The 59,755-nt window shown below is 34.6% G+C and overlaps 1 protein-coding gene across 1 annotated transcript; it reads right to left on the bottom strand.

The window, feature by feature from the left end:
- Positions 1 to 22,246: 22,246 nt before the first annotated feature.
- Positions 22,247 to 31,764, bottom strand: LOC133295234 (protein FAR-RED ELONGATED HYPOCOTYL 3). The gene is made up of 9 exons (XM_061494033.1): positions 31,630 to 31,764; positions 23,651 to 25,856; positions 23,521 to 23,577; positions 23,220 to 23,291; positions 23,067 to 23,129; positions 22,906 to 22,974; positions 22,783 to 22,827; positions 22,619 to 22,698; positions 22,247 to 22,509 (listed from the first exon to the last, which is right to left on the bottom strand). The coding sequence occupies exons 2-8, from the start codon at positions 25,817 to 25,819 to the stop codon at positions 22,642 to 22,644; spliced, it is 2,532 nt and encodes an 843-aa protein (XP_061350017.1). The 5' UTR covers positions 25,820 to 25,856; positions 31,630 to 31,764; the 3' UTR covers positions 22,247 to 22,509; positions 22,619 to 22,641.
- Positions 31,765 to 59,755: the final 27,991 nt, after the last annotated feature.

Raw genomic sequence — 59,755 nt, 5'->3', positions numbered from 1 at the left:
GTAAAAACATAAAAACTTATATTTTTACGTTTTTATTGAAGTGATACGTGTTAAAATACAAGTAAAAACTCTCCACGATAAAAACTAGTAAAAACTACGTGTAAAAATGGTAGAAACGCAAGTTTTTACGTTTTTATTTAACCAAAAAATTGAACCGGGTCAACATTTAACCCATGACCTAATTTGTTTTATTTTTTCCAAAAAAACCCTATTTTCATTTCCCCTAATTCAAATGCACAATATCTTCTTCCAGCTATCTGGTAAGAAAAAAAAAAAAAACCTTGTGGGAGGCTGCTGTATTTCCATTTAGGATTTGTTAAACTTTATTCTTTTGATGTTTTGGAATTTGGTTATAAAGGTTGTTAAACTCTTTCTGTATTTTTGGACTTGTGTCTTATATAGTTATGAGATTTATATCCTTTAAATATAAAGTTGTTTATTGAATTTTGAATAGTGACTTGTGTGATATTTTTTTTATTGGTTATTCTACCTATCATTTTTTTCTGTCTACCTTTGCCTATCACTTTAAAACACCATTAGACCAGAATCTTAACTAACATTTATCTTTCTCTCTCTTTTTGAGATTCTGATCTAATGGTGTGGGAGGGTAGTAGGCAAAGGTAGGCAAAAAAAATGGTAGGTAGAATAATATATCCCTTTATATGTATGTGTGTGTATATATATATATATATATATCTGTAGGAAATCTTAGATTTATGCGGAAGCGGTTTAGGACCTAGTACATTGGTATGCTTACCGAATCATCCTTGTTTCACAATTACCTCTCGGTGCGCAGGTCTCGTGTAGAATCTTCCCTTGTAGGATTCCTCTTCACGAACAGCTCACCTCAGCGCCGCAGCACGAACAACCTCCTTGAAGCTGGACTGTGGCAGATCTTCCAAACTATCTCTCGAGGAGGAAGAGGAAGTGTGTGGGCACTGATTAGATTCTGAACTTGCCTATTTCTCACAAAAAAGACCTCGGAGGCTGATGACTTAAGAGGTACTATTTATATGGGTTCCAAGAAACCCTAGCTCATTGGGCTCTAGGTTCCTTGGACTCTTCTCATACTAATAACCCATTTGGGCTTTAGTAAAAGAGCAAACCCAACAATCTCCCACTTGCTCTTTTGGATACAAACTTGAGTCGTAAAACCCAAGATCATGTAACCCATAAGTCATCATTTCTCCGAAAAATACCTCATCCCTTGTCTCAAGCTAGCTTGGGGATCTACCATCTGTTATTAATCAAGGCTCCTGATAATCAACGAATGATTATCTAATTCGGTGCTACTCCACTAAAAGCCCGAACTTGAACTCCAAGATTAACAACACTTATAACATGAATATGCATCGCCCCTTTGTAGAATGTCTATAATTGATTGACAAGTTTTCTGTAACTCAATCAATTATTTATTCCCTTGAGTATGATAGTTTCTCTGATGGATTACATGCACTGGCCAGTGTCTTTAATATCCAAGTACCGAAACATATCAAGGGGACATATCCTACAAATTGCATGTTGTTTATCTCATAAATACCGATAATCAAATAATCTCACTCCCAAAATACCGAGTTATTGGCCGTCAATAGATCGAACCTCACCCGTTGGTAAATCAAAGAATGAAAACTATTTGATTACCTATTTATAATAAACTCAGGATTAAGAGCAATCACATAACTATAGTTATCTGGAGATTTGATACCTTATGACAGAAAAACAACCTTAATCAAATCTCTCCTTGATCCTTTCAATGTGAATGTTAATTCACACCAATATTTTACAATGATTTGGACAAAATCATTTCATAAAATATTGCAGCCTGAATAAAGTGCCCAACTTTATTTAACGGCTGTGACTCCATTCATCAATTGTGAGATCCTATTATCATGTCCTCCATGAACGTATCCATATGATCATATACTCCACAATTTGATCCGGACCTTTATGTTTGTAAATAGTGCGCAAAATAAATAAATAAAACCTTATTTATGAAATTAAAAAAATGATTTTATTGTTTCATCGTCTTATTCCAAGAGCACAATAAAACCAATAACTCCCACTTGCTTAATGCAAGTCTGGGATCCTCCTAAGACCCAAAGAAGTAACATGCCTCTCGAACACAAGTTCAGGAAAACCCTTAGTAACTGGGTCTGCAAGATCCACCTCTAATGCTATCTGAGTTTAATGAAAAACTCATAGCTCGAGGTTGATTTTCTTGAGTCAATATCCACTTGAAATAACTAAATTTTTTGAAAACTCAGCTTTTCAAGACTCCTACTAGAATATACCAGCATATAATCTCTCGTTCTCCAAAGATATTTGAGTACATGCTTAACAATAATCTAGTATTCCTTTAGGTTCAAAATGGTACTATCTCACAACTCCCACTACGTGACAGATGTCTGGTTTAACGCCCAACATGATATGCGTGAGTCTACCTTTGCCAAAGCATAAGATATCTTGCTCATGCATTCTTCCTTCCTAGAAGTCTTTGGTCACTCCTTAGGAAGATGAATTCCACATCTGAGAATTATAATTCTTCTCTTAGAATTCTCATGTTGAATTTTGGGTTTTGTCAATGTAAGTAGCCTGAGGTGATGCCAACAACTTATTCTTCTGGCCTCATAAGAGTTTTATACCAAGAATATAATTGGCTTCCCCAGTACTTCCATACCAAAACACTAACTTAGCCAACTCTTTATGCTTGATATTACCTCCACATTGTTTCTAATAAGGAGCATATCATCTACATAAAGTACCAGAAAAGCTACTGTCTTCCGTTGTATCCTTTACATACAAATACACATCATTCATCAAGGTTCTCTCAAAATCAAAATTTTGATAACCTGATCAAAACTGATGTTTCAAGACCTGGATGCTTGCTTAAGTCTATGAAATAGACTTTCACAACTTGCATACCGTGTGTTCCTACTCATTTGTTATAAACCATTTTGGTTGTTGTATGTAGATATCCTGACATCCAACTCCCAAAATAAAATCTCATAATTGAGACTTATAGCAACTAAGAGAATCTGGATAGACTCAAGCATGGCGTCTGGCAAAAAATGCCTCCAAGCTAGCTTTGAAGGTTTTCACCTTTCTGTCCATCCTCTCTTTGCCTTTTATGTCCACATGCACCTTGTGGGTTTTACCCCTCTTGGTGTCTTTACTAGGACCGAACGGAGTTGAAATACAAGTATTTCATCTCATTGTTCATAGCCTGAGCAACACTTGATCAACAACATCTTCTAGTGCATTATCGTAACTAGTAGGATCAATGTCACTCAACAAGAAACAACTTGAGAGTTAACAAGGTTCTCTCCCACTACGAATGTACTGCACTAGACCTTGTGTATTTATAGGTAAAACAAAGAGTGGGTCAAATGATGGATCTTCAATTTCTTGAGGATCCGCTTATCCTTGATATTGTTCCTTTACATGTGATACTAATATTTCAACTAGTTTCACTTATATATTATCATGTTGAATTTCCAATCATGGTTCTCTTGTTTGTTCACTTAGAGATATATCTATCCCCTCTTGAACAATCAAGGGAACAGTGGATGAAGCTTCTAGAGATTCTGGAAATTCTTGATCTGAGATAAATCTCATCAAGAATAACCTAACTTAAGAGCTTATAATTTCTTATCTAGTCCTCCTTTAAGAAAATCATGTGAGTGCTCACTTAGATTATCTTGTCCTTAAGACTAAATAAGAAATCATCCCTAGTTCTCTTAGGGTAGCCAAAAGATATGCACTCTTCCATACAAGATTCCATCTCATTTGACTGTTGTTGTAGGACGTGTGCCGTAACACCCTAAATCCGAATATGGTTTGATCTGGGCTTGCACCCTTTCCATAATTCTTTAGGTGTCTTTACAACAAACTTTGACGGAATCAAGTTAAGAAGGTACATTTCCTTCTCTTAGGCATCTCCCTTGAACAACATTGACAAAGATGAATAACTGAACATGATCTTCACCAAGTATAGAAATGTTTGATTTTTGCATACTGCAACTTCTTTCAACTAATGCGTTCTTAGAGTTGACAGTTACAAAAACTATCCCCTCTTAAATCAGGTAAGACCTGAACTTACCAGACAGGTAGCCAACACTTTAGTCAGACCAAAGTGTTTTTGATTTGAACACCTATATGCTTTTCTGCCTCAGACTAAACCTCTTGGAAATTTCCAAAAGCTTTAGACTTACAGCGCACTTGGTTCATCTGTCCAAATCCAGAGTAAACATTCATATAATGAAGTACTCGTCACCTCTTCTGGTCTGAACGCTAAGTGGTCCACATACATTAGTATGTACCAGTTCCAGTTGAATAGTTGCGCAAACCTTTTTGGCCCTTGTAGGATTGCTTGGCCACTTTACCTTCCAAATAGGACTAACATATAGCTGTTAGTTAAAAGATTCTTGAACTTTCAGTCTCTCTTTTAACTAAAACATATTCTCTACTTGAGATAATGTGACTCAATCACAAAGGCCAAAGTTATGTTTCATTTGAAACTTTTATTTCTTTGGTGAAAATCCTTGTTCATCATCCTTTCCATTCAACACAAAAATTTAGGGGTATAGGACAAAGGTAATAAAGACTATTTAAAAAATGTACCAGAAAAAAACAAGACGAAGATGAACTTCGAAATGTAACTGAGGAATCAATTGCATTGTTAACCCATGTTTTAATCAAAACAACTAACAATAATTGAATTCCTCTTGAAATCTGGAACAAATAAACAGTCACCCAAAACCATAGTCTTATAAATAACTTGTCCTACTGCAAATGCAGACACAAGTTCCCATTTTCAAGCTTAAAATATCTTTGTCCATTGCTGACAGGTATGCCATGTTTGAACTACTACAAAGAGTAACAAACATAATCAGTGATTCCTGAATCAATAATTCATTCACTGATCAGGCCTTGATATGCCCATGTCTGGTTCTTTTCATCACCTCTGGGCAATTTTTCTTTCAGTATCCCTTCAGTCTGCACTTGAAGAACTTGTCTTGCGGCTTCTTCATAGCAACTGGTTTGAAAACTGATAACCAAGTCATTTTGTTTTTGTTACCACCCTTGGGTTTCCCTTTGGATTTAACAAGACTCTTAGCAAAACCTGCACCGACTGCATTCTGTCTAGCAGAGCTGCTAGACGCAGCAAACATGTCATTAAGAGTCTGAAGCATTTCTACTCCACTCTTAATCATGTACACTTGCTTCTGCAAGTATTTGAAAAAACTGACAATAATATAGCAGCGAACTACCATATCTGCCCTTTCCCAATATGAGAAATGCATCTTAGTTTCCTAAGACGCATCCTCTGCAGGTTGCTATGGCCCTCACATTGTCAGAACAAATTTTAGCTTCCATGTTTTAGAACAATATCAAAAAATTTGCTTTTCACTTATTCATAGTTGGTACCATCTAGAGGTTTTCGACTCAAAATCATTTCTAAGATATTTTCTGAAAAACATATAAAGCACACAATTACAAACAAATAATGCAATAAACAAACGAAGTGCGAGTAGATTCTCATAACTACTCTTGTTTATTGTTAACAATCCTTCAGTTTATCTTTACAAGGCTTACGATGACCAAGTCACTTGTAAAAACCAAAATTGTTATTTGGGCCTTCAGTGCCATTGCCAGAGCCTCGATGGGAGGGTTAACAATTTTACCAAAGTTGAATGTAATTAACCATTGTTTAATTTCAAAATTATCCTTAGTGTCTAAGCATTGTCGACGATGGGCCGTATAATACTTTACTAAAATTTTGAAATTATTAAGATTTAATCTAGTGAAATCTGATTATCCTTATCCGATGGGGCTTCAACGATAACCATTTCACTAATAAACCCACAAATGGAGCCCGCAGGTTTTAAAATTAATAAATTTTTAAAATCTTCACCCATTCAACATTTTTGTTTGAGAATTTTCATAAGCCCAGTCGAATTCATTGTTTAATTTCAAAATTATCTTTAATAACTTAGTATTATCGACGATGGGCTATACAATACTTTATTAAGGTCTGCCGCGCCGTCACCCGAAGTCAAATCAGGCTCAAACTCCAGGGGAAGGACCGCCACGTAGAGACGAGTTCACCGTCGCCAGAACCACCCAAAAAGGTGGCCGGACGCTCCCTCACTCTCCCATTCTTTGCCGGAGAGTGGCGACCACTCTCAGCCTCCTGTGGAGGCGCTTGGTAGAGCGTGGAGTCTCCGATGGCAGTGATCCACCCACCGTTGCGTTCGTCTTTCCGTCCTCTTTCCAACCATATATAGATCGCCCCATTCCGAGATCGGTAAGTCCTCGAAAAGTATCCGACAGTGCTGACTGCGCATCTTCCTCGCGATTTCTCGATCTTGAACTTTTACAAAATATTGAAAAAATATACAGAAATTCCAAAAATAAACAAAAAAACCTAATCATATGGGATTAGCCTCCTTGTTACAAATCGAGAAATACACGAGAGACCCTAACCATGGATTAAAGCATTTTTACCGATTAAAATTTAAACTTTTATGAAAATGAATTATAAAATACACATGCTAGATTCATACCATAATCCTAGAACCCTAGGTGCCACATTTCAAGAAGCAAAACTAATTACATGAATAGTGAAACTAGATTCACATACCAATGTACAGCCAAGGCTTTGATACCAATTGTAGGAAATCTTAGATTTATGCGGAAGCGGTTTAGGACCTAGTATATTGGTATGCTTACCGAATCATCCTTGTTTCACAATTACCTCTCGGTGCGCAGGTCTCGTGTAGAATCTTCCCTTGTAGGATTTCTCTTCACGAACAGCTCACCTCAGCGCCGCAGCACGAACAACCTCCTGAAGCTGGACTGTGGCAGATCTTCCAAATTATCTCTCGAGGAGGAAGGGGAAGTGTGTGGGCACTGATTAGATTATGAACTTGCCTATTTCTCACAAAAAAGACCTCGGAGGCTGATGACTTAAGAGGTACTATTTATATGAGTTCCAAGAAACCCTAGCTCATTGGGCTCTAGGTTCCTTGGGCTCTTCTCATACTAATAACCCATTTGGGCTTTAGTAAAAGAGCAAACCCAACAATATATATATATATATATATATATATATATATATATATATATATATATTTTTGTATCTTAACCTTAAGTAGTAGAAACTTTACGTTTCGTGTCGTTTATACGATTTATGTTTCTACCATTTCCTTTCATTTCTATGTAGAAACTCGATTTTGATAACATTCTCGTACTATTAATTCAGCTAGAGTATAACTCTTATTCACTTGAAATTCTGGAAACAACTACTCTCTTCGAGCAGAAAGCTCATATAAAATACAAAATAAAAAAAATTTTGTTTTAAAGAATCTTATCATTGAATTCTACTTAATTATTGCATTGATTTGGCACGCAAAGCTTAAAAAAAGCTTAAAAACATAAGTGTGTCCAGATCACTAGCAAGATATAACGGTCACCTAAGATGAGGATGAAAAAGAAAATTTTAATTATTGTAACTATTTCTTGTGTATCATGCTTCCACCAACCGAGTTAGACTGTTTCAAATCAAATCTTAACTAGATGAACGAGCTACCACAAACTTGAGTTAGATTGTTTGGATTCAACGGAACCAGATTTGACCTGAAATGGTAACCCATTTCTTCAATGCTTGAGTTCTTTCCAACGGCCTTCTTCGGGTTGGTTGTGATTTTATTTTTTTAAAATTAATCAAGGAGGGTGAACATATTTTACAATAAAGAAGTACTAACAACTCATGTGTACATGTAGGCGGACCCAAATAATTTATTTATGTCTGCATATTTAGGAATGTGGTTCGATGGCAATGCCTCAAAAAGAAATTTAAAAAAAAGTTTTAAATATATTAAAAAGCAAAAGAATATAAATAAAAAAAGAAAAAAAAACTGAACTCACTACAAAAATAAAATACATTTTAGGTCCTCAACAAAAATCACGGGATCCAATTTAATTTCTTAGAAAAAAATTGACTCGTGATCCTTTGAATTTCAATATAGACCCATGTTAGTCTTTTTGAAAAACTAATGTATGTCTTTTTTGAATTTCAGAAGGACTACAATTTTGACTAATCGGGTCTATTTTGAAATTCAGAGGAACTGAGAGTCAACTTTTTTTTCTAAGAGATTAAATTAAACCCTATAATTTTAAATTTTGTTGAAGACTCAAAATATACTCTCTCTTTTTTTCTTCAAAAAATTTGTTGCACCAAAACATGTCCGCGGATGCATGTACCAATAGGCGTTGGTGAATTTCACGGTGCTTCGCTGATAAACAAAGTTTTTCAAACCGTAATGGTCAATCAAGTGGTCAAAATATTTGATTGGTTCGTTTATTTTTTTATGGCTTTAATGTTTCGTTAGTGAGTAACGACTGAATGCAAATAAGTTATTTATATTCAATTCTAAAACAAAATCATTTTAGGTTGAACGAGTAAAAAATTATAATCATAAAGACTATTATAACTTTGAAATAAATTATAATTACAAAAACATATTGATTTCTGTCTCAAAATGATATTGTTTTGCATTCAATACAAATAACTTATTTGCATTACAGAAAAAATGAAACCTTTTTTTATTTATTTTTTGGGTAACAATTGCTTCATTGATTTTATCACGATTGACCTCTGGTCAAATCGTTCATAATAATATGTATATTTTTTTTATATTTTATTATTATATTAAGTAATAAATTAGCATAAAATCGGAAGATATTAATTTAGGTGAAATTTTAAAATATTATAAAACACTATATTATATGTCTTGCAAAAAATAATAATAATAATAAGAGTTAACTTGATAAATAAATATTATTAATAAAAATAAATACACATTAACTTAAGTAAACTTTAGAGGAAAATGTTATACTTACTACCATTTTAGCCTTACTACTCTTATTACTTGATTGGTTACCGTTGGATCAATTTGAAATCAACAACAATTAATTTTTTTCCATTTTTTGATAGGTGATTTCAAATTGATCAATAGTAACAAATTAGATAATAAGAGTAATAAGGGTAAAATAGTAGTAAGTATAATATAATAGCCCGCACCTGAGTGATGAGCAATTAGGGGATCTTTGCATGATAATATGAGATTAATTAGATAATAAATCTAATTAAGTAATGTAAGTCACTTTTCATATGAAAGTGCAATTACAGTAAATTTTTGGTTAAAATACAATATTTCAAAAATTACCGAAAATTTGAGAATGAGTTAGTGAGAAAATATCTAACGAGTATACTTAATGCTAAAATCCATGATATATGAGTAAGTTTATGGATTTGAGTTAAGTTGCACATTTTATATTAAGTCATGGCTAACATTATAAGTTTAAGTAACAAAGTGAGTTCAATGAGCAATTTTAAGTGATAGACCAAAGCTATTGGTGGAGAGACCACTTAAACACTTCCACTTAAGACACAAAACACATTTCCTCCTTCTTCACCAAGCAACCCATCAAGAGAGAGAGGGGGGGGGGGGGGCACCAAACCCCAACTCCCTCATTTCTCAACGAAATTCATACGTTCCAAAGGCAAAAACACTTAGAATCTCATCCTCTTTAAAACCCACTTGTTTTTTCTTTTTGGTTGGGAACCATTGTCGAGGGAGATATTCAAGCTCAAAGATTTCGAGGTTTAAGTGATTTTGTGGAGTTTGAGAGGCTTTCAAGCCATAGGAGCTTAAGAATCACTCATTCTTTGGTTGTGGGTAGTTCTATTGCATTTGCAAGTCCCCCCAATGTTAGTTTTCAAGAAAATTTCAAAATATAGAAGATGTTGAATAGTATTTTGCAAATTTTCGCAATTTTGGATTAGTTGTAATGGTTGATTTTACAATGTTGTAGTTGTAAAGTTGCTCTTAATGGTGTGGTGGTTGAGGAAATTCCATTAGAAGATTCAATGGACCAAGTTTGACTTTCTTGGAAAATTTACAAAGGAGGTAAGTTGAGCTTTATGAGTAATGTAGTGTATTTGAGATGTTTGTTGTTGCGAAATCGGCAAGTAATAAAAGTGATAAGTAAATATCGTTTCTTCGAGGATTAATGCACCAAGTATTAATTTAACTATTCCCCTTAAGTTGAAAAAGAAGATTGGTTTGATTGTGAAAGTGATTGACTGTTGCAATTTTAAAAACAATAATATTTAAAAACATGCAAGAAATTATCAAGAACGTCAAGAAATTATGAAATTGATTAAAAATTGTAAAAAGACTGTAGTCAGGATGCACTTTACCTCCGATCCTCCCTTATATTCCTATATTGTATTTTATAATTAACTAATTGGTTTGCTCAGACAATTCATTATTTCTCTTGAATTAAGCATTAAGCAAATGAATTAAAAGTCTGCAATTTATGTAAGCCTATGTCTAGGTCATACACAAATTGTTATTCTACCCTTGTCCAGATTAAAACCCCAATATGTCTATTGTGAGCCATAAAGCCTTATAATTAGAGTGATCAGTTCTAATCAGGATATGGAAAAATTAACTCAGGTAGAATAAAACAAACTAACTAATTAACTTATAAAAACAGTATAGGAAATATAAATGATTCACATCGGGTCCGTGATCCCAACTACAAAAAGAAATTAGCCAGACATATCTGGCTTAAACAAAACAAAGAAATAAAAAGAATTCATAACAAGAAAAGAAAAGAAGAAGGTGAAGATAAAGAAGAATGGTCTTCAATCTTCAAGTTCTCCGGAATCATTATTTCCAGCGTGAGTCTCCTCCTCTGAATATTGTTGCCTCTGTCGAATTATGTCTTTTAGTTTCCAAGAGATGCCTTTTATAGGGATGAAAACCATATCTTTTAATTTTCCATCATATCTTCAATGGAATATTTACTAGAATCTCTAATCATATATTTGATTAAATCCTTCAAATCTTCCCCTTTTTTAATTTAATGGAAAACTTTCCTTAAAAATATTCAAAGGAAGATTTGATAGGATCTTTAATGATTCAGAAATCCAAAGTAACTCTACTTGATATCTCCAATTTATCTCTTTATTGAGCTGAAATTTACTGAAAAATATTAAAAATCTTATGAGAATATTATTGAAAATAAAATAACAATTTAATTATAATTCTCATAACTTTTAATTACTTTAAAATCAATTTCATGCTCATATTAACCCTTAATACATAGTAAATTGGAGACTCATCATTTGTCTAGCCATTTGACTTAATATTTATGTGTGGATTGAGTGTTGAATACATTTACTACCTTGGCCATAAGTTGTATTTAGTGTAGGATTGGTTGTGTTCATTTTGAGTTAAAGAAAGTGAGGGACAGAAGTTCCACAATAGGTAAATTTCTGGACCTTGATATTAGTCCCCTTGTGTGTTCCACCATACTCTCTTGTGGAGGAATGGTTAAGATGATGTGATATATCATAATGATAGTGATGGTATGCTCATGCATTGATAATTGATGTAATGAATGGTAAATGATGATAGATGTAATAACGAATAATTGATTATTGATGTAATGACTGATAAATGAGGATTGAGTTGATGATTGATAAATGATTGAATGGCCCTATGGCTAGTAGGATGTGTAATATAGGGACTTCCCTTGGAAACAGCCCTTGAGGATCTCCAAGTGGTAAGGACCTAAGAGAAACAGCCCTTTATGGATCTCTCTTGGAAGTTCTCTGTATTGTGTAAATAATGATTGGTAGGGACTTTCCTTGAAAACAACCCTTAAGAATCTCCAAGTGGTAGAAACCTAAGAGAAACAACCCTTGTGAACCTATCTTGGAAGTTCCTAGAGTGTGAGGAATGGACTTCCCTTGGAAATAGCCTTGACGATCTCTAAGTGGTAAAAGACTAAGAGAAACATCCCGTTGCGGATCTCTCTTGGAAGTTCCACGATTTGTTTGAGGAATGTTTGATGTAATGGACTTCCCTTGGAAACAACCCTTGTAGATCTCCAAGTGATAAAAACCTAAGAGAAACAACCTTTGTGGATCTCTCTTGAAAGTTCATGGATAAGGCAATGATGTATTTATGCTATACCGTATCATTATGTATGCACAGGAAGTGAACCTAAGGGTGGAATGATCCTCCAAGGACCCTTGATTTTCTGAGATTTTTATCTCACTCCATGTTTCAGGGATATCATTTCAGGTACTCTCACGGCAGGAGAGGGACCATCTCAGAAACCAGTTTAGATTTCTTGTTAGAGAATTCTGCATTTGGATTACTTATGGGTACGTGTAATTGTAATCCTATTTTGAGAAGAACGAGCATGATGTAATATGGGACTTAGGTCATGATGACATGTTATTTTGTGATTACACATTTTGTATAATCCTTCATTACATTTGATAAATGATCATGTATAGGATTATATTTTGTGAATGAGAAATGTGTAATGGAATATTGAGAATGATATTTACTAATGTACATTTACTTGAGTTGTATAATATGTGCATGAGAAGTGGTATTGATATAAGATATATCCCAAATCCTATGCCAATGAGGCTAGGTACTTTTGATGATAGGGTTATGTTATTATTCTGAGAATTGAGGTGTTGAGGTGTATGAAAGATGAAAATGTATTTAAATCAAGTTAACAATAAGAATAAAGACCATGTTAAGACACAACTTGATGGTGTTCTCTTTGGCATCTAAGAATGAGGATGCATGACCTTTAATCTTGTATAAGGTCATAAGATGCATGAAAAGTTGATGATTTGAGAGAATGCTTAAGTTCCAAGTCATGTAAAAGAGATGGCTTATGATGTAAGAAATATGCAAGGGGATATCTTGAGACACAAGTAATAAGTATGTTGGAAAATAGCACAAAGGAATGGAGTGTATCTATATATGAATGTCATGAGAGTGCTATGTTGGTCAATTAGATACCCAAATATGAGAATGGAGGTCCAATGCCTCATATGAACCTTTAAGATTCCTAAGGAGTGCGCTAAAACGTGCTAACAAGGAATTTCCTTCGGGTTCATCGCGCTAATGGAGCTAAAACGTGCTAAAAATGAAAAGAATACCTATTAAGAGCGCTAAAACATGCTTGGTGGCCTAAAAATGTCATTTACCTCTGAAGATGAGCACTAAAGTGCGCTGGAGAGCGCTAAAGCGCACTCTTAGAGAGAAAATGGGTTCGAAGTGGGTGCTAAAGCACTCTAGGCGTGCTCAAGCGTGCTACCAAAAGTTAGCAAGAACATACCATAATAAAAATGGATATAACTTGAGCTACAAAATTCCAAATTGAGTGTGGCTTGGACCTATGTATAGCTAATACAAAGGGATATAACCCCATAAAATTTTAGAATCATTGGATAGGTAGATTAATACTAGTTTTGATTTAAAGTTGATACTGCATTTCCGGAAGTTTAGTTTAAGCAGTTACATTACGAGTTTAATAACTTTGGCTATACTTAACCAATGGTTAATGTCATACCTTTCCGGAAATTCCAAGATGTCTAGTTTAGCATACTAAAAGATAGAAATCAATGTTTATGTGGATTGTTCCCAATTTTGTAAAACGTGAAGACTGTCAATGTTAAGCATGAATAAAATGAGATTAAAGCCTTGTTGGTTTATGGGGACCACTTGGCATTTATGTAAAAGCAATGTATGATATGTTTAAGTAACATTTAATTAGTTTGCAAAAAGAATGAGTTATAATTACAATTTTTAATTATTTTAAATACGTAAAGAGTTTTAAGCAGGAAACGTTTATTAACAAAAAAGGAAAAAGTTCAACCATATTTTAATTCAACTATTGTGATTGTAACTGAGCTTAATATCATATGTAATGATAACAAACCGATATGTAACGAGTTGTTAACTGCCCCCAACTTTAGAATGTAATATATCAGTTCAAAAGGAATTAAGTCTGACCACATACAATTATGTTTGATCCAAGTGATGATTGAAGGATAATTGCGATGGAATCCATTGCTCTGCTATGCGGGACGGTATTTGCGGGACTTTCTTATGTCGTCTTGGTATGACAACATGCATTTTTATTGGTAATTATGATGACTTTGTCAGCTTATTCTATCTGCGAGATGCCTTTGGTGAGTTCTAATATGTAGGCTTAACTAGAATTTCGTGCATGTTCCTTAGCCACTAGCTATTAAGGAGGTTCGTGAATCTTGAGCTATTGTCAATTCTGTTGTGCATTTTCAGGATTGTGTATACATATAGTATTCGCGTTTTCTTATTGGCTAAGTCTTTTGTTATTGAATTGAACCCTTCATTCCATGTAGTACGAGTACAGGTTAGTAATATAAAAAAAAAAAAAAATTGCATTACAAATATCAAGGAGTATTTGTGTAGTGATAAAAAGAGAAAGCTAATTTTCATAACGAGCTAAGGAGATTTGGTATTGTTGATGAAATAATACTTGAACCACTCAACAATTAAATTGTGGTTACATGGTGAACTATCAAGAAATATTGGTAGAACAGAATGAAAGGCACTGACAACACATTGAAGGCCAAAGCTCGATACTTAGCACATGAAATTTCGTATTTTAGGTAAAATAAAAATTGAACCACTCATCCGGTAAATTGTAACTAGTTCATAAAATTTGCACCCATTCAACAATTCAATTGCCAATTTTTAAACTATCGAATTAATTCCTAGTTGAACCAATTGGGAATTACATTATATGGGACAAAAATAATAAAAATTAATTTATATATACATAGCAAAATCATATCTCATAATCTTAATTCACATGAAAAAAATCAATTCCAAGAGTCTAATTTGATTTTCTTATTTATGCTAATAAATGAGTTTCACATATTAAGTAAGGAGAGGTATAAATTTTCTCTTAAAATGGAGAGGTTTTTATTTATTTTTTATTTATTTTTGAAAACTTTAAAATGAAAAGGTTGGTTGTAAATACACAAAACCTCCCGTGAGGAAGAAATAATGTGCGCATATCTATTTCCCCCCATATTTTCTCTCTATTTAACTTTATTTGTTGGTAAGAAAAGATCAACGGAGAGTCTAGAGATGGCAAACTATGTTACACGAAATTTCAACACGTTAATCTAAAAAATGTTAAATATCGATACGTTAAGATACATTTTGATATTAAATAATATTTTTAATTTATGTAGTGTATATTATATTTAATATTCAATAATTTAAACAAAAAATGAAGGTAAAATTATAATACTCATTAATTTTATAAAAAAATATAAAATATCACAAATATTTATATTAAACTCAATAAAATAGTAATCGTAATCCAACGAATCTAATAGTTTGAACTAAAAAAGCAACACAACTTTTGAATCTTTTCTTGAGTCCCTACAATACGTGTTGAAGTGTTGGGGAGTGTAGAAAAATGTCAGACACAACACGTCAAATTTTTTGAAATATCAGTGTATCATAGATAGCAAAACACCAACTTGCACCGCCCTGCCTTCAACCCGCCAAAAACACGGCGAGGTAGGTTGATCCGCTATTGGTAAGTGGGTTAAAAATACCAATCCACCCCATTTTAAGATAAATTGGCGAGTTGATAGTTAACCCACCTAAAAATTAAAATATTAAAAAAATATCTAAACATATTAATGCTAATATTTTAATTCTAATATCTAACATTTAAATATTTCTCAAGTTAAAAAAAGTATCAAGCAATAAATTAAAGACAAAAGAATAATTTAAACCAATAATTTCATTTAACATAACTATACAAATCATATCTTAATAAGTCATTATATAACAAAATAATGACACCAAACATGTAAATATTTATAAATGAACACATTATTGCATCCAGTAACTAAAATTTCATAAGTATTAGTTTGATTTGTATAAGATACTAGCATTTAAATCCAAATACAAACTTAAGTTTCTTTTATATTTTGTGTTAATCTCTTCTTCTCCTAAATCAAAAGTGAAAAAAAAAATTAATCATCATAGTAAAATTATTTCCCTAAAAAAACAAAAGATTTTGTCTCACATAGCGATTCACATATATCAACCAAGTTATATATATATTAGAGTAAAGTAACACTTAAGGGTATTTTTGTAATATCAGCTAAGGGTATCTTTGTAATAGCACAAGTAAAGATTAGTTAGTGTGGAACTGATTCTGTTTAAAGAGAATCAATGATGTGTCACCAATGTAGCTCTATAAAGAGCAACGTGTACAGTTCCTCATTAAGATTGAAAATACATCAAATACTTTAGCTTTCTCTCTCTTCAGCATTCTCTGAATGTCTTCTCTTTCTCTCTTTCGTTCTTCTCCTTCTCCCTTTCTTTGATGGTATCAGAGCCTCACCGTCCCTCGCTTTAAAAAAGTGGAATTAAAATAAAAAAAAGCACAAAAAGGTAAACCAAAAATGGGCCTGTGCAATTTCCACGCTTCTAGCCTAAATGGCTCTTACGTGAGGGGGCGTGTTGAGATATATAGTCCCACATTGATTGGATGGGCAACTAATATGGCCTTTATAAGGTCTTGGGTACTCCCACCCCTTGAGCTAGCTTTTGGGGTGGTGACCTCAAGGTTCTTAACATGGTATCAGAACTCCTTTTGGTGTTATCCAGCAGAATCATGACCAAAACTTTCAAAGCCAAAGGTCATATGGCTTCAGTAGAGGAAGAGGAAGGTCATTTGTTCGTCATAACAGAAATAGCAGGGGTAGAGGACGCAACAACCTGCAATGTCAGCTGTGTTACAAATTTGGACATAGTGTTCAAAGCTGCTGGTACAGGTTTGATGAAAATTTTGCACCTGAATCATCCTCACCTGAAGCTCCACACTATTTTCCAGTTACTCAACAGTCCTTTCGAAGGCCACATCAGTACATTCGACCTCCTGCAAATCCTCCTCAAGTGCTGCTCACAGCCAATCAACTCACAACAAATCAACTTCAGAACATGCCTCAGCCATTGTGTAATGCTGCCTCACAGGGACAAGGAATCTTGCCAACTACTCAAAATGTCCAAGCTATTGAGTGGTATCCGGACTCAGGAGCCTCTCATCATGTCACAGCACATCCTCATAATCTTCTACAAAGCACTCAGTTGTCAGGAGCAGATCAAGTTTACATAGGGAATGTCCAAGGTTTAAAGGTTAATGCCACTGGTTTATCCTCCTTTCCTTCTCCTTTTCATCCACACACTCAACTACACCTTGACAATCTATTACTTGTCCCTTCTATCACCAAAAACCTCATTAGTGTGAGTAAATTTGCTAAGGATAATGGAGTCTATTTTGAATTTCACCCCTTTACTTGTTGTGTAAAATCACAGGAATCTCATGAAGTGCTGCTGGAGGGTGACTTGGGTTCATATGACTTATATCGCTTCAAAGAAATCTGTCTCACTCCCAACTCAAGACAGAATTGTCATCCTACCTCACTGTCTTTTTGTAATACTGATATAGGTCATAGTCCTATTTCAACCAATGTAATTTCGAAGTCTACAATAAATGTAACCTCTAGTTCACAGAAAGTTGTAGCCTCCTCATATATGTACTCCTTATGGCATTGTCGTTTAGGTCATCCTCATACTGAGGCCCTTAATTCTGTCTTGAAGTCTTGTAATCTCCCTATTCTAAATAAAAATGATGTTGAATTTTGCTCAGCTTGTTGTTTGGGTAAAATACATAGGTTACACTCTCCATCATCTACCACATTGTATAACAAACCTTTTGACTTAATATTTAGTGATCTGTGGGGTCCTGCCCCTCTGACATCTACTTTAGGCTTTAAATACTATATATCCTTTGTGGATGCCCACTCCAGATATACCTGGATCTTTCCTCTCAAACAAAAATCTGAGGCATTAGTGGTATTTTCTCAATTTCAAGCTCTTGTCTCCAACCACTTTCAGTCCTCTATAAAAGCCCTCCAAACTGACTGGGGAGGAGAATTTCGATCTTTTCATCAAACTTTAAAACAACAGGGTATTGTTCATAGGATCACATGTCCCCACACTCATCATCAAAATGGAGTGGTTGAGAGGAAACATCGTCATATAGTTGAAACCGGTCTCACATTGCTTGCTCATGCATATCTACCAATCAAGTTTTGGGATCATGCATTCATTTCTGTTGTTCATCTCATTAATTGTCTTCCAACAACTGCATTGAATTTTGCAGTACCCTTCACCAAGGTTTATAAATCCACTCCTGACTATACAAGCCTTAAGGTCTTTGGTTGTGCATGTTTCCCATTCTTGAGACCCTATAACAACCATAAATTAGACTTTAGAAGCAGTGAATGCATATTCCTTGGTTACTCTCCCAATCATAAAGGTTATAAATGCTTGAACTCTTCTGGTCGCTTATTCATCTCCAAAGATGTGCTCTTCAATGAAACAAAATTCCCTTATTCTTCCTGGACAACTGTAAATTCTTCTGACACTGTATTTCCTATTTCACAGCCTGTTACAAACTTAATTCCCTTGGTCCCATCCTCACCTTTGCATACAGATCCTTCATCCCTTGGTCTTCAGTTGTCATCTCCTGCTTCTTCTAGCACACACCCTACTGATTCCAACCTTGCCACTCTTGTACATCAGTGTAATTCTCCTCTCCCAGTCACTCCTCCTTCCGAATTTACCTCCTCAGATGTGTCACCATCATCATCCTCCACAGCAGCAAGCACTTCACATTCCCACTGTGATCAGACACCTTCCAGTTCAGGTACTCCTTTATCCTCTCCTCTATTTACTTCTTCTTCATCTTCCAACATCAGTTCTGGTTCAGAATATGTCCCTTTTGGCACTCTTTCTCCTTCTTCTGATCATACCATCATTACTCGCTCCAAATCTGCCCTTATACCTCACATTCTTCTAACCACCCTTGAACCTACATCAGTCAAGCAGGCTATTTGTAATCCCCATTGGCTTACTGCCATGCAATCTGAATTCAAAGCCCTTCAAGCCAACAGTACCTGGACCTTGGTTCCACTTCCCAAAAACATAATGGCCATTGGTTGTAAGTGGGTTTTCCGAATTAAGGAGAATCCTGATGGGACCATTAGCAGGTATAAGGCCCGATTAGTGGCAAAAGGGTTCCACCAACAAGCTGGTTTTGACTACACTGAAACCTTCTCACCGGTTGTAAAGCCTATTACCATTCAGATTATACTTACCATTGCTATTTCCTTTGGTTGGCAACTAAGTCAATTAGACGTCAACAATGCCTTTCTCAATGGCATCTTAGAGGAAGAGGTGTATATGAAACAACATCCTGGTTTTGAATCCTCTGACAAATCTCTTGTTTGCAGGCTACATAAGGCTCTCTACGGTTTGAAACAGGCTCGAAGAGCTTGGTTTGATAAGCTTAAGGTTTCCTTGTTTCAACTTGGTTTCACAGCAAGCAAATGTGATCCATCCCTCTTCATCTACCGAAGATCTAGTCACTGCATCTTTCTCTTAGTCTATGTGGATGATATCATCATCACTGGCAATGATGCTACTCTTCTCCAATCTGTAATACAGAACCTCAATACTGCCTTTGCTTTAAAGGATCTTGGTAATCTTGATTTCTTTCTTGGTATTGAGGTTAAAAAGACCTCATCTGGTGCAATTTTTCTCTCCCAATCCAAATATGGTCAGAACCTGCTCATTAAAGCCAACATGGCTGAGGCAAAGGGCATCTCTACTCCACTTCCCTCTTATTGCAAGTTATCCAAATATGGTTCTAACTATCATCCTGATCCCTCCTTTTATCGCTCAATTGTTGGAGCCTTGCAGTATGCCACACTCACCAGACCAGATATTAGTTTTGCTGTCAACAAGGCTTGTCAATTTATGGCTCAGCCTCTTGAGGAACACTGGACTGCTGTCAAACGAATCTTGAGGTATCTTCGAGGTACTATTCAACATGGTATGTTATTGCAGCCTTGTCATCCTAGTCATCCCTTCTCTATTACTGCTTTTTGTGATGCTGATTGGGCTGGAGACCCTGATGACCGTAGATCAACATCTGGTGCTTGTGTGTACTTTGGTTCAAATCTGATCTCCTGGTGGTCAAAGAAGCAATCACTAATTGCACGGTCAAGCACTGAAGCTGAATATCGAAGCTTAGCTCTCGCCACAGCTGAGGTTCTCTGGTTAAAGTCACTTCTTAGTGAACTTCATATTCGGTTTACTACTCCCCTCATACTGTGTGATAATCTCAGCACGGTATCTTTGTCTCACAACCCTGTGCTCCATGCTCGTACAAAACATATGGAATTAGATATCTTCTTTGTTCGGGAACAGGTTCTGGCTAAAGATATTAGAGTATATCACATTCCTGCTGTTGATCAAATTGCTGATACCTTAACTAAAAGCCTCTCAGCCTCCCGGTTTGCTATTCTCAGAGACAAACTCAGTGTTACTGAGATTCACTCTCCTTCTCATCCACCCTGAGTTTGCAGGGGGCTATCAGAGTAAAGTAACACTTAATGGTATTTTTGTAATATCAGCTGAGGGTATCTTTGTAATAGCACAAGTAAAGATTAGTTAGTGTGGAACTGATTCTGTTTCTGTTCAAACAGAATCAGTGATGTGTCACCAATGTAGCTCTATAAAGAGCAACGTGTACAGTTCCTCATTAAGATTGAAAATGCATCAAATACTTTAGCTTTCTCTCTCTTGAGCATTCTCTGAATGTCTTCTCTTTCTCTCTCTCGTTCTTCTCCTTCTCCCTTTCTTTGAATATATATATATATATATATATATGGGTGTGCAAAAAAACTGTTTCACTTACTCTTCTCTTGATCTGACCTTGACTTGACCCATAAATATCTACTTTTTTGAACTAGTTTTAAATACTGATCCACTTTTATTTGGGTCAATTTTAGACCTGACTTGTTTTAATAAGTGACCCATTGACCCAAAACTTGACTCATACCCATTGTGTAAAGGAAGAAGAAGAAAAAAAATCACAATTGCAGTTTTCGTTTTTAGGGTTCTCACTTCTCTCTTCTCTCTATCGACATTCTTCCACTCCACTGAAGAGGATCAACCACTCCAATCACAATTGCAGTTTAAGGTATACTTCTCGACTTTTCTTGTGCTCAATCCCGAGCTGATTGATTGATTTAAACTCATATGGTATGATAAGCCTAAATACCTTATTGTTGCCATGTTTTGCTATAATGGTCTTTGTTATTGGCTTTAGATCTAACTATCTGATCCTTCCAACATCGCCTCCTTCATTTTCATAACAAGCATTGTATTTTCTTTCTCTGTATTCCTTCGTTTTTTATTTTATTTTAATGGTTTTTACATTGTAGCTTTTTTTTTCCTCTTGAATTTTGTTGTTCATCTTCTCTCTGATGTAACTCGTATTTGGATTTTAAAATTAAATAACTTTTTTTTGTTAAAAAAATTACATCCTTTATTTATTCAATAAATATCAAATTTATGGGGAAAGATATTGTAACAACCAACTAATGTTACTACCAATCAATTTCGTCGTTAGAACGTTATGTTGATCCAACGGTTATATTTATTTTCATCTTTGTATAGTTATGATTCCCTATATTTAATACTTTATATTTATTTTTACCTTTGTATGGTGATGATTTCCCATATTTAATGCTTTCATATTAAATATGGAGAATCATAACCATACAAAGATGAAAATAAATATAATTGTTGGATCAACATAATCAATCTAACAGTGAAATTGATTGGTAATAACATTGGTAGTAACTAGTTGGTTGTTACAATATTCTACTCCCAAATTTATTATATAATTTAAAAAAAATAAATAATTAAATTACATGAATTTAAAAATTAAATCAATAACTATACAAAAATCAAATTAAAAACGTGTTGAAACCAAGTCAAAAACGGATCAGGTCAGATTTGACCCTATTTTGAAACCAAGTAAGACTCACTTCAGAAATCAAGTCAAGTCAGATCCGACCCGAACTATTTCAAAAAAATTCAAACTAAGTCAAACCTGACTTGGATCAAATTAAAACGGGTTGGGTCAAAATACCTGACCTATAAAAATCAAGTTGGGTCGGATTGACACAAAAAACTGACCCGACCTGACCCATGCACATCCCTATATATATATTAAAAAAATTATATGGGTTAACTTAACCCGCCTACCCATTTTAACTCGTGGTGCATATAGGTGGAACTTATTTTGCCACGTCTAATTGAGAGGAACAAAAGTAAGGGAAAATGAAATTACAAATGAATGAGATTTTACTCTCGTTTGCACTAACGTAAACAAGGAAAAGCATGCGAATACTTGGTTACTAACATTTCATAATTACAATTTCCCAGGTAGCCTAAAGAATAAGTTTATAATACAACAATTCTCTACATGATCTTGAATGCTAAAACCTTACACCATCTATTAATATTTATAATAGACGTTACACAACAGTTATCCTATATTATTAATATAGCAGTATTATATTACAAAATACTGGATTTGGAGGTTTTTCGTTAAAACCTCAATTAAGGGATGGTGTGTGTCATTTCTCACACAAGATAAGCAGCTCATAGTCCTCGTTTCCCAAGCCTATAAATACGAATAATTTGAATCACTGCTTCAACTATTCATTATTTTCAACGAAATACTCATTTAATCACCACAAATTATTGAGGGGTTGACTCAAAATATCAACTACCTTAGATTAAAGGATAGTGACACTCACGCATGTCTTGATGGATCCTCATGCAACTGTGCTGCTCTCACATTAGGATCATCCTGCCACATGGAAGAAGCAATGACTATATAAGTGCTCTTCAGAAAGAAAATACAACCTAGAAAGTTTTAAATTACCATACTAACCCGAATGCCATATGTGAAACCAGTTCGCAAAAAATCCAGTTGTGCCTGCAAGTTTGGACCATATAAGAATTCATCAAACATTACAAGGATTCATAAAATTATCTTAGCTCTAGTGAACCATACCAGACCAGGCATGCTCTGATGTGCACCATAATAACCATCGTGGCTAGTTGGTATCGAACTTATTGGTCCCTATAGACATAAAACACAGTTTCTAAATTATTGCACGTCAAAAGAATATTTAAAAAATAAATAAAAAATTAATCACAATTTCTTCTACACACCAGCCCCTGAAGAGTCTGTTGATTCCCGTAGTAATCATCCCGTGTTGGTCCCATTAAGTTCAACTAAACCATCAAATAAAAAAAATATATATATGAAGCTCACACTGAAAGTGAATAATAAAGTATTAGAACTATAGCGTATTATATTCATACCATCCCCTGCACACTCTGTTGCGCGCCATAATAACCATCAAGGGTTACGGCAGCTCTTGTGCTGAATTTGTCCTACAAAAGAAGATTCTTTTTAACCGAAGCACAGTTTACTTCAAGCAAGCAGACACATGCATTATTTAACTAAGTTGGAATTCCCATGGAATAGTTCATAAGATTTTCCCTCCGGGTTCACATAAATTTGTAAATTCTAACATGAAGCTTGTATTTCATCTACATACTTTTATCCCCTAGACTATAAATCAAACACTCTGAGAGGTTAACTAATAATAGGAGGACAAACCATTTGTTGCAAGTTGTCTAGTGCCCCAACAGTCATCACTTCTGCCTCAGAGCTAACCTGCAATTCAAAGAGTAGGTCATGATAGATAAAACGTATTAGTCTAGAAGTCAAGTTTTCAGAAACAACAAACCTTTTTCTTTTTAGTTGGATTCTTCTTTTTGTTTGACTTGCCCATATTTCTACTTTGGGTATCTTCTTCGGTGGAAAGCTGACCATGAGCCCCTGACGTACCAGCTTCTGTAGGACTCTTACTAGAATTGTTAACGCTCACACAATTTTTGTGTGCTTCATGTAGTGCATGGAATGCAATACTATAACTCTCTTGAGACAAAGATCCCTCTTCACTCAGTTTTACTGCTCGCTGACACAAATCATTGTATCGTTGCACCCTAGCCAACATATGTTCAGATTCTTCTCCCATTATATTCCTGACTTTTGCATCTTTTGTCCACCGTTTCAAGATATACTGAGATGGGAACACTGAATGACCCGAATATTGAAGAACAACCAATGCATGTCGACAAAGATAACCTCTATATTCGAATAACCGACATAAACAAGACACCTCTGATTTTTCGGCATTCACCACAACAAAGAAGTCTTTACTTGATTCCATATCATGAACCCTGTGAGTAACAGTTGTTTCATCCTGCTCGCCAGCTTTAGGATGACAAGCAACTGCACCAACAATCTCAGCTTGAATCTTCTTGAATACAGCATGTGTGCAAATCCCTGCAACGCTCTTTTCTAAAGGTGAAGGAGTTTTTAAGGTTGCCACTTTATTCCAAGTATCAGAATCTGCTTTTGCTTCCTCCTCATACCTGTCTTGCAAGATTGCTTCATACTGTTTGACAAAATCTTGCACAGAGGTCTTCTTATGAACATATTTGTCAAAGAAGGAATTTACACTTTCAGATCGCTGAGCAGTAGACATACCACCTAAGAAAACATCCCTCATGAATGTTGGTGCCCACAACTTACGATCTTCATACAATGACTGCATGCATTCATCCTCTCGAAGTTCACACCTATCAACAATTTTCCACCATCTCTTATCAAATTCATCACTGGTCAATGACCTGTATATGCATTTTTCAAATTTTGCCATAAAATTCTCATGTTTTTTAATGACAGGAGCTAAATTCTCAGATACCTTCCCCAATATATGCCATAAGCAGACACAATGCCAAGAATTAGGAAAAATATCTGAAATAACTGACTTCAAAGTCTTGTCAAGGTCAGTAATTATCACTTTTGGAACTTGACCACCAACTCCTTTCAGCCATGTCCGCATTAGCCAAGAAAAAGTTGCGGCACTTTCATCCGATATCAAGGCACAACCAAGTAAAATAAATTGGTAGTGCTGGTTCACTCCAACAAAAAGTGCAAGAGGCATCTTATATTTGTTTCTAACATAGGTGGTATCAAATGACACTACATCACAAAAGTTGACATAGTCATGCCTACTTTTAGCGTCAATCCACAAAAGATTTTTCAGACGTTGATCCTCACCAAGATCTACTGCATAAAAGAAGTTAGAATTCATATTTTGCATCTGTATAAAAAAATCAAGCATAAGTTTTGCCTCCCCCGACTCCAGGCCCACATTTCGACCTTTATCAAATAGATTCTTCTCATTCTTAAGACCAACCACAGTTTTGTATTCAGCAAACTGCCTCGCCATCGCAGCATACATTCTTCTTGTTTGTTCGCTGACCGCTTGGGCTGGTAAAAGCTCATGATTATGCTCCTTTACAAAGCTATGTATAACCCATTTTCCATCTGGCCTTCTTTTTACATGCATGCTTGCTTTACAATCTGTCTTAGAACAAGATCTTCGACCAGTTGAGTTTTCAGAATCCTGTTTGTTCTGTCGTGCACGTGGTCGATTAAATGATTTGTCATACTCCCGTTTTGTTCCATACCTGGAACATGCAAACTTCGCATCTATAAATTCTCTTGATGTTTTTGAACGGCGACTATTTTGTATTGCAGTGTTGAATCCCATTGACCGAGCATATTCTTGGTAGAAAGAATAAGCTTCCCCGTGAGACTCAAATTCCATGCCAGAAAGTGGCTCAAGATTTGTATCTTCCTTAAACATCACCATATCAACTGTGGGTGAATTCAAATCTCCACCAGTTAGAGCATGTACCTCAATGCCAGCATCAACCATATTTCTGCCGTCCATACCTCCATTATGCAATTTTTCTTCACTGTCCAACATGTTATCAATTGCAGTTGTTTCTTCATCCTCTTTATCATGTTCCCCAGAAGGTAACCTAAGATCTATATCCATGATGAGAGCAGCTTTCTGCTTGATGCTTTCAAGGGTACTGAAAATTATAAAGAACAGAAATCATGTCAAGCCATGAAGTAAATCAGTTCTACTTCAATAATGTATACATTGCCTATCTATGTAACTATGGGTTTTCTAGGATCTAAGTAAAACAATATAGGCCATGACACGAAATTTTAATTTACAAGGGGAAAAAAAGTATCCTCTGCTAGTGTTAAGGCAAAAGGCAGTTAACACACGTTTAAGACCGACAGTATAAATTTATTATAGCCACCAGATAATTTTAGATAATAAGGATTTGTACAGAATTTGCAATATCAGTCAATAGCCAATGCTCCTAATTTTAGAGGAGAGTGGCATGATGATTTATAGAGAGGGTAAAAAATTCTCCAATGAAGGCTTCCACAGAAATTGTGTCATTTTTTCAGCACAATTTCACAAATTGCACAACACAGACTTGTAGTTAATCACTTAATTGGAAAGAAAAAATAAAAAAGAAAAGGAGAAAACATCAATGGAACAAAGCTGCCCACCCTCTACATATCTTTGCATTTACTCCAAATATATCCTAATCACTGATGGTACCCGTATGCAATTAACAGTTAATCAGTGTAATTGTTTCAGCTATTTAACCAGATACCAGAGAAAATGAAACATTAACAGATCTGAAATACATCCATATCAATATTATTATTCTCTGTAATCAACTCCAAACACAGACACCGTCCTACTTACTGATTCCGAAGAATCGACTCCAACCTATCACACTTGATAGGGAAAATACAACCAGACTCCAAACAACAAGAAATACAGACTCAGAGACAATATCACCAAAATGATATTAACAACCAGAAACACTTTGCAATATAACCAAAAAAGATACCCAAGCTCCCTCTACAAACTTTTCCCCCATTTGCAGAGCTCACTCATCCCCACATACAAATTCATTCTCCTCCCCTTTCTCTCTTGCTCCCTCTTCCTTATAACCACCTTCCTTCACGTTTTCCTGTTGCACGATGTCCTCCTCTCCACTCAGCAGTTGCCAGCTGTCCCTTCCCATCTCTCTTCTAACTAACTTTATTTTCCAATTGCCTTGCGTTTGGTCTGACTCTCCTTGTATTTCTTTTTGGTTTGTCACTTCCTTGTCATCTTGTTGGGTTTGAAGAGCTTGTTGGGCTTGAAGAGCTGAATCTTGTGTCACTTCCTTGTCATCCAGTTGGGCTTGTAAAGCTTGTTGGGTTTGTTGAGCTGAATCCTGCTGATTTGGGTTTTGCTTGGATCTCCTTCTTTTGTAACTTTTCTGCAGTGGTTGTATTAATCCATCAATCACCTAAACTTATCCCAAATTAAATGCCGAGGCAAATAAGACTACTTAAACTATGTCTTACACTCCAATCAAATGCACCAAATAGTAACATGGATTGTACATTGCCGTTAGGAAGATTATGCTAGTGGCAGGTGATAGAGAAATCTTGAAGACACAAAGAAGGTTTAAACCCCAAATCTAGAATATTTCTGCTTCATGATAGTGGTGCAGACCGCAGAGAGCAGACCCTTCTTAACATTCAAGTCATAAACTTTTGCAGAAAGTACTTCTTCCATGGAATGCAAGTTCAGCATGACACATGCTAGCACCAGCTTGGAGGTAAAAATCAAAGACCATACCACAAGTCACACAATTTAAGCAGCTTGAATCTATCATACAAAGTGATGGATATATAGAGGGATATGTAAATCATAGGATTCCAGATGGCTGGACGAAATGGAAGAGTGTTTCATCTATTATTTGTGATAGAAAGGTGACTCTTGAGCTAAAAGGATAATTTTAACACACATCCATAAGAGTAAGACTAGCAATGCTTTATGGTACTCAATGCTGACAATAAAGGGTCAACAAGAGCATATGATAAGGGTAGCAGAGATGAGAATATTGAATTGGATGAGTAAACATACATTAAAAGATAGGATTAGGAATAAATGTATTAGAGAGAAAGTTGAAGTGGCAGCTTTTAAGGAAAAGATGGTAGAACTGTGCCTAAAATGAATGATTTGAACCTGTTACTAGAAGACCAATAGAAGCTCTAGTTAGAAGAGTTGATCAGATGGAGGATAGCCCAATAATTAGAGGAATAGGTAGACCAAGACTGATCTAGAATTAAATATCCTCTTTGAAGAATTGGTTATGGACCAAAATACAATGGTATCATTTGATTCATGTACTCAACCCCAACTAGTGGGAAAAGGCTTTGGTTGTTGTCATTGGAACCCCCCCCCCCCCCCCCCTCCCAACCCGCCTTTTAATAACAAAACTAGATTGACTTCACCAATCAACTTATATTGTTAAAATGTTGAAGAGAAGAACCGAGCCTCAAGTGTTTCTCTTTTCCAATTGGTCGTAGGAATTTCATTTATTTATGAACTTTGGTGTTAGAATACATATCTTTGCATATTGTTGTAAACTGCAAGTTGTTGATGCAACATCGCTGTGAGAACTGTTAGGATACAAAATAGGTTAGTTGTCAGAGGAGTTAGGCAGTTATCTCCAACTGCCTCTACCTAACTCTGTATGTCTTAGAAATCTTCACAGAATCCACAGTTAATCAAAATCTAAGTTTCACAGAGACTTCCCTCTCATTTTCTCTCTTTCCATTCTCTTTCATTTTCTATCACTTTCTGTCAATTCTTAAGTTTATTAGCACCTCACAAACTCTAAAATGGTATAAGAGCTTGATGCGACCTTGAATCATGGCCTCACCATGTAATCCATTTCAAACATCCGATGATATTAGCCCCCCTTCTTCCTCTTGCTTCTGCGCCAATATCCTTCAGCCAATCAAAGTGGTGATCCAAGGACACCAACTACATTGATATTTTGTTAATCTGGAGATTCCATATCATTTTGCCTCTGAGGATGATCGTGACCATGGCTGGTATAGTATAGTAGAGATAACTTTGAATATAATGGGTTATATGAAATGTTGCTCCACCACCCTTTTTTCCAATTTTTAGATACAAGTATACTATATTAGAAAAAATGAGAGAAGATAAAGCTAAGAATAAGAAACCCTGATAACAAGAAAAAGAAAACGAAGAAGAAAAGAAAAATTTAGCGAAACCCGCTCAAACATGCGACAAATTACAAAACTACCCAATCTTCCCATATTAATAATTGAAAAACTTTTTAAGCAAGCCATGCGCTAAGCAACAAAGAAAGGTCATGAACACAATCTTATCACACAACAAATGGTATAAGAGAAACCCTAGAAATTATAGGCATTTCTCTTCAAGCAATGTAGCCTATTGCTGCCGCATATATTGGTAAACCTATTTTATAATTTCCCAGATTTTAGTCAGCTGGACATTATGCAGCATTATGCGTAGCACCAATTCTGAAAATGCAAGCTCACTTGTTCTTAAATTTACTTGAAGCCAGCTATATCTTAGAACAACTTTCAGGATCTTCTGGAGAATACTGGGTTTGATCTCAAAATACAGAAAATTTTTAGTTATTAATTTTAAGGATTTTGGTAGGATTATTAACCAAAACAAGGTTCTGTGGTGATGTACCATATAACATTTATGTAAGTTTTAGGGACATTTGTTATGAAGCATAATACCTGCATATACAAACGCAAGTGTGTCCTAACCATTGTCAAGGAATAAAATTGTCTACTAGGCTTCTTTCTGGTATTCAGATCATGAACTTTTTCAGAACATTTCCCTGTTAGACAAGCATAAGGGAATGGAGAGCTTTGTTGCATTGATGGCATCTCTCTGCTTTCTCTATAAGTTATAGAACGCATGCATACATACATAACTTATAGAGTGAAAATAATATTTTTTAAAGTATGATTTTCCCATATTAAAAGACCACATACGATTATTATCCCTACAGACCAACATTAGTTTTCCCATATTAAAGGATTACTAAAAAAGAGTGAAGCGACCATAATTAGTGAGGATCCAACTACAATGGTACAACCAAACACCTAGCAAAATTTTATGAGGAAATTGTATTTCCACTCACCCCCATGAAATGAGGTTTACCAAAGTGACACTCAACCTCAGAGTTGAACACTCCACATCATTTGACTACAATTACTAGCAGTAAAATTAAAACAAACATATTTTCCGTGTAAAAAGCAAATCAATTAATATCTACATAAATGAAATTTTGGCACTGGAAAATGACATGAAATTAACAAGAATTCTGGACCCTTCACACCAATTGCTTCCTCCCTTTCATCTGATTTCACCTTCTCTTAAATGAAAATATATAATCATTACCTTCAGACACACAGTTTCTGAATCCCTCCTCACTAATTGGGTAACAGAGAATAAAAGAATATAAGGATAGATAAATAATATTAGACCTTCCAAGGATGACGACATGAGTTTGGGTTATGAGCTATTGTTGACCTCAAATTCCTCATGGGGTTTCTCATGAAAAATAATGCAAACCTCCTAAGACAGTGGCAGCAAACTCAGCTATTTTGGTTAAAACTTGGGAATCAAATTCAAGGAAAAGAACGAGCAGAGATGGACAGTAACAACAAGGTGTTAGAGTAAGACAGAAATGCCTTTAGTTCCATGGCCATCTTTTGCTATAAGAAGCAAAGCATGCAAAGACTCAGGGAAAGAAGTATAAAAATGCAACTGTTTAATCTAACTGCATCACACGCAAATGTTTAATCTAAGTGCATAATTCGCTTTGAAGAGAAGGCATTTGAAGCAAAGTCATGGCTTCTATAAAATGCCCTAGATAGGACGTAAGATCAACTTTGGTATAATGGTATGAGTCCAACCCAAAGATGAAGCACTGCTCATACTGGCTATTCCAGTGGTTAACCCAGAGAGAATATTCTACAAATACCCATTACCATTGGCAATAGTCAATGAGTCAAGTGGGAACAAGTCTCATTTCTTTGAAACTCTGATTAAGCATCATTTCAAAAAACCTCAAGAAGGGTTTAATCTCCAAAATCTTTAACCATGAAATTACATTAAATTCAAAATAACGAGAGCATTATCAACAAAACTCAGCCTGCTCTCTCATTCCTTTAAACCACAAGTCAATCAGATGAAGGAAGAAAGCAAACTTCAGATACACAAAAAATAATCTAAATCTCAAAAATCAAACCCAAAAATGAAAATTTCCATTTTTAAAAATCTAAAGACAACCGTTGGTGTTGTCACCATGTAATCAAGATGTCACAGGTTCGATTCATGCAATCAGTCTATTGCAAATGTAAGGTAAGACTATCTACCATAAACCCTTCACTGGACTCTACATAGAGCATGAGCTTTATAAACAACAAGGCAACCCTTTAATGTAACTATATCATTATATGGCACATAAGAATACATATACATACACCAATTCCATCTCATAGAGGACCCAGTAAGTTCTTTATGTCAGAGTTTTCATTTCAAGATTAAAATCAAACACAAAACAAAATATCACCAAAAAAACAAAAAACAAACCATTATTACCACTAAAGAACTTTCCAATCTAACCTTCACACATCATCAACAAGATCCAATACACTGCCACATCATATACAGTACCAAATTTGCACCAAACTACATACTTCCGAATCCAAATTCTAGTTCATTCTTCATATTATGCTACATGTGCATATTTTTAAGTCCTACATCTACCTTATAAGTGAACCAATATAGAATCATTAATTATTCATCCTAAACCATAAAAGAAAAGAAAACACCAAATAAATAAATACACAAACAAAATAATCGAATAAATAGAAAGGAGAAAACGGAAAGAGAGGAGCGTGTGATTTTCACGGTACCTGAAAGGATTGAATGATGGTGATGATGATCTGAGAAGTGAAACGGGTGAGAAGTGAAGAAAGAGAGTTGTCACGCGAGTAACGTGAGCGAGTGGAGGAAGGACCTTCCCCAAATGCGTGATGCCTAGGGTTTCCAAACCCACTCTGTTTCTTTCGTTTACAAATCCAACTCACTCGCCTCGCACGTGTCGCCTACCTTCTAATTCTCTTCTCTCTCCTCTTTTTATGTATTCTTTATTTGTTATTTCCCGCTCTCAATTTTTAATGCTTAAAAAGGTGATGAGGAATGATAGTGCTTGTATATTAAAGCGCGTGCAATTGCATTCCAATAAGATTTCTGTAAAATTAAACAAAACTGATGGCAGAAGATATTAAAATTGTTTAGTTATCATATAGTAATTAACTAGTGCATCACCCGTCTAATGCACGCGAGAAAATGATTAATTTTTTTTCATATACTATTTTTTACAGAATGATAGATATCAATTTTTTATTTAAATTAAATATCTAATTTTTTTCTATTTTTTATAGATAATTCTTTTGTATTAATTATTCATCTTTTTGAAAAAAAATGTTTTATCTTTTAATTTATAATTTTATATTGGTTATACATATATATTTAAATGTTTATGTTTAAAAATATTTAAAATAATACTTGTACGGATTTTTTTTTCTCTTTTTTAAGTATTTTTTATTTTAAAATTTTAATTTATTTTCTTTTAAAGTATAGATATGTCATTTCTTATTTATTTGCAGTTAAATTTCAACTTTAAATCATTTTTTATCAACTCTACATATATTTTATAATTTTAAATATTTTTTCATTTAATCTATTATTTTATATTAAATTTAAATTTACTATATATATACATATTTTTTTCCGCAGCAGAAATATTAAATGTTGAGCTCTTTTACTACTTATTAAGTTCAAAATTCAAATTTAAAATGTTTGAGTTTAAAATATTAAATATTTTTTCACCCAGTAGACATAATAATAAATACTATTAATAGGCTTAAAAAATTTTCATGCAAAAAATTGTGGGAAACATTAAATTAGCCTATATAACACTTAATGACCAACATCTTTTTCGATGTAGGAGTTGAATGGTCACTAAATGATTATTCATTTTTACACCATTTTAAATTTTTATAATTTGTTTTTTACATAACGTTAGATGTCATTTTTTTATTTAAATCAAAAATTTGAATTATCTTGTATTAATTATACATATTTTCTGACAATTTAATTTTTAACTTTTAATTTATAATTTTTATATTGGTTATACATATATATTTAAAACGTTTAAGTTAAAAAAAATACTTGTATAATTTTTTTTCACTTTTTGTATTATTTTTTAAGTTAAATTTTAAATTTATTTTCTTTTATAGTAAAAATATGTTATTTCTTAATTTTTTGCATTTAAATTTACAATTTAAATTATTTTTCATCAACTATACATATATTTTTATAATTTTAATTTTTTTAAATTAATCTATAATTTTATATGAAATTTAAATTTATTATATATGTATTTATATATATATATATATATATATATATATATATATATATATATATTTTTTCCACTACAGAAATATTAAATGTTCAACTTTTTTCTTACCTATCAAGTTCAAAATTCAAATTTAAAAAGTTTAAATTTTAAATGTTACATATTTTCCCATGCAATTATAAAATTATTAATAGGCTTAATAATTTCCTACCCAAAAAGTAATAAGAAAAATTAGAAATAGTATTTAAAATACTTAATTCCAAAACAAAAAATTGCAATGTAGGAGTTAGATTGTCACTGGTCATTAAATGGTCATTCACCTTTATAGTAATTAAATTTTTATAATTTTTTTTTTACAGAATGATAGTTATCATTTTTTTATTTAAATCAAAAATTTAAATTCTTTTGTATTTTTTTCTATACATAATTCTTTTGTATTAAATATACATAATTTATGAAAATTAATTTTTATCTTTTAATTTATAATTTTATATTGGTTATACATATTTATTTAAAAAAAGTTAAAAAAATATGTGTACGAATTTTTTATATATTTCTGTATTATTTTTTAAAGTTAAATTTATAATTTATTTTCTTTTAATGTGTAAATATGTCATTTCTTATTTTTCTGCATTAAAATTTCATATTAAATTATTTTTATCAACAATACATATACTTTTATAATTTTAAATATATATTATTTCTTTTAATCTATAATTTTATATTAAATTTTAATTTATTATGTATATATATTTTTCCCACTGCAGAAACATTAAATGATAAAAAAAATTTCAACCTATCAGGTTCAAAATTTAAATTTAAAAACTTTGAGAGTTAAATATTAAATATTTTTCAACCCAATAAAAAAAATAATAAATATTATTAATAGATTTAAAAAATTTTCGTGCACAAAGTAGCGGGAAACATTAAAATTATCTGTAAAATACTTAAACTCAAATATTTTTTTACAATGCACGAGTTGGATAGTCGTTGGTCACTGAATGATCATTTATTTTTATTTTTATTAAATCTTTATAATTTATTTTTTGCAGAATGATAGATATCATTTTTTATTTAAATTAAAATTTTGAATTCTTTTGTAATGATTATACATATATTTTGAAAAATTAATTTTTATCTTTTTGTTCTTTTTGTTTATAAATTTTATATTGGTTATACACATTTATTTAAAACTTTTATGTTAAATATTATTTTAGAAAAGTACTTGCACTAATTTTTTTTCTCTTTTTGTATTATTTTATTAAGTTTAGCTCTTAATTTATTTTCTTTTAAAGTATAAATAAGTCATTCTTATTTTTTTGCAGTTAAATTTCTAATATAAACTCTACATATATTTTTATATATTTAAAAAATATAATTTAATATATAATTTTATGTTATATTTAAATTTATTATATATAAACATATTTTTTCACGGTAGAAACATTAAATGCTAAACTCTTTTCCTACCCATCAAGTTTAATTCAAATTTAAATAATTTGAATTTTAAATATTAAAAGTTTTCCACCTAATAAACATAATAATAAACACTATTAATAGGCTTAACAATTTTTCATTTAGAAAGTAGTGAGAAACATTAAAAAAGTCTGTAAAATACTTAATGGCTAACATCTTTTTTTGTATTTTTTATACGCAATTATTTTGTATTAGTTATACATATTTTTTGAAAATTCAATTTTTTATCTTTAATTTCTAATTTTTATATTGGTTATACATATATATTTAGAACATTTATGTTTAAAAAAAATTAAAAAATACTTGTATGAATTTTTTTTTCTCTTTTTGTATTATATTGTTAAGTTGAAATTTTAATTCATTTTCTTTTAAAGTATAAATATGTCATTTCTTTTTCTTTTTTTTGCATTTATATTTCAATATATATTTTTATTCATATTTTCTTATTTTTATAATTTCAAATATATATTTTTCATTTAATCTATAATTTTATATTAAATTTAAATTTATTGTATATATTTTTTTCACTACATAAACATTAAATGTTGAACTCTTTTTCCAATAAGGGTGTAAATAGGCTTGGCTTTGACTTAAATAGGCCAAGTCTGTGTAAAAAAAGAAATTGGGTCTGGTATGGCCTGTTAGCCTATATAGGTCTCAAATTACAAGTCTGGTCTAACTTATATTTAAAAAATAAGAATCTTGGACTAGGCCTGTTAGCCTCTTTAAGCCTATTAAACATTCACAAATTAAAAGAATAACTAAAATAATATTACTTTATTATTCAAGATTATTAAAATAATATGATATAGGTCGGCCTGTAAGCTTATAGGCCCGACAAGTACAAAAAAGCCTATAACAAGTTTTCAAAATAGGGTTTTTTAAAAGTGTAGGCCTATTTTATTTTATTATTTGTAATAGGCAAAGTCTGGCCTAATATAGGCGAGGTCGTAGGCCCCTGTAGGCCGGCCTAGCCCATTTAAACCCCTATTTCCCACCTATCAAGTTCAAAATTCAAATTTAAAAAATTTTAGGGTTAAATATTAAATATTTTCCCACCCAATAAACATAATAATAAATATTACTAATAGGTTTAATAATTTACATGCAGAAACTACTGAAAAACATTAAAATAATCTATAAAATACTTAACAACAACAATGCAGGAGTTGGATGGTCACTGATCACTGAATTGATCATTCATTTTTGTAGTGATTAAATTTTTATAATTTACTTTTTACAGAAAGATATATGTCATTTTTTATTTAAACTTAAAATTTAAATTATTTTGTATTCATTATACATATTTTTTGAAAAATTATTTTTTATATTGGTTATACATATATATTTTAAAAATGTATGTTAAATTTTTTGTAAAAAAATACTTGTACGAACACTTTGAACATCCTTTGAAGTAACTGATGATGGTTTTATGAGGGTCAAAGAAGTATCTTCCCCGTCAAACTCATCAATCCCATCATCACGGTAGGCATATCTATCAAGAACAGATATAAATTAAAGAACAACAACAATAGTGAGAAACAAATTATGTATGGATAGAAAAAATAGAAGGAAAAACTCATATTGCTCTTGCAGACATTAAAGATAAAAAATAGAAGAACTTTAAGTTAAAGGAAGAATTTATACCGTGTTGAATTATGAGATGCTGCCCAAAGAGCACATATAACATACAGGAGAGAAAAAGACAGAACTTGCCAAAAGGTTGGGATGATCCACGCATTATGCCATTGCTCTTTGTATACTTTTGTTTCTTTGTTGCAGCCTTTAGACCTTATCAAGGAAGACTAAACACATATTTTAGTCATTTAAAAGTTAAGACATTTTATTATACCATCTTATTCATGACATTGGATTATGGAGAAAATACTTGTAGAAGAAAAGCAGATAGAGAATAATGTCATACATTCCTATGATGAAGTACAGAAGTACATATCCCATTGATTCCAAATAATCCCGTCAGCTTTGTTCTACAATAGAGCTGCAAAAAAAAAAAACCAAAAATATTACATGTTCATGTAATAGAACAACAATTTGAGAAGATGAAGAAGATAAACATACAAAAATGAGAAGAAACATGTGCACAAAAGCTAATTACCAAATGGAAAGACCCAAATAACACATATCCTATTTATACACAAAATATTTGCAATTTTTTACAAAAAAATTTCATTTTTTTAAATCCTTTTTTATTAATAAAATAATATTTTGTTATAAATAGGGTTAACAATTAACTATACAAAAAGAAGTAGGAAATATTGAATGTTGAACTCTTTTCCCACCTATCAAAATAAAAATTCAAATTTAAACAATAATGAAAAACATTAAACGTTGAACTCTTTCCAATGAAAATAGTGGAATTTTATTGTATTGTTATTATGGTTTTTATTGAACGCAGCAACATTAAAATACTCTACACTTTCCAATACAGAAAGTAGTGGGATTTTATTGTAATCAAAATTCAAATTTGAACTGCAATGAATACTGAACTATTTTCTTACCAATGAATTAATAATAATTAAAATTCAAATTATTTCTATAAGTGGAAAAAATTTAAGTTAATGCAGTGTGAACACAAAGTGACAAGTCAGCAAACTTGTCAAAGAATGATTTTCCTTTAGTATAGATATATATATTTCAATTATGATATAACTTATCTTTTTATAATAAAGAGGGGTTAAGTTCCAGTTAGACAATTATACTATGAATGAAATAAATGCATATTGATTCATTTAGCAACCAACATCACTTTCATGAGAACATCTATGGTGCTATAGCAGTGGCAGACCCAGAAATTTAAATCACGGGGGTCGAATTTAAAAAAGCTATAAGTATTTGTCTCGAGACAACAAGCAAAAAAAAGCAATTTAAGACATCTTGGGTTGATTATTGAAGGACCCTTGAGCAATTCATCAGTTTATGAATCATACCTCTGAAACAGCGTCATCAATTGCTTTCACCACTAGCTAACATAAACACAATTGGTTCTTTGAATCCTTACTTTCTCCTTATTTTATAGATCTCACCACTCTAAATAAGATTCAAGAACCACTTATTTAGAAAACATAATTTCTAGTATTGTGATCTTGAAAATCTGGCCAATATTGAATTCTCAAGCTCATCACTAAGACTCACAGCATCGAAATTTGCTTCTCGAGGTAAAGGTTCAACATGAGCCGAAGAACCATTGCCATCAGATGTGAAAATTCGAGAATCCTTATCTTTTTTGCTGGATAATTATGATAATTAACCCAAAACCACTACCAAAGGTTGAGATGGGTAATGTTTTTTGTAAGAACCCGCACGGTTAAATTAGAAATTTAAATAATTAATCATGAGTTTAAGAGAATAATTTCATAATTGACCTTAAATAAATATGGTAAGGTTAGAATAATTATCACCAGGTCTTAATAACGCTGAAAGTCGATTTTCTGACGAAAAGTGCAGATACCAGTTCTGCTTCACAGTATAAGTGCGTATCGATGAAGTATCCCTGAAAAATTATAATAAGTATGAGAATATTCCTAGAATAATATATAGGACTAGTGTAATAAGTTTGGAGTCGAAATAATGAGAACTGACGTCAGGACTGATACTGGCTACGTAAAAATGCGTACCGGTAAAGTGCTGCAAAAATTATAATAAAAATATGACAAATCTTAAAAAAAATGGCTAGGTTAAGAATCTAAAATTTGAGATTAAAATGATTAGCGGAGCTATTATTGCTAATACTGACGCTTAAAACTTAATGTGCCTATAAATGCTTAAGGCACAAAACCCTAAGTTGATTCTCGTCAGCTTCTACGTGCCTTTTTTCTGAAAATTGAGTCCTCCAAGTTAGTCACCTTTCTCTCTTCATATTGTGATCCCAAGTGATCACCTTTTGTTCAAGTTTCTTCATGTAATCATCATAACTTGGTGTGAGCAACCTTGTGAGGGAGAAAGACCTCCCATTTCTGAGTTAGAGTCTCTATTTAGTGGTGGTTTAGGGGCTGAGTTCTTGAGTTTTGTTGGGAGAGCCATTGTCTTGGCATTTGAAGCTTCAAGAAGCCATCTTTGGAGAGAAAGGACAAGCTTTGATCTCCATTTCGTGGCCTTGTGTAGTCTGATCATTGGAGCTGCATAGAGAGCTCCAAGAGCACATTTTTCTTCTGTTTTGAGCCTTTGGGGTATGTCCCTCACATTGTGCATGAGTTTTCTATGTTAAAGATGAAGTCTTGGTATGTTAAAAGAGATGATTAAGCAACTAGCATGAACACTGGTCTATAAGGGTATAAAAATGCATGCTTTAATGCTTTAATGTGTTAAAAATGGAACCTTGAGGGATATCTTCGTGAAATGCAGAAACTGCATTCTGTCGCGAAATATCCGAATATGGTATCCGGATATCCGGATATGGATATCCGAATATGGCCCCGTGAAATATCCGGATATTCTGAGAAATTTCGTGGATGGAACTGTTCTGTCCAAACAGAAGCGTGGGTTGGTTTAAGGACCTAATGTTGGTTAATGTGAACCTTTGTAATAAGTTAACTAAGTCAGAATCACTTAGATTAAGGCTTATGACTTTGGGAAAAGCCTAATAGCATGAAACGAAAAAGGAATTGTTATCGTAGCATAATTAACTTCTAGATTATGAATGTTGATGAGATTTTTGGTCAAATAGATTGTGATTTCGCTATGTGTGGACCTTGGGCTGTTGTGGACTCTTGACTTGGGATTTGTTAGCTTGAGAGGTAAGCTTTCGTGTCCTCGATTTTGTCCATTGTTGGTTTCACCATACCTCATGGAGGGATGGTTTATATGCATGATGTGTTTTCATGAATTTATATGATGAGTAATGAAATGCTATTGAGTTGTTTAATTGAGTGCAAGTGCCATATGATATGTATGTGGTGTACCACCTAGACGGTAAGCCTGAGTATGTGGAGACATACAAGATGGTGAATCTGCGGGTGAGGTACAAGCGGTGTTCGTTGTACTGTAGGTTGTAGACGTATGTAACCCCTACATTTCATTCTCTGGCCAATATGATTCTTACACACATGACATGGATATATGCTACATTGCACATATTTTGGTAATTATATTATTATACTGTTTTGGAACTTATATTGCACATGTAAGTGAGCTTAGGGTGGAAAGATCCTTGAGGACAATCTTACTGAGATTTCTTTTTAGAGATCTCACCCCGTGTTGGGGCACATTTTCATGTACAGGTACCTCGGGGGTTGATACCTCTAGCGGAAAGAGGCCGAAGTTGAGTTGATATACTTACTGTCTTACTGCTATGCTTGGACGTTGGCTATATTTTATTTTCAGTATATGATTAGTTGATTCGAGACTTTGTTTGGCTTGTTTCTTGATTTGGTGAGCATGTGGGTTGTCCATGCCACATTGACTATGTTATGGTTATTCAGACTTGAGTTGTATAATGTATCAGGATATTCTCCGGTCTACGTGTTGTAGTTCCGTGACTAGATACACATTTATATCATGAGGTTATTCAGTTAGTTCTTTATTGCAGTTTACATACAGGCAATATTTTGAAAACAAAATAAGTAATCAATTTGGTTAATAATAATGATGTCATAATTGAAAAGAAAAGTTAGCTTCCGCATTAATTTAGCTGCGCTACTTCCATCTGTATGTTTAATATGTCGGGTGCACACAGGGTGTTACACTTTTTTACTAGTCATAATAGGTGATACTGTGTATAGAAATGAATCTTATCCATCTTCAAAAGAGATGCTTACCAGACGAAGACCCCAAATTATATGTTAGAATTAAGCTTCACACAATAAGATGAAAATGAGTGGCATAGCATTAGGCTTCACACCCATAGCCTATAATCCCAGAATCCCGTCATTAAAATCTCAGAAAATCACCAAAGCCAAAACCAGAGTCTCAGTCTCAGTCCAACCACAACAAGCCTTCTTCTCTGACCCCTTTGTTCTTGAACTCGCAAAAACCCTTGAAGATTATGTTCCCATACCACCCTACTCCAGAAGTTCAGAGACTCATCCTCTGAAACCCTTTTCTCAATTATATGGTCTTCTTACAAAGACGAGTGCTTTCAATTCAGCGACGTTTCCTTCATTCGTCGCTCCTGAATCCTCCCTATCTCCCCCGACCCTTCGCCCCTCTCTGCCAATAAAAGTGAGTGGATTCCACTAATTTTTCTCTCTCTTCTCTTCACAAAGGGACCTACTTACTTTTATGTAAGTATAACAGAGAATTATTTTTCGCAGTAAAAGCACAAAAAAATTCCCTTTTTTAATAATATATCAAGAGAATGTATGATCAAATAATGTTTTTTTATTATTTTCTATGGAATAGCCTATGATTAAGGAGAAAATTTGAAGTCTTGAGATTTTAGAATTTTATAAGGGAACAAATCTTCGAATATTAAAATTTTACATGATTTTTTTTTATTAAACATTAAATGGGTGGAGCTTTATTAAAATTTGTAAATATTTATAAACAAAGATAAAAAAATTTATAGAATAAGATCACATGAAATTTTAAGAGGACAAGATTCATTAATTTCCAAAAGAATACTTTGATTGAGAATTTTTTTAAAAATGCTATTAATATATTATTATATTGACATTTATGATTGCAATCTTGTGCTTCTTATAATAACCCACAATAGTAAAATAAGAAATTAGGGTTTTTCCATCATTAAGAAGAATTAATTAGATAAGAAATCTAATTAATGAGATAAAATCACTTTTCAGATAAAAGTGAAATTTTAGTAATTTTCGATAAATACAATAATTTTTACAGTTACAGGAAAATTTTAAATACAATAATGAGAGAATATCTCATGAGGACATTAAATGTTAAAATCCATGAGAAATGAGTAAATTCATGGGTTATGAGTAAACACACACTTTTGAGAAAAATATTAAGTCATGGCTAGAATAAGTAAGAAAGTAAAATTAAAATAGAAAAATTACCATATTTTGTGGTGTCACCAAATAAATTATCCACTCAAGTGACTTAAGTAAGTCATTTAGTCACAAGAAACAAACCATTTCTCCTTCTTCTTCCCTTAAATCCATCGACCACCACGAGAGGAGAGGAGAGAAACTTCATAATTTCATATCTTGAGTTCTATACCTCCAAATTAAACGATTCCATTGCTAAACTTGAGAGAAATTTCGAGAGGAACACATTGGTAATCATATTTTCGAGTAGGGCTAAGTGTAGAGAGAGATTTTGTTCCTATATTTTTTTGAGATTTTCATGAAACTTGGTGATTTTGGAGCTTTTCAACCATTGGAAGCTTGAAAACTCATCTTTCCTTCATTCTAGTGTTGATTGTGTTAAGAAACCTCTTCTCAAGTCAAGTTTTTATGAATTTTCATGAAGGTTAGGGTTTTGATTAATAGTAACCCAAAATTTGCATGATATGAGTAGTTAGAAAGGATGACTTAGACATAGATTATTTTGTAAAACATGTGTAGAATGGTGTCTTGTTGAAGGAAAATCGGCGAGATTGTTGGTTGGACCACTTTGATAAATTGCCATGAATATGTGTTCTATTTCATGGTATTAATTACTTAGAAAGGAATTGATGGTGGTGGAATTAAATGTGTTGGTGTAGGTAGAATGAATTATTAGTATTTGAAAGCATGAAAATGTCATTGATGCATTATATGGCCATTTCGGAACTAGATTGGAATGAAGTTTAACTTGAGTTGAATAATGGTTGTTGTTCCATGATGTAGGTAATATGTGTTGGAGTAAACAATAGCCATTGAAAAACATAAAAAACTTAAAAAACTCCATAGACTCCCAATAGGAGTTTTTTGTCCATTTGAACGGAAAATCATGTGTAAATGTGTTTGAGTGTTATTTAAATGATGTTTATGACATATGGGCTAGGTTGAGATGAGTAGACTAATTGATTAGCCATTTGAACCATGTAAGCATGTGATGAACCTTTAGGTTACCATTTAGGCCATGTCTTGAAAAATAAGTGTTTGAAGTTGTTGAGCTTGATATTAGTACTAATTGCTAGTCATCGGGTAATTTAATAATAATGAACTAGTTAGTAACCATTGGAAAACATGGAAATTTGGTAGAATCCCTAGGGTATGGTTCTGCCATACAAGAGGAAACATGTTGGAAATATAATCCATGTTGTTTTAAAGGATATTAGAAGCATATGGGATATGATGGAATAGAATAAACTAAGTTGTTAGCCATTTGAAGCTTGGTGTATGTAGGATGATCTAAAATGCTTGGTTCAGCCATTGTAGGGTAAATGTGTTGGAGAATTTATAAAATGGTGTGTGATACCTAAGAGGTATCTCCTATGTCATTTCAAGTAGTAAAAAGTATGGAAGCTAAGTCATTAACTTGGTTAAATAAAATATGACAATTAATAGTCTTACTTTGATATTTATGAATTATTAGTTATGACTTGTGTTTTGGCATATATTGGCATGAAAACCTGTTAAGGGATGTTGTCACATGAATGAAATGGGATTAAACCAATTTAAATGTCATATGTGAAATTTTGAGGAAATCATTAAAGTGTTGAAGCCTTGTACTTAACACTTGAAATATGACCTACATGGTGTTGGTTTGTGTTGATTCATAATATAGGTTTGAGCCTAGGGACATTGAATTGGAAGATCAAGTTTTGAAAAGAGGTGACTAGCTTTCTTGGATCACAAGTAAGCACTGTATGAAAGCTACAATAGGTAAGCTTTAGTTTAGAAGCTTTCTCCTTCATTGTATGTTCTACCATGGCCCAATGAGACTGTGGTATAGATAATTGTGTGATTGAATATTAGATACTTAGTATAAGTGCATTCATGTAGGCAAGTATGCGAGATGATATGTTTGATTTGTGGTTCATGGCTATTGAACAATTACATGTATGTACTTTCATTGAGGGACCTAAGCCTCGAGAGTATGTCATGCAGAGGGACTCAAGCCATTGTATTATCATATGGGATCTTTCAGGGGGACCCCAGCCTTTGGGAGATTCTGTTATGACAATCCATTGGAGGACCCAAGCTCCGAGAAGTCACGTGTGTATGAAGATATGTATATTTATATGATGTTTTGCTATGCTTTGTATCTGACCTTTTGTGCAGGAAGTGAACTCATGGGTGGAGACTACTCCATAAACCTTGAGTTTACTGAGATATTGAATCTCACCTCGTTTAGGGACATATTTCAGGTGTTCCAGCAGCTTGAGAGCTCTCTTAGGGCAAAAGGCCTGTGCAGAGCTAAAGGATTCGATGACATTCAGATATTTTGTTCTGTATATATACTATTGTGAGTCATGATGTATGACCAATCACTAGTGTATATGGCTTGTTATTATTTTGAGATACATGTTGTATGTATATTTCGAAGTTCAGGCATGTACGTATTTATTCAGTAATATGACTCGATTAGTAGCATGTACAAGTATGTATGCTGTCAAGTTAGATAAAATGTATGGTCGCACGGAGCCAATAGTTGATTAAATCCATAGATGGATTCTAGGTTCACTGATTGGACTATGTATATGTGTATATACAGGACTTTTCTGATTTTCAGGGATTATTCATAAAAGTGGGATTTTATCCCTATATTAGTCTAAGTTATAGCTTTTATGTTGTCTGTTTGACTCTGTCTGGAATGGTACAAGTTATCATACCGGATAGTCATTGATCATTGATTATGATCTAAGGGATTCAATTTAGGATTCTATACAGTTCATTGATATTAGATAAATACAATTTTCATGACAGTATATAAGGATAAATAAAAAGGAAAAAAGTTAGCTCAGGAAAACTTGTGTAAAAGTGAAACTTTCATTAAGTCTTCCATTACATTATTCATGTAAAATGCTCTTTATATACCATTTTGTATGTTAACAAACCGTGTTACAAGACGGGGCGTTACACTTCTTCAAGGTTTAAAACTTCAAAACTCTAAGGAAAAACTTCAAATTCCCCCTTGTGTGGTATTGCTTTGAATCACTTACACCCATGTGCTTTTTTTTTCAATCACTAACCCCCTGTGATTTTTTTCATCCACACCCCTCCTTAACACTGTTAGAAAATTAACTATGTATACATATTCTACCCTTAGAAGAAAAAAATAAAGTGAAAAAAAAGAAAAATCAAATCAAATGATATGAAAATTTAAAACACTTAATAAAAGACTAAAAGAAAAAAATAGTAAAAAAAAAACAAATGTGTCAAAATAAAAAAAGAAAATAAATGTATCAAAAAAAGAATAAGAAAATAAAATAAGAACAAAAAAAAAAAAACCAAATGATGGTAGCTCAGGTAAGGGTGAGAGTATGTGTTCGATCCTCCCTAGTACCATCTTTGGGAAGAGTTTATAACTTTAATCTTGGACTCCCTCCGAACAAGATTGCTTCCTAGCGAAAATGCCTGTGGTTTATCCCAAAAAAATAGTAGAAAAAATAAGACCAAATATATTAAAATCACAATAGTGACAAGAAAGAATAAAATTTTAAAAAATAAAAATGCAAAGTTGCAAGATTCCTTCTTCTATTTGCAGGGAGATAGAAAAGATTCAAAGAAGTTTCATCTGGTGAGACACAGACAATAGAAGAAGCCATCATCTTATCAACTGGAGTACTGTAACGCTCCTAAAGATGAATGACGGTCTTGGTTTGAAACGCTTGGAACTTATGAATGATGCCTTCCTTGCAAAGAGGACTTGGCAACACTATACGGATCCTGATCAGCTTTGGTCGAAGGTCCTATATCATAAATATGAGAAAAAAAGATCGAGATATGGTATCTTTGTAACTCGTGGTGGAAACTCCAATTTTTGGAGAAATTTGTGTAAAATGTGGAAGACCATGGAGGAAAGGCTAGTTTAGGAGGTTGGTGATGGGCAATCCATTAAGTTCTGGCAAGATAAATGGTTGTCCCATAGTTACTCGCTACAAGATCGTGTTATAAGGGGGGAGCAAATTATTGACCATAATGTAACAGTCGTCGATATGGTTACCCCTGGTGGTGCTTGGAACTATGAAATACTTAAGGAACTTCTTCCTGAGGATGTTATTGCCACTCTCTAGGGCACTCTAACTCCGAATAAGGCTGATGAGCAAGATAGGAAACTTTGGTATCTAGAGGGTGATAATACAATTACGGTGAAAAGTGTTTATGATGTGCTTCTCAAGCAAAATGATGTACTAGTAGAGGAGAATAATATATGGTCAATCCTTTGGTGCTGGAAGGGTCCACAAAAGGTAAAAATAATGATGTGGAAAGTGAAGCACAAGAGATTTCTTACAAGATCAATAATGGCACAGTAGGGTGAGACAGATGACATGTGGCCAGTTTGCGGCATAGAGAGGGAGACTATTTCACATGTCATTCGGGACTGTCGTGAAGCTAAATCATTGTGGCTTAAACTAGTTCTAAGTGATAAAGTTGATTATTTCTTCTTAGGAGATATGGACCAGTGGCTGTCGAAAAATATTGCCATGCATGTTAATGACAGGCAAGATAAAAAATGGCTAACTACTTTCTTTCTAACATACTGGAAGATTTGGCATTGGTGAAATGAAAGAACGCATGGTGCCTCGCTGACACCCATTTTCGTTAAGGAAAACCTAATCCAAAATCTTGCAAAGGATGTGCAAGAAGCTGCAAACAAATGTACAAATCTGGCTTCTGACAGAAGAATCATGGTAGCAAACTTATCTTGGCAGTTTCCCAATTCAGGTGATGTCAAGGTTAATACGGATGGGGCTGCGCATGGTAACCCTAGTCTAGCTACTTGTGGAGGTGTCATTCGTGATGAGTGCGGTAAGTGACTTGGTGGCTTTGCGTATAAATTAGGGAGGTGTTCTTCATTCAAAGCAGAATTATGGGGTGTTCTTAGGGGGTTGGAGATGACTTGGAATGCTGGATACCGTAACATCGTTATTGAAAGTGATTCAACAAGTGTGAACACTATGCTCACTAGAATGGTGCAGCAGTCCATGAGAATCATTTGAATTCTCGCATACGGACATATATCAATAAAAACTGGTTTGTCATTTTCAAGCATACTTTGAGCGAGGGTAACTTGTGTGCAGACTGGTTGACGACTGTCTTGTTTGGCAAGAACCTCCTCTTGGCATCCAATTACTGTTACTTACTGATCTGTTAGCTGTTGGGAGATCTCGTGCTTTGAGTTGCAATAGTTAGGTTTCTTTTTGTGCTCTTTTTTTGTTTTGTGGCTTAGGCCTTTTGTTTACCAAAAAAATAAAATGAAAATAGTCCTAAAGAAATAATATATATACTGAAGACATAAAAATAGAAGAAAAAATTAAGATAAAAAATAAAATAAAAAAGAAATCATAGTTATGAGTTTTCAATATATTTAGTTTTATTTTTTCTTTTATTTTTTCCTTTTTTGTTTAGATATGTTTGGTCCTTTTCCTATTTTTATTTTTTTTCATTTTTTGCTCTATTTTATTCTGATTTTCTTCTCGATTTTTTTTAGTCTTGTGCCACCCCATCTACTAAATATTTTTGTAAAAAAAATTAAAAAAGAGAGAGAATAAAATAGAGATATAAAAAAAACTGAACATATCTAAATAGAAAGAATAAATAGACCAAGAACAAAAAAATAGAAAAAAACAAAAGCACATATATTGGAAATTCATAACTTTGATTTCTTTTTCTTCTATTTTTTTCTTATTCTATTTTATTTTTATATTTTTTTTATTTAGACACATTTGATTTTTTTTACTATTTTTTTGTTTAGTATTTTATTTAGTGTTCTAATTTTTCTAACACTTGGTCTTATTTTTCTTTTCTTTTTTATCACTTTATTTTCTTCTTCTAAGAAGGGTAGAAAAAATATACTTAGTTAATTTTCTAACAGTGTTAAGAAGAGGTGTGGATGAAAAAAATTACAGGGAGTTAAGTGATTAAAAAAAGCATAGGGGTTAAGTGATTCACAAGAATACCACAAGGAGGTTTTTAAACTTTTCCGAAACTCTAATGCATTCAAATCAAAAAGTTAGAACTACTCAAATAATAAATATTTATTAGTGTGTGAGCATAGTTCACAAAATATATTAAGAAATTGAGGATTTTAACAGGCAGAACTTAATGAAATTAAAATGTTACTTATGATTGATAATAAGTTTGTAATACATGTTTAGAGATTAAAGAACATTCAATTTTAAAGTCTTCTCTCAAACAATGATAATATGAATGCTGTATATATATAAAAAGAGTCCAATTAAAATTTATTTATTTATGGAAAAAGTGTGTGTCATTTTAAACAATGTAAATTTGTGTCATTTTAAGTGAGAGAAAGAGATAAATAAAAGGAAAGAGAGAGTGGACAAAAAAAATAAAGGTGTGGGTTGCACCTCTTTGTGAGAGTGAAATGTCATAAGTTGTGTCATTTAAAATGTGTTTTATATTATAAAATATGATTCAAACTCATTTACTAATATTAGGGATGAAGATAAGGATGAGGATTGCCTCCATTATATTAGGGATAAGAATATTTGATTATGAAAATTGCATCTCATCATATGGTGGATAAGCATTATATTAAGGATAAAGATAACCAATTCTATTATGTATGTATTATTCCTTATCTTATTTTGTAAGTTAATTGTATATATCTCCTGTATTTCCTGTATAAAGGTCTCTTATTGAGTGATCTTCTATTTACTTGAAGTGTCAGATGCTTTCATAAAAAAATATGTTAATGACAAATGAAATATATTCAAAATTCTTTCAAAATATTCACGAGTTAAATAATAAATGTGAGAATTTTAACTATTAATAGGACTTTTTTTCTATTCCCACAAAATGAAATATTTAGATACCTACTAAATGGTTATGAACATGAGATATAATAAGTTGTGTAAATGAAAAAGTTTCCAAAGGAAATTTATATTTCAAATTTTAAGATATATCCCTGTGTGCGTGCGCGAGCACGCGTGTAGTCAACAACCCTTATAGAAAGAAAAATTTCTAACGGGTCTTCCAAAATCATTGGGAGACCTAAGGATAAGATAATAATCCAAATACGAAATGGAGAGATTTTGTTTGGATAATTAACTTACAAACAACTTATAGCTTATATCCAAGAAATGACCTTAAAAATATGTCGAGATGATAAAATTCAACATTAGCTTACAAGCAAAAAAAAAAAAGGCTCGAACCAAAAGAGAATTACTAACCTTTTGTGAACAATTTGGTCTCCCATGTTTTAAGCAAACTAAAAAAATTCAAGTTTCCCATGTTTTAAGAAAATTAAAAAAATCAAATGCCAAACATCATAAAAATTCCAATGATAAATTCAAATATTAGAGGTTCAAATTCGAAACTCCATCTAATGATTAAACTTATGAACGAGATAAAATCTAAAGCACCAATTGATATTTGTGTTGGGAACTCGGTTCCCTCAACTCGGCTCAACATGCTTTTTGCAGAAGTCAAACAACAAGATCCTAGATCTCGGATCTCAGCAATCTTAACTCAGCCTGAACTTTACCAGGTCGGGTAGCGTAGCAGAAAAAACAAAAATATAAAGGGAAGAGAGAGAAAGAACACAAGTAGATTTTAACGTGGAAAAACCTTTTCCAATGAAGAAGTAAAAACCCACTGGACCTAGTCCAGATCAAACATCCACTATGAAAATTATGGGTACAAAGAATCAAGATTCACCAAGGTGGTGGTTCACTCATCCTCTCCAATAATGGTGATAATCAAACTTCCCTAGAGATGTTTCACTCAAACTCTTTCTAGAGGTCTCTCAAATACAAAGCTCAAAGCCTTGCTCACAAATCTCTCAATAATCTCCTCTTTCTTTAATTCTCACGTAGCCTCCACCCACAACTAATGAATATATAGAGAAGGTGAAATCTAGGATTTAGAAATTTTAGGAAACCCCTCAATTGGCTTAGGCCTTAGCATTGAAGGAGGAAGCCCAACAAATCTCCTCCTCTGACTTCAATGCGTCGGCTTCATCATCAACCCGGTTCCTTCATAGCAGTCTTCAAATTTCCTTGCTGGAACTGGCTTTGTCATCATGTTGAACCAATTTTGGTCAGTGTGCACTTTGACGAGTTCGAGCTCTCCACCTTCCACCACATCTCGGATCTAGTGATACCTCACATCAATGTGCTTAGTGTGGGAGTGATAGGTCAAATTCTTCGCAAGATGGATTGCGCTTTGATTGTCACAACCCAGCTCGTACTTGTCTTGATCATGGCCGAGTTCCACGAGGAACTTCTTCATCCACAACATCTCTTTGCTTTCCTCAATCGCGACAATGTACTCAGCCTCGGTTTTCGATAGTGCAACACACTTCTGAAGTCTTGATTGTCAAGAGACAACTCCTCCGACAAATCTCATCATGTATCCCGTTGTCGACTTCCTGGAGTCGGAATCTCCCCCTAAATCAGCATCCGAGTAGTCTTGCAACTCGACTTTGCCTTCTCCAAATCGGAGGCATAAGTTGGTCGTACCTTGGAGGTACTTGAAGATCCACTTCACTGCTTCCCAGTGCTCTTTACCGGGGTTGGATAGATATCGACTTACCATTCTAACAGCATATGCCAAGTCGGGCCTAGTGCAAACCATTGCATACATCAAGCTTCTGACAGCGAATTGGTATGAAATCTTTAGCATCTCGTCTTTGTCTTCATCATATCCCGGACATTGCTTCTGGTTTAACTTTATGTGTCAGCTAAGGAGGTGCTCACTATTTTGGCTTTGTCCATGTTGAATCTCTTCAGAATCTTCTCAATATACTTCTCTTGACTTAGCCACAATAGTTTTTTCTGTCTATCTCGGATGATCTTGATTCCGAGAATCTGTTTTGCAGGGCCGAGTTCCTTCATTGCGAAGGACGAGCTCAACGCCTTCTTCAGGGCGGCTATCATCGATTTGTCTTTCCCTACAATAAGCATGTCGTCAACATATAACAACAAAATCAAAAAATCGTCGGCCTCATACCTCTTCACAAATACTCAATGGTCGGTCTTTGTCTTTTCAAACTTATGATCTGTAATGAACGATTCAAACTTTTTGTACCACTGCCGAGGTGCTTGCTTTAAGCCATAGAGGCTCTTCTTCAACCGACATACCAAGTCTTCTTGTTCTGGAGCTTGGAACCCCTAAGGTTGCTCCATATATATCTCTTCTTATAAATCACCATGAAGAAATATCGTCTTCACGTCTATTTGTTCTATCTCGAGGTCCATCGAAGCCTTCATAGCTAACACAGTTCAGACCGAGGTCATTTTCACCACAGGGGAAAAGATCTCCTTAAAATCTACGCCCTTCTTCTGATTGCTGCCTTTCACTACAATTCGGGCTTTGTATCTCGGCTTCTGTCCGTTCTCTTCGTTCTGAATCTTGTAGACCCATTTATTTTTCAGAGATCGTCTTCCTTCAGGAAACTCGGTCAGCTCATAAGTCTGATTCTCGTGCAGAGACTTCATCTCGTCTTGCATTGGCTTTTCCCATTCTTCTTTCTCTGAGGTCGTCACAACCTCATCATAACTTTGAGGCTCACCGTCTTCAGCAACAACAGTGTATTCATCAGATGAGTATCTTATAGAGAGTCTTCTTTCTCGAGTTGGATATCTCGGATGTTCTTTAGCTTGAGAACCCGGTTCATCATTCTCATCCCGGATCTCATCATCAACTCAGACCTCAGTATCTTGGCCATCATCAGCTTGTTGCTGGTCATCATTTTCTTCATTTTCTTGATTTTCTCCCCCTGCTTCAGCTCGGACAGGAGGGATAAATTCTTCACGTCTGACAGTATCCCGGACTTTAGGCTTCGAAATGTCATGAATGGTCTTATCTTCATGAAAAATCACATCTCGGCTTCTCATGATCTTCTTATTGATTGGATCCAAAAGTCAGAACCCGAACTCGCATATCGGCGAACCAAGATAAATGCATTCTTTAGTCTTCGCATCGTGTTTTGCCCTTTCATCTTTAGGGATATGCATGAAAGCTCAGCATCCAAATACTTTCAATTGATCATAGACCGCTTTTCGACCTGTCCAGACTTCTTTTGGAATTTCTCCTTCAAGTGGCCGTGATGGTGAGAGGTTGATTAAGTCAACAGCAGTTCTGACGGCTTCTCCTCGGAATGATTTCGACAATCCGACATTAGATAGCATACTTCATACATTCTCTTCAATAGTCTTGTTCATCTGCTTAGCAAGTCCATTCAGCTGAGGTGTCTTTGGGGGCATCTTCTCAAGTCAGATCCCGGCCACTCTGCAGTATGCATCAAAAGGGTCGCAGTACTCACCACCGTTGTCAGATCTGACCACCTTCAATTTCTTGCCAGTCTCCCTTTCAATCATTACATGGAATTCTTTGAAGGATTGGAGTACCTGGTCTTTAGACTTCAACAAATACACCCACACTTTGTGGGAATGATCATCAATGAATGAAACAAAATATTGAGCTCCTCCAAGGGATCTCTCCGACATGGAGCAAACATCAGTATGGACAAGGTCAAGAATATACCGGCATCTTCTGGGTTGATTCGGTTTCACGAAAGAAACCCGGTGCTGCTTTCCAGCTAGGCAGTGCATGCAACTCTCCAACGCTTGGCCTTTCAACTCGGTCAGTAATCCTTTCTTGTTTAGGATTTAGAGCCATTTCTCACTCATATGGCCGATGCGCTTGTGCCATAGCTCCAAGCTAGGTTCATCTCGGATAGAATTGGCTTCTCTGCCATTGATCTTTCCTTGCATCATGTACAAGGAGCCTTCCTTCTTACCTCGGGCAAACCACAAGTTTCCCTTGGCCAACTTCCATCTAACATTATCGAAGTAGTTCACTAACCCGACATCGTCAAGCTTGCCTACCGAGATTAGGTTCAATCGCATGTCAAGAACATGCCTTACATCTTTCAACACAAATCGGCACCCAACATTTGTGGTCAAGGTCACATCACCCACACCAACAATCTTGCTAGTCACTTGATTTCCCATCTTCACGACTCCAAAATCACCACCTCGGTAAGAGGGGAAAAAACCTTTGTGTGGAGTAACATGGAAGGAGGAACCAGATTCAACAATCCAGGTGCAGTCATCATATGCAACATTCAAATAATTACCCTCACCTAGGAGGAATATCTCGGCATCCGAGTTGGCAGCCACTGCAGTGGTGCTCTTGTCTTCCTTTTTCTTGGAATAATCTGATCTGGCTTCACAGAGCCGTTCTTCTCGTCATTCTGCAGAGTCTAGCAGTCTGGCTTCTTATGTCCTGTCTTTCCACAATAGAAGTACTTCAACTCATATTTCGGCTTTGATCGGCCTCTGGACTTTCCTCGTCTGTCACGATCTCGACACCGGCTCTTGCTTCTACCCCGGGAGTCGGATTTCCCTCTATTCTCTGCAACGTCGGCCTCAGACGTGCTCAAAACACCTCATTCTCTTCTCCTGGCTTCTTCGTTCAGGAGACTATCTGTTACGACATCCATCTTCAATTTTCCTTCTGGAGCTGAATTACTCAAAGTCATCACCAGAGTATCCCAGCTTTCTGGCAGCGAGCTTAACAGCAGCAAAGCCTGCATCTCATCATCAATTTTCATCTTGGTTTTAGACAGCTGATTAACAATACCTCTGTAGGTGTTGAGGTGTTCAATCATGCTCATGTCGTCCTTGTATTCCAGCTTCACAAGTCGACGAACCATGTGTGCTTTGTTCCTGGGAGTCTTCTTCTGAATCATGGACTCCAGCTTCGTCCACAACTCGTACGTGTTCGTGAACTCGGACACATTCTCAAAGAGGCTTTTGTTAATATATTTCCTGATTGTAGCTACCGCCTTACGACTCGGGATCTCCCACTCCTTATCGATTTTGCCTACCGGTCTCTCATCAAGGATAATGGGCTCATGTAAATCTTCGCAGTAGAGATGATCTTCCATCATTGGTCTCCAGTAAGTGAAATTATATGCGTTCAGCTTGAACATATCTCCGTCATGGGTTATGCCACTGGTCTCCATCTCGTCACCCTCAAAACTCGTCGAACCCGGGCTCTGATACCACTGTTGGGAACTCGGTTCCCTCAACTCGGCTGAGAAGCCTTTTTACGGAAGTCAATGAACAAGATCCTGGATCTCGGATCTCAGCAATCTTAACTTGGCCTGAACTTTACCAGGTCAGGTAGCGCAACGAAAAAAATAAAAATATAAAGGGGAGAGAGAGAAAGAACACAAGCAGATTTTAACGTGGGAAAACCCTCTCCAATGAAGAAGTAAAAACCCACGGAACCTAGTCCAGTTCAAACATCCACTATGAAAATAATAGGTACAAAGAATCAAGATTCACCAAGGTGGTGGTTCACTCAACCTCTCCAACAATGGTGATAATCAAACTTCCCTATAGATGTTTCACTCAAACTCTCTCTAGAGGTCTCTCAAATATAAAGCTCAAAGCTTTGCTCACAAATCTCTCAATAATCTTCTCTTTATCTAATTCTCACCTGGCCTCCACCCAAAACTAATGAATATATAGAGGAGGTGAAATCTAGGGTTTAGGATTTAGGGTTTTTAGGAAACCCCTCAATGGGCTTGGGCTTAGTATTGAAGGAGGAAGTCCAACAATTTGTGGTAATCGATGTCACATTGACAAGGATAAAATATGTTATTAAATTATCTTTGTATTAATTAAGAAGATAATTTAGAAAGTAAAACATTCTTAACTTTCTTTTTTTTTAACCAATACATGTCTTGTATCGATAGCTACAAGAAGAGTATGCTTTATTCATTGATTATCTCTTTGATCTTCTATTTGTTTGGAGTGACATTGCCCTCATAAAAATATGCTTGCGTATTTGAAGCTGTAAAGGCGTTGGAGTCCTCACCTAGAAGAATCCATGATTCAATCCAAATGGCTCTTAGTGTGAGAGAAGACATGTTAGAGATGTAATATAAAATCATTCTTGTGTCTAGAGCATGCCATCAATGGATCACGTTACACATTACCCAACTCCCACAATCAGAAATTGTTTTATGCATTGAACCCTCTATCCAATTTATGCACCTAAAATTTGTCTCTTTTTCAATGCCAACATAGTGTTGAGGGGGAGAAATTCGGAAGATACAATCCGACCCCAGTATACTTTTGTCCAATTGTTGGCTAGCCATGTTAGGCTTTCTTTCATTTGTAGTTTGTGGCCTTTAAAATCTATGTACTAGGTGTAATTTGACCCCGTCAGTCATTATCCTATACAAGCACAAGCATTATGGTCCAAGTCTTTTTCCTATATGCAAGCTAGCCCTAGTCGACTCTTTTTTCTTCCTAACATGAAGTTTTGCACCTTTAGGGGCTGTTTGGTAGGTGTATATTTTTTAAAATCCTGGAAAAGCTCATTTGGGATTTTAATTAACCTGCGTTTGGTAGAGGTGTTGCAAAAATTTCTCCATGATTCCAGTTTGTCCAGCATTTTCATTGTAGTACAAAATAAAGGTCAAAGTACCATCAAGAAATACCACAAAGTAGGTTGTATTTGTTGAATTCGGTTTCTCGGACAAATTTAACTTGTTTTTTGGACTTTTTTTGGTCAAAACTGACTTTTTTACCCAGAAATATTTTTACCAACCAAATAACTTTTTGGTAACATTCCCAGTAAACTGACTTACCCAGCATAATCTTGGAAATCAGGATTCCTGGATTAAAAAAAAATTATTCTACCAAACGCCCCATTAGTTTTTTAGCTTTGTTTCATGGCTATCTTCCTTGTTCATTTGGTGAGTGTTTTGTTCAATTGTCACAATGAATAATGATAACAACGAGAATAAAAATCTCAAAGTCATTGATCCTTCTCTCCCATTCTAATGTTCATTCATCCGACAATACCGGGAACTTGTTGATGAATGTCGGGTTGTATGGGGAAGCTAATAAGGAAAAAGTCATGAAAACACGTTGAAGGTGAAGAGTGAATATGGGTTCATCAGCGGTTCTATTTTTTTATTTACTAAAGCACTAAGCAAGTAAGAAATATTTGATTTTCGAATTTGCAGGTTGGGTACTTGTTACCTCATTGCTCCAACTTGAGAGAGAGTATTAGGAATATTAAGGATAAATATGATGATGGTATCTGTTATGGACCCATATACGAGGCTCATTTATTGCTAAACCCAACAAGGGGAAATTCAAATATAAATCAAATATAATTAAGGAAGGATATCCATCAAGGATATCAATCCTAATACGATAACATAATGCATGGGCTTGGGCCGCTAGGAAAGGGACAGAAGGTCCAGCATTCAATACTCACAGGTAAACTCTATAAATAAGAGGTAAAGCCTACATATACGTTTACACTCTCTCTTTTACTGTTATGATGTCACTGTGCATACACACACACACACACCTCTTTGGCGAAAGCTGTCTATTCTTCTTCTTCTATACACAGTGATCTGCTTAATTCAAGGGTATTGTTGGGTGTAAACTTGTTGGGTACTTAGATGTTCTTTTAAGGAAGTTTCCTTTACTTAGTCCATGAAGAGAAAATGCATTCGTTCTCTTGATATCAACCCAGTTGCGCAAGTGCACGCATCAAGTAATAAATGGGATTATTAATGCCCAGATTATCGTTCCCTCGAGGATAGAACTCTAAATAATATCTTAAACTATTTTACAAAGAATTATTATGAAAAGAAAAAATAGTATTTGAACTGTTTGGTCATTCGTTCCCTACGACCTTGAAAACTTTCTATGTAAGAACCTGCACCGTTAATTAAGGAAGTTAATTAATTAATTACGTGAAATTAGGAAATAATTCCATAATTGACCTTAATAATTATTATGAGGCTTAAATAAATATAGAAAATGGTTAATAATGCTGAAAGTCGCTTTTCGGACGAAAAATGCAGATACCAGTTCTTGTACTCGGTATAAATGCGTACCGATGAAGTATCCCGAAAAAGTATATAAAGTGCATGAATATTCCTAGAATGATATGTAGGACTTGTAAAACAAATTTCAAGTTAAAATAATGAGAATTGGTGCCAGAACTGATACTGGCTATAGAAAAGCGCGTACCGGAAATGTGCTGCGAAAAATATAATAAAAATATGATAAATCTTGTAAAATAGAGTAGGTTCAGAATCCTGAGTTTGGAATTAAAATGCTAAGCGTAGCAATTAACATTAATACCGTGTGTTTAATTCTTAAGTGGCTATAAATAGCCTTGACACATGATCCTAGGTCTATTTTGGAGTCTCCATCGTATGAAATTCTGGTTCTTGTGAGTCAGCCACCCTTTGCCACCTTCTTCTCCATTTTTGTGAGCCAAGGAGCTTCCTTTCTTCTTGGTTTCTTCACCAAATTACTTTGGGCTTGTGAGAGCTTGCATGGTGAGGGAGTGTGAGGGTACATTCTGAGTTTCCAGCCACTGTGAGTGGGTGTGGGTGCTGACTTTGTGTGGTTTGGGTTGTGGGAACCTTGGAGTTGGCTTTTGAGCTTCAAGGTGAGAACTTTATGGAGAAAGAACTAACCTTGGTGTGCCATTTTCGTGTTTGAACCAAGTCAGAACTGGAAGAGTTGTTTGGTGAGCTCCTTGAGCATTTCTTGCTGAGTTTCAAGCTTTGGTAAGTGTCACCAACCTTGATCATGAGTTTTAAAGGGTAAAAGTGGAGTCTTGCCATGTTTAATGAGTTAAACAAGTAACAAACTGGTATATGGACCTAAAACAGAATAAAAATGCATGCTTAGATGTTTAGGAGTTTTAAAAATGGAACCTTGGAAGTGGTATTTCGCGAAATGCAGAATATGAGTTTCTACCGCGAAATATCCGGATATTTGGTTAAAAATATCCGGATATTGATATCCGGATATGGGGTTTTGAATATCCGGAAATTGATATCCGGATATTGCCAGTGAGATATCTGAATATCCCCTCGACAGATATCCGGATATTCTGGGTTGTCGAAGAACAGTAAGGTACTGTTCATGCAGAATGCTGTGATGGGTTCGTGGACCCTATTTTGAGGAAGTTGAAGTTCCGTAATATTTATACTAAGTCAGAATCAAGTGATTAAGGGCTTGTGGCTTTGTGAGAAGCCTAAAGATGTAAAACGTAGTCTTTATGTTTATGCTTATGAGCTACGGTTATTAATATGATTGCTGGTCCCAAAACAGATTGTGATACTGCTGTGTGTGGACCTTGAACTGTGTGGACTCTTGGCATTGGATAGTTAGCTTGCGAGGTAAGCTTTCGTGTCCTCGGTTTAGCCACTGTTGGTTCCACCATTTTCCCATGGGGAGTTGGTTGTATGCATGATGTGTTTTCATGGATTGTTTTCTGAAATGCTATGAGATGTTAAGTGCAATTGCTTATGATATGTATGTAGTGTTACGCCTACGAGAGGCCAAGGGGCGATCCTGTGGGTGGGTACAGCGAATGGCTAGTACTGTATGGGTTTGGATGGATTCCTGCACTTCTCTGATTAGTAGAAATGTTATAACACACATGACATGATTATATGCTGCATTGCACAATTTTGAGAACTTATACTGTTAAACTGCCTTTTGAACTTATATTGCACGTGTAAGTGAGCTTGGGGTGGGAGATCCTTGAGGACCCCTTGTCTTACTGAGATTTTTGTTTAGAGATCTCACCCCACGTTTAGGGCACACATTTCAGGTTCAGGTAATGCGGGGGTTGATTCCTCTAGCGGCAGGAGGCCGGAGCTGAGTTAGATTATGCTGTTATCATGCTATTATGCTGTATTCTGACATGATGGACTTGGGTGCTGTTTATGTTTTCTGTCATTTATGATTATCGAGTTGAGACTGCTGTTAGGGCTTGTTGCCTTATTTAGTGAGCATGGGGTTTGTCCATGCCGCTTTGATGTTTGTACCATTACCTGTGTTGTATAATCTATTAGGTTGTCCGGTCTACGTGTTGTAGTTCTGTGACTAGAGACAAACTTATGATATTTAATTAATGAGGTATTTCAGTTAGATGTCTTTGCAATGAATATACATGCGATGTTTTTATGAAAATGATTAAGTAACCAAGTTGGTAATGATAATGACGTCATAATTGAAAAGAAAAAGATATTCCTCATTTTTAAATTAAGCGTGGCTTAATACGATGACATGTTAACAAACCGGGTTAACACGGGGTGTTACATTTTATGGTATCAGAGCAAGGCCTCTCTTCTAGTACGGTGTGGTTCGAGGAAGAACTAGGAGGAGGCTGGTGGGCATGTAACATCCCAAGCGCTGACGAGGGTGGGGAGTGATCGCCGGTGCGAAAGAGCATGGACAAGGAGCGGCTCCTGACAGGCTTCCAGTGGGGGGTTACATGAACGAATGAATCGAATCGACACCCGAAAGAGAGGGTTTCAAAAGACTGTGCAGGAATGAGACTGCACAGTTTGGGATAGCTTATAAGAATTAATTGGTATTACCTATACTAACAAGATGCATCTGCTTTCCGGTAGCCCGGAATGGAAGAACTCCATAGTTAAGCGTGCTTGATTTGGAGCAATTCTGGGATGGGTGACTTCCTGGGAAGTTTTCCCAGGAAGTGTGCGCATGAGGAAAAAAGCACACTGAAAAGTCTTGTGTTAGTATGTGGGGATAGTCGTTGATTCTTGAAGCGACCGGGCGTTACTAGTGGTATCAGAGCACTTTCTAGGGAAAAGCCTGTATGTATTGCAATAACTAGGATGCTTCGTTGTGTCTTGTCTTGTGTGTTTGCTCCGTTGGGTTTTTTTAATAGGACGATGCATATGTGATCACATTGCGTGAGCCTGATCAACTCATAATTTGTGTAACTTATGTAGAGTCATGGTAGGACCCAGGAGAACTCGCGAGACTGCTGAGGATCAACCCGATCCTATCCTGACTGCATTGGCTGAGATGCAGGCGGCTAGATTAGCCGTCTAGATTGGCCAACTTGGCAATGATGGACGTCATTCGTGAGGCGAACCGGAAGGCCGCAGAAGAGGTTCGCGAGGCAAACCGGAGGACCACAGAGGATGTCCTCGAGGCAAACAGGATGGCAAACATAACCATGATAAGAGTCATGTTGGAGGAGATGAGGGCTGGTCTCGCTGTTGGCCAGTTCCCTCCGCCACCACCTCCACCACCATCACCGCCTCCACCTCCACCT

This window comes from Gastrolobium bilobum, unplaced genomic scaffold (genome assembly GCF_033153095.1).
Source record: "Gastrolobium bilobum isolate Gb01-03AN ecotype WA unplaced genomic scaffold, APGP_CSIRO_Gbil_v1 utg47259, whole genome shotgun sequence".
Taxonomy (NCBI): domain Eukaryota; kingdom Viridiplantae; phylum Streptophyta; class Magnoliopsida; order Fabales; family Fabaceae; genus Gastrolobium; species Gastrolobium bilobum.
Note: the sequence above shows the minus strand (reverse complement) of the source record. Positions and strands in the feature narration are given on the sequence as shown.

Bases quoted from the DNA above. Each gene is read 5' to 3' on its own strand.
- LOC133295234 (XM_061494033.1), bottom strand. From the start codon at position 25,819: ATGGATATAGATCTTAGGTTACCTTCTGGGGAACATGATAAAGAGGAT. The intron at 23,578-23,650 runs GTTTGTTGTTTC...TTTGAATTGCAG, and splicing joins ATCCAACTAAAAAGAAAAAG to GTTAGCTCTGAGGCAGAAGT. The intron at 23,292-23,520 runs GTTTGTCCTCCT...CTTCTTTTGTAG, and splicing joins TAGACAACTTGCAACAAATG to GACAAATTCAGCACAAGAGC.